General features: G+C 51.4%; 1 protein-coding gene across 1 annotated transcript; it reads right to left on the bottom strand.

Annotated features, from left to right (window-relative positions):
- Positions 1 to 35,428: 35,428 nt before the first annotated feature.
- On the bottom strand, positions 35,429 to 54,986 carry SH3TC2 (SH3 domain and tetratricopeptide repeats 2). Its single transcript, XM_009904720.2, is given in 22 exon segments — positions 35,429 to 35,602; positions 35,929 to 36,125; positions 36,993 to 37,143; positions 38,091 to 38,213; positions 38,648 to 38,798; positions 40,156 to 40,336; positions 40,451 to 42,154; positions 42,244 to 42,285; positions 43,218 to 43,354; positions 44,554 to 44,749; positions 45,552 to 45,625; positions 46,254 to 46,455; positions 46,582 to 46,725; positions 47,077 to 47,182; positions 48,072 to 48,199; positions 48,473 to 48,577; positions 49,672 to 49,791; positions 50,702 to 50,807; positions 50,809 to 50,883; positions 50,885 to 50,921; positions 54,670 to 54,787; positions 54,878 to 54,986. Coding segments are annotated over 22 exon segments (4,380 nt in total).
- Positions 54,987 to 60,527: the final 5,541 nt, after the last annotated feature.

The following is a 60,527-nucleotide window of genomic DNA, read 5'->3' as shown; positions in this document are numbered from 1 at the left end:
GGAGTGAAAAACTGGCAGAGGTGATATCCTCAGGGTAGCAAAGAGCATCAAAACATACAGCTTGGTTAAGCAGAGGTCAGCTACCATGAGGAAAGGATGACTGCCCTGTGCTAGGATAAACTGCCCCTCTATGTGGGCTATTTCTCTCCAAGATTACAGAAGCACTCTGGAGTAGCTCAGCTGGAAACATCTGCATTTGCTCAGACAAACCCTGGCCACTCACTCTGCTCTCTGCAGCCTTTTCAATGACCCTGCACTGGTACAGGAATGGGAGGCTGGCTCTATGGCAGGGCTGCATTTTGCCCCTAGTGCCAGCCTGCCAAGGGCAGGGAACACAGCAGTGCCTTGCTCAGGGGCACCATGCATTCCTGTTTGCACTCCTGCTTGTGCAAGCCCAGGGGGAGCATCAGCTGCTGCTTCTTGCAAGAAATGTGCAGAAAGAATGGAATGGAATGGAATGGAATGGAATGGAATGGAATGGAATGGAATGGAATGGAATAGAATAGAATAGAATAGAATAGAATAGAATAGAATAGAATAGAATAGAATAGAATAGAATAGAATAGAATAGAATAGAATTAACCAGGTTGGAAGAGACCTTTGAGACCACTGAGTCCAACCTATCATCCAACACTATTTAATCAACTAAACCATGGCACCAAGCACCCCATCCAGTCTCTAATGGAACCAGAAAGGGGCTGCACAATGAGCCCCAAGCTTGCAAGGGCAGATTTTGGGGAAGGTTCTGGTTTGGTTTGGTTTTAAAGGGCATATTTATCATCTTTGAAAAGTCATCTCAGATGTTTCTTTTCACAAAACAAGTAAGTCACATCTTCCTTGCCATGTTCTTCCCCTTGCCATCTCTAATGCCAGGTGGAGTGCACTGACCCATGGACTATTCTGCTCTTCCTTACACTCCTTCAGCTGGTGGAGTTTTGTGATTTTTATTTTTCTTCTTTTTAGCAACAAAGGAGGAGGGGAAGAGAAAAATGAGCACACCCTCAGCATCATCTAGACAAGAGCATTCAGGGACAAAGCAAATGAAGAGGAAATTAAACTGTGTGCAGTCTTCTTTTATCATCAAAACCAGGGCAGAATGAATGTGTCAATCCAAAATCAAGTTTGCCATCTTTGAGAGATCTCTTTATGAAAAGTGTAGTTAGAAAGCACTTTTTCTTTCTTTTTTCTTCCTTTCTTCTTTCTTCCTTTCTTATTTTCTTTTCTTTCTTTCTTTCTTTCTTTCTTTCTTTCTTTCTTTCTTTCTTTCTTTCTTTTTCTTTCTTTCTTTCTTTGTTTCTTTGTTTCTTTCTTTCTTTCTTTCTTTCTTTCTTTCTTTTTCTTTCTTTCTTTCTTTCTTTCTTTTTTCTTTCTTTCTTATTTTCTTTCTTTCTTTCTTTCTTCCTTCCTTCCTTTCTTTCTTTCTTATTCTCTTATTTTCTTTCTTTCTTTCTTTCTTTCTTTCTTTCTTTCTTTCTTTCTTTCTTTCTTTCTTTCTTTCTTTCTTTCTTTCTCTTTCTTTCTTCCTTCTTTTTTCTTTTTTTTTCTTTTTTTTGAGAGAGAAAGATGGCTTTCATGGGGTCTGACTCTTTGATCCCCAGATTGTGGCTAATGAGAGTTAAATGACACTTCCAGCTCTCCCTCCTTCAGTACTTAGAATCATAGTATCAGTCAGGGTTGGAAGGGACCACAAGGATCATCTAGTTCCAACCCCCCTGCCATGGGCAGGGACACCCCACACTGGATCAGGCTGGCCAGAGCCTCATCCAGCCTGGGCTTAAACACCTCCAGGGACAGCGCCCCAACCACCTCCCTGGACAACCCATTCCAGGGCTTCACCACTCTCATGGTGAAGAACTTCCTCCTCACGTCCAGCCTGAATCTCCCCACCTCCAGCTTCATTCCATTCCCCCTAGTCCTATCACTACCTGATATCCTAAGAAGTCCCTCCCCAGCATTCTTGTAGGCCCCCTTCAGATACTGGAAGGCTACAATAAGGTCTCCTCGGAGCCTTCTCTTCTCCAGACTGAACAGTCCCAACTCTTTCAGTCTGTGCTCACAGGAGAGGTGCTCCAGCCCTCTGATCATCCTCTGATCATACTTGATGATGGTCCATGTACAAACTCTGGATGGTTTTGGTAAGGAGCCTGAGAACAGCACCTGGCAATCAAACCCCAGGTGATGGACACCCTCGTGCTGCACAGCCCAGCTACAGCATGCTCAGCCTCCAGGACACAAACATCCCCAGGTTCTGCTCAGCACCTTGGATGTGACTTACAGGGTCAGGGACATTGATGTGCAGCAGCTACCTTGGCTTGCTTCACTTTCTCTTAATTGTCAGCCTTCTGTAGGCAAAAGTAGGTTGTGCTGTGCCTGATTTTCATTGCATGCCTCCTGCCATATTCATCCATTTGCTGCTTTTTTTCCCCTGAAGTGTCTCTGTGCCACCTACACAGCTGAATTCCCAGGGGATGGTCTGCAGCGTGGGCGCCCGCAGCCCACGGAAGCCAGGCAGTGTGGTTCCTGGCAGGAGAGGTGGAAAAGGGAGAGAACTCTTTTGCCCTCCCACGCTGCTGCCTGCAGCCCAGCTGCTGCTACATCCCAGGTGTGCCTGGCAGTGAGCCGTGGGATAACGGCAGGAGGAATTGTACCGTGTTTGCCAGCAGCTGGGGGGGTGGGGGGCTCCGAGCAGCCTGGCCGCCCGCAGTGGCTCCGGGGCAGCACCTGTTGCTCTTGAGCCTGACCTCGGCAGGGGCTTGCTGCTATTTTTGGAGTGTGCTTGAGGGCAGGAAGGATTAGCATTCCCCAAATGCAGAAGAGCCAGGCTTGTTATGAACAGAGAGTGCTCAGATTTGCTCAGCAGCAAGGTCTGCCCAGGCTAGGGGCAGAAAGAGCTAACCTGGATCTCCTCAGGCGCAGAGGGAGCAAATCCAGAAGCAAGGTGCTTAGAACTCACCCACAAATGGCAACAGGGACAACAATGGCAAGTTTGCAGCGATTCTGGGGTGGCTGAAAAGTGCTATCCAAGGGTCAAAAGCTTCTCTGCTCACACTGAACAGTGTCCTGCATCTATACTGGGCTGGCATACAAGAGAGACACAGTCCCTAGATGTAGGCTTGAAGGAGGGAAGCTTGAGGAAAAGATGCTTCTTCCAGGACTGAAAAAGGACAGTTGCTGCAGAGATCAGAAAAGCCCACAGAGGAACTTTGCAGGAGAGGATTTTCTTGTCCATAGGAGTTAGATCATGTGGTGACACCCATGGATGCCAGAGGAGCTCCAAAGCTGACACGCTTAATAAAGATACACTGCAGGGCAAGTCCCTGGAGAGCTTTCAAAAAGTGTTGTTTTCATCTTGCTCAGACAAAACATGCCACTTATTCTGGCACCTGGAGCTCTGACTCTGCCTGCAGCCTCCCCTCTCTTTTCAGGTCCTGCAGGGAGAGGGGACCCACAAGATGCTTGTGTCAAGTCCTAAAGCCTCACTTGTGCTCCTTTCCATGTGGATAGGGCAATTTCCACCACTCGCCCCCCACAAAGCTGGAAAATGCTGAGGCATGTGCCCAGAAAGGGAGGGACAAAACAAAGCACTATGAGATGAATCAAGGCAATGGGGTTGGGCAAAGGAGAAAAGGCAGGCACAGGGAGGCTGAAAGCAAAGCAGCCCTCCTGAGGCAAATGCCCTGAAACCTCAGGGGAAGCCCAGAGGTTCTGGTTTCACCCCATTTTCTTCCTCTTTGGAACAGACTCATCTCACTTGTGTGATGGAAGCACAGCAGTCAGAAATAGTGGCAAACACTCTTGCTGCTCCTGAGCCCTGTAGCTCTGAAGCAAGGCAGTGCTGGTGGGATGATAAAACCAACCAGGTTTATCTGCAAGATGCCACTGCAGACGTGCCACGGGCAGGATGTCAGCAGCTGCAGTCACAACACCATGCTTCCACTTCAGCACTTGGAGAAATCCGGGGTAATTCTGAGGAAGAAGAGAACAAGCCTGTCCCCAGAATAGAAATGAACACCCATTTCATCAGCTAAGATTTTTCCCTGTGCCTGTTTCAGCATTGATTCCTGGGGCGGTGGGGTGCTGATTAGCAATTACAGAATGTACCACAGGGCAGCGTCTCCACCGCAGCTGGGGACTGTGTCAGCCTGCTGGCTGCTTCTCCAAGGGGCAGGAAACCACCTGCTGGATGACTCCGAAGGAACCAAACATTTCCCTTCCCTTCCCTTCCCTTCCCTTCCCTTCCCTTCCCTTCCCTTCCCTTCCCTTCCCTTCCCTTCCCTTCCCTTCCCTTCCCTTCCCTTCCCTTCCCTTCCCTTCCCTTCCCTTCCCTTCCCTTCCCTTCCCTTCCCTTCCCTTCCCTTCCCTTCCCTTCCCTTCCCTTCCCTTCTCTTCTCCTTTTCTCTTTTCTTTTTCTTTCCTTTCCTTCCTTTTCCTTTTCTTTCCATCTCCTTCCTTCTCTTTCCCTTCCTTTTCCTTCTTTTCTTTCCTTTTCCTCTCTCCTCTCCTCTCCTCTCCTCTCCTCTCCGAACCGAACCGAACCGAACTCTCCAAACCTCTCCTCTCTGAACCTCTCCTCTCCAAACCTCTCCTCTCCAAACCTCTCCTCTCTGAATCTCTCCTCTCTGAATCTCTCCTCTCCTCTCTGAACCTCTCCTCTCTGAATCTCTCCTCTTTCTCTCCCCTTGATCAGCAACATTCAGCTGCCTCATGCAACTGCCTGAGCAGTACCTCTCTTCCTAAGACTGTTTTCTCTTCTTGCTCTTCTCCTTCTAGTCAGGGATGTATTTCCTCCCAACCCACCTGAACCTCCATTTCTTTGCCACAGGCTGCAGTAAGAGCCTTCCAGCTCAGTGCTGGTCTGTACAAAGCTGGTGAGAAGAAGCAGTCTCCACCTGTCTGTGAGCACATCTTCCAGGACATTTCATGTCCCCTCCAACGACAGCTTAGGCACTGCTGGTCCCAAACTCCACACTTTGGTTCTAAGGAGGGATTCGTTGTCCTGTCCATTGGGAGGCTGAGCTTCCAGGTTGAGCCAGACGAGGATATCAGAGGGCAATGCCAAAGGGGCTTTCCTCCACCAGCACAGCCTGTCTCCAACCTTCCCACCTTCCCATGGCTGGGGCAGCAGCCTGCTGTCTGCAGCCTAATGGCTGCCGCAAATGACTTGGGGTGGGCTTCAAGTACAGCGTGGCTCTCCGGATTTGAATCTCACTCTATTATTAACCTGGCTGAGGAACAGGAAAACCTTGTGCATCTGGCCAGGGCTTGCCTGCTTTGTATATTCCCCTCTTCCTTTGGGATGTCAGGTGCCACTCTCAGGGACAGGATATTGGTCACACTGCAAAATCCCCCCTCTCCTACAAGCCATCCTTGTCCAGAGAAAAGCCTCCTGCAGTACCACAGCAGCAACAGAGTGGGCAGGGATTGGGCTGTAGGAGCCTATGTAGGCTGGATGTTAGGAAGAAGTTCTTCACAGAAAGAGTGATTTGCCATTGGAATGGGCTGCCCAGGGAGGTGGTGGAGTCACCATCACTGGAGGTGTTTAAGAGGAGACTGGATGAGGCACTTGGTGCCATGGTTTAGTTCATTAGATGGTGTTGGGTGATGGGGTGGACTTGATGATCTCAAAGGTCTTTTCCAGCCTGGCTAATTCTATTCTATTCTATATCCACTGATGCTTGGATGCTTAGGGGCTTCAGCAGCTCACTAAATACCCCTGGCTTACCTGTAACATTACTGGCTATACCAACACTGCAAGGAGAATGTTGGCAATTCCAGAAAGCCCAATAAAATAATGGCCTCATCACTATTGATTGCTTTGGAGCAGACACTTGTGCCCACAGGAATCCTAATGTGCTGGTAGGGTATCAGTGGGGGTGCCCTGGGTGTCCTGAGGAGCTGGCACTGATGCACAGTGTTAGCAGCCCATCTTCATTTGTTGCTGTTACATGTGGTGCATGCTGGTTCTAAGCAAGCTCTTCTTACAGGCTGTAATTTCTTTCTGCTGATGGCAGAGGCCAGCTGCAGTGGGGCAGAGCATTGTGGTCCCTTGGGGAGCATGGCAGGGAGGGGACTGTGGGTGTGCTGGCACTGCTCAGCATCCTGCAGGGAGAGGGGACCCACAAGATGCTTGTGTCAAGTCCTAAAGCCTCACCTGTGCATCTTCCCATGTGGATAGGGCAATTCCCACTTCTTGCCCCCCCCAAGCTGTGCTGGCAGCAGGTGCCTGATGCAGAGTCCTGAAGATGGGGTTTGTACAGCCCCCTGTACACACCCAACATTTCCCCATCTCTTCTGGCTTGCTCAGCTCTAACCTCCCTGCTTTGCTGCTACCACCCACCCAGGCAAGCAGGGCTCTGCAGCACTGTGTGAGGACAACAGCACAGAACCTCATCCCCAGGCAGAGGAAGGGAATTTATCTCCTGGTTGCTCAGCTCATGCCCTGTTTATGGTCTGAATCCCAGGGTCTGGTGCTCTATTACAGCCCAGCATGCTGAGCTTCCTCTTTCTGATCTGGGCTGCCAGCTGCAGTGTGGAAATGAGATAGGTTTAATTAACCAAGGGGAAAAAAGGCAAAAAAGAATCTGTGGAGAAGGCAAGAAAAGAAATAAAAATGAGAGCATTTACACTCTTAGTTACAGAACTGCTCCTACAGCTGGGACAGCAGGGAGATGGGGAAAAAGACCTGAGAAGAAAGACTTCCAAGGAGACCTGGTCCTGGAGATGAAACACTGAATAGGGTACATTTGATACGTAAAATGCCTGCTGCTGCAGGAACCCAGGCTGTTAATTGGATTGACAATCCCTTTGATCTCAGATATATGTCTGCTGGCTGATTCATGCTGAGACATCCTTCTGACCTTTTGAATACTCAGCTTTTTGAGGAGAAGCAAATGGGAAGCAGACTTCTTGCAGTAAAGTAGTCACTGTAGCAGTCGTCCTCCTTTTCTTCAGCTTGATGTGTCAATATCTGACTAATGGATGCAAATAGCTGAGTAACTTCACCTTACCACCAAAAGATGATCCCCCATGGACAACACTGCCAACCAGGCAAGAGAGCAGGACCAGGCCCGAGGAGAAAAGTGGCAGCTGTTGTTCCAAATCTTTGTCAAAGGCAACTCCATAGAGTGGGTGTTGAGATTAGCTCAACTCAAAGCTGGGGACTGTCCATAGCAGCAAGCTGAATAAAGAGGTGAGGAGGAGGCAAACATGCCAGCACCAGCCCAGACTTGTGGTGCTCCCTGCTGGTGCAGAGCACAGATGGAGCCCCCTAGGAGCATGGCTGCCATCTCCAGCCCTCTTTCCCTGACTGGGAGGTGCATGGTAAGCTACAGCACCTATGTTCCTCAAGGGAGAAGTTCTCCTATACATCCCCTATGCAGACAGGTCTCTCAGTGGCTCTGCACATAGTCCCCTGGCATGGATGGCATTTGCAACACAAAGCACCCTCTCATGTCTCTAGGAGAGGACCAGGGAGCTGGCAGACTTGTCTCTCCTCTTAGCATGTTGCAAAAAGCTGTTTGTCATGAGAACTCCTAATGAGCTTCATTAATGTTCCCCTGGGAGATACTGAGACTAAAGCCTTCAGCAGATAAAGAGAGCTTCTGCCAGGCTGAAGGGATTTTTGTTTGCAGCAGCTTTGTCCTTCATGGCTTTCCCAACAGTTATAGCCTGGCTTCTCTTCTTCTGGAACAGAGAAAGCCTGGGGAGTTGTGCAGCAGCTCTGAGGGCTGGCAGCATGCCCCTTTCAGGGATGCTGTACCCATGTCCAGGTGCTCTTTACTGGGGTGGTGTTTCTTGACAAGCCACATCCACATTAGAGCTCACCTCATATACACAAGTGTAAATACAACATCACTCCACACAACCTCACATAGGCCAGTCCCAAGCTCCTGGAGACCCTTCTCAGAATGGTAGTAGAGGGGAGGAAAGGAGCCTGACTCACCAGGTGCTGTACCTGAATTTCTTCCTGACTCAATAGCATGGAATGTAGGTTTGTGTCAGGGCTGGTTTCCCACCCCTTTTTGGGGTTAGCCTCTCCAGGGCAGTGCCTGCTAGAGGAGGTTCCCTGACTCTGTCCTGATGCAGGCAGATCTCTGTCTGAAGTGCCCTTCATGCCTACCTGTAACCTTCATCTCCTGCAACCTGCAACCTAGTCCCTCCTGTGCCTGGGGCAGGTAGCAAGGGGTTACAGCCCAGAGAAGAGCAGCAGCAGCCCGGGCAGAGGTGTGCAGTCCTTCCCACCCACCCACAGCTCCTGTGGTGCACACAGAGGGTCAGGAATCCCAACAAAGAGCCCTGCTGCTTTCTACCAGAAACAGATGGGCAAAGCTCAAGCTTCACCCATACAGATCTCCCTGTTTTCTTCAGTCTCCTTCCAACTTCAAACGTTGCAAAGCAAAGCAAGGGGAAGAAACAGGAGTCCTTTCCATTCCTGGGTGCAGAGGGCTGAGATGTATCTGTATCCCCTGCTCAAGTACAGGGACAAACTTCAGTGAAAGATGATTTCTGTCTTGAGTGATTAGTGCAGCCTTCAACAACATAAAACGCTTCTGCTGATGCAACAGAATTTATAAGCCAAAGGATCATATACTACATAGGAACTGAACCACAGGTCTTCCAACCCTCCCCATAGCTAAATTAAAGCCCCTAAGGGCTCCTCCACAGCAGGTGGGATGGGGACAGACATCTCCAAGTAGAAATCCCAGGAGGACATCATTTCTGAAGCCACATCAACCACAAAGATACCCCAATGATTAGGTTGGCATGTGAACCCAGGAGAAGGGTCAGGGGAGAGCCAGCACCCCCCTGCCTGGCTGTGTAACTTGCAGAATGGAGCAAGCACCCTGACCACAGTGCTCAGCCTGACTCCTGCCTGCAGCCAAGCAGCTAGAGAGCATCTCTGCAAGAGCACAGGGTCACCAGCAGCACAGGAGGAACACATGGGTCATCACAAATGCCTAGCAGAGAGACAAAGAAGAGCTCAGACCAAATGATAGAGCAGAACAAACTTCCTCAGCTATAACCTTACAGCTCAGGTCAGCCAGGCTGCATTAGAAGCAAACCAAGACCTTACACTTGGGCAGCCAGTGCTGCCTCTCCTACATTCATGCAGCAGCCACTCATGCACAGATGAGTCTCTGAATTCTCCACAGCTGGCCTTGGTCTACAGCTCTAAGTGTTGTGGGCATGTTGTGGAAGAACTGCATCTGGGGCTCTGTTTTCTGAAGTGGCTCTGCAGGTGAATCAAAGAGCAGTGCTAAAAGGGGAGCTCTCAAATCTGACTCAGGAGCAGAGATTTGGATGAATGGAATGTTGTAGGTACAGGAAGAAGGAAGGCTTTGTCTTTGCTTCTTTTGTGTTTGGAGGAAGGGATGTTATGTGGGTGTACCTACCACTGGTGTTTTGTGGAGCTAGCTGTGATGATTGTTCTGGCATTCCTCAGTCCTTCAGAGGAGGTAAGCTTGGAGAAGGGAATGAAAGTAGGCTGGAAGGCTGTCCAAGCAGCTAACTCTTGTATTGGAACCAGTGAAGAAGAAGAAGAGATTTCATTTTCCCCCCACTGAGAATGTGATGATGAACAGTGTGTCAGAGGGCTGTAGCCTGGCAGTAAGGGGCCTCTTGTTAGGAACCAGAAGTGTTTTCTAGGTGTTTTCATTGCCTGTTCAACTACAGATGCCTTTAGTGAGCCAAAACCCAGGCTCAGCAACACCATGGTGGCTAGAGATGTGTCTGCTGCTAGGTGGAACTCTGTCGGAGCCGTCATCCATCAAGCTGTCTCTGGGAGCATCTTTGTTCTTGAGTCATCAATGCACAACTGGCTATGGTCTTGAGCTCCCTGTGCAAAACCACTTGTGGTTTTGAAAACCCCACCTCCTTGGCATACAAAGCTCCCTGGAGCATCTTGCCTGCATCTAGTCTGAGAGAAGAAGAGAAAGCTTCAATTTGCAATTCCAGTGCTGGAGGCTGAAAGCAAAGGGCAGATGATGTATCCAAACCCAGCTCGTGGCACAGCTGAGCTGGTGCTCTGAGCCAGTTAACTGAGCTGGACAGGCAGCTCCTAAATGAAGCACTAAGTCCTTTCTTTGACCATTTCTGACTTTCCCTCAGTTTCTTCTCTTCCCACCTTTGGGTTTTAAGGCTAATAGGGGAAAAGTATCCGGTGTCATGACGGCCAGGAGGAGCCCTTGCTTCTAAGACTTGTTGCTAGGGAAGCTGGCAGTGTGGTGGTGACTTCCCACTTGCTGAAAAGCAGGATTTTGAGTTTGAAGCCTTGGGGGAGGCAATGGGACAAGAACAAAAAGGAGGCTGTGGCATTAAATCATTAATTGCAACATAATCATGAATAGTGTGGTTTTGGCTGCCTGATCCACTCCTCTGATGAGGAACTGTAATCCTGCCTTCCCTCAAGAGTTTTTTCACACAGAGATCACAGCAGGATCTTTCTTCAGCTGGAAATATTCCTCCTGCTTTTTCACACAGAGCAGTGAACATGGTTGCCTTGTCTCTGTTTTAAAGCACACCCTGTTCCTCTCTTCCACGTTTCCACCCCTCTGTTATTCTGATCAGGCAAAACCGCATCTGCAGTGCGCCCAAGCACCACTGTCTCTGCATGGACAGGCTGTGCTGGACCCAAAGTCCAGCTGCCCATGTAGAGGTGCCTGTGGTCAGCTTAGCTGATGCCACTCAAAACAAGGAGAACTGTAAGCTATGGCAGTAATTAAGAAGACAAAAAGTGATGTAGTTCCAGGGAAGAGCAAAGGCAGTCATCGCTGCCTTTATCCTGGTGTGGGATGGGTCAGAGCTAGGCTAGACCCTCACAGGGAGTGAAGGCTTAGGGGTTTCAGCCTCTTGGCACATTTGACATCAAGACTCACACCTGAAATTCCAAGCATTGTGCTTTGGCAGGTCAGAACCCAGCTGCTTTGCCTGTTTGTGCGTGACCAACACAAAAGCTATTTTACTTCATGTGGGAAAGTCTCCACGTGTAGACACAACTCATTTCCTTTCTCACCCTGGCTGGTTCTCCCTGTGAACAGCTCAGCTTTGCAAGAAGACAGCTCTCCAGAAGCCCTAACCTGACCTCTGTCCCTGGGGATGGACACACCTCGAAGTGTGCAACTAGGTCCAAAGCCTGCAGGTGAAAGTTGCTCAGAGGATGCCAAAACTAAGCTCACAGTCCAGGCTGGAGCTGCATATGTCAAGAGGGCTCAGAAAGCCACTTTCTCATCCAGGCTTTCCACTAAACCCACAACTTCCCATGTACCCTGCTTCAGGAGACCTTGTTTGACATGCTATGAGCTCACAGCAGAGGGGAAGGGGGCACCAGGAAGGAAGACTCTGTCTCCTAAAATAGCCCTGACAGGTGCCCTTAATATCCTGGCATGAGTGTGACACTGCCAAGTGAGGGCCATTAGAGATCCCAAAATGGATTTCGCCTTGCCCAGTCTAACCCTGGACCTTTGGGTCACTTTTATTCGTTCACTTTCTACCAAGCACAGAGTCTGGAGAGCAGAAACATGCCCATGGCCACACATGCACAGCAGTCATCTCACTGCTAAGGCAGGTAGCTGTGGGGAGCTTGCTCTACATCCCCAGCACGCCGCCAGGCCCCCCTGCTCGGGCGGCGCCAGGACGCGCCGGTCCCTGTGAGGGACTGCTCTTGCTGAGTCACAATCTGTCTTCCATCTGCTGCTTCTCATGGGGCTTCTGTGCTTTGTCAGGTCAGGGATTTGCTTCCTGAATCTTTGGTTTCATATCTTCTTTTTAAACTGCCACTTACTAGCAGCAGCTCAGCAATCTCACCATTGTGTTCTCTCCTTGGTTTTCTCTCCTTTCTCACAAGCTGTAACTTGTGTGCTCCAGCCCTCGTGATGCCTCACTTAAGATGAGAAATTAATACAAGGAAAGCTCTTTGTACACCTATGGCCTAGCTGACCTCTAGGCATTGCCCCAGATGTGTGCAGCAATTGCATCCTGCTGGTCCTGTGTTGAGACGTGTCCCTCACATGATGGTTTGAAGCTGAGGGAGACCAGGGTTAGACTGGAGCTGGGGAAGAAGTTCTTCAGTACAAGGATGGTGAGACTCTGGAACAGGTTGCCCAGGGAGGCTGTGGATGCCTCCTGCCTGGAGGTGTTCAAGGCCAGTCTGGATGAGGCCTTGAGCAACCTGGGCTGGTGGGAGGTGTCCCTACCCATGGCAGAGGGTTGGAGTAGATGATCTTTGAGGTCCTTCCCATCCTGAGCCACTCTGTGTTTCCTCCTTCTAGATGCAGGCTTTTCTTTTGGGGGCTGGGACTCTGTGATGAATGGACAGCATGTGGATGGACAGAGTCCTGATGCACTACTGTAAGGCAAAACTGCACGGTGGATAGGGTTTTCCTCCTGGCACTGCCAGGAGGATGTTAGAAACATCAACTAAACCACCTTATTCTGCACTTCATCTTCTGACTTCCCCTCTAAACACACAAACTTCTCTCCAGGACAAGCAACAGGTTTTGTAACTGTTCTCCCTGGCTGGTGGAGCCTTAGGGATGTCATCCACAGGTAGGTACTTTGGAATCATCTCGCTTTACCGAGACCTGCTCTGTCCCCTCTCCTCCTGCCTGTGCCGGAGCTGCTCTGTTTGTGATAGCTGTCTGGGAGAGGGTCCTGGAGATGATGGTGGGGCATGCAGTAGATCAGCTTTCCAGTGAAGCAGGAGTATTTGAATCCTTCAGAGATAGAAGTTTTTATTAAAGGGCAAGAGGCTAATTCCTCCTTTGGCAGATGACACAATGTTCCACAAGGCAAAGAAAAGCATTTCGAGCATACCAGCAGCCTAACTGAAAACAACCCACCCAGCCTCAAAGCAGCAAATCCAATCAAGCATTCTTGTTAAGTGCAGGCTTTGAAGAACATTGTATTTAATCATGAAGGGTCCTGAATCGATAGGAATAATCTGAAGTGACTCTGAGCAGCAGGGGCAGTTTGTGTTTACAAAGAGATGAATGTTGATGAAGCCTTTGCAAGGGCGGCCCGAATCACGCTGCAAAGCCCGCTCCTGCCGTGGCCTGTGCATGGAGGTGGTGACAGATGTCCTAGGCCACAGGGCAAGGGTCCCCACAGCCTATGCAGGGAGAAAAAGTGCACTGAAAATACGTAGGAGGCTCTCCTCCTGCTGAATGTAGACCCAGCCTGTGCCGTTGTGCAGCAAAGGCTGACACACAAGCTGTTTCCTCTTCCCACTGCTGCTGTAGCTGGTACCAAACATCACATTCACACCACCATCCAAAGTCAAATAATGCTTTCCCTATCCTGCTGCAGGCTCAGCTCCTGAGATGAGGCAGTTGCCTCATCTGGACATGCTGCTCACCCCATGCTGGCGAGGAGATAACTCGAGGCAGGCTTGTCGCAGTGGAACTGTGTAATGAGCAAGCTAACAAGTTTCCCAGTGCAATTTAATTTGCATTTGTAGGTTTAGAGTATCCCAGCTGCCTCCAGCCTTAGCTTTTCACTGACAAAAGGAAAGTCCCAGGGCATTAGAGTGATGCTGCCTTGTATCATTTGGTGGGTGGAGGTTGGTGTGTGTGAATCACAGAACTCGTAATTGCAGCCCCCGCTGAGCAGGCAACTGCTGAAGTTTTTGTTCAGTTCTGGTTTTGCTGTCTTGTTTTCCCTTTTCACCTGCCCATTTGACAGTGCTCATTCATTACAGTGATGTTTATCTGGGCACTTTGAGAGGCCTGTTGCCTTTGGCTCTGGGATGCCAGTAATTGCTTAATGAATTCTCATTCATTTCCCCCAGGTGGAAATGAACAAAAGAGTCATGAGGAGAGAGTATGACTTCCAGATTCTGGGAAGGCTCCACAAGTAACTCAGATGATTTAAAAGGTTCTTTTAATAACAGGGTTTGTCAGGACTCAGGCAATTAATTTCTAAGGAAAAGGAGCCATTTAGTTAAAGTGGCCACTTCCTTCTCTGTTCAGCTTCTCTTTGGCATCACCATACCTTACAGTTTCTGCACTTGGAAGTGTTTAAGAGGAGACTGGATGAAGCACCCGGTGCCATGGTTTAGTTGATTAGATGGTGTTGGGTGATAGGTTGGACTTGATGATCTTGAAGGTCTTTTCCAACCTGGTCCATTCCATTCCATTCCATTCCATTCCATTCCATTCCATTCCATTCACTCCATTCCACCACCTAATTCAAAGGGCTAACACTCATGGGGTTAGTTGGGGGAGCAGAAGAGCTTTACAGGGCAACAGCTGTTGTTCCTGCCATGCCACAGCCTGCTGGCTCCTCCTTCCCATGAAGCAGCCTTTGTGAATGGTGTTTGGAAAGGCATGTGAGCAGGCAAAGAAATGCCTCAACAGAAGTCAGATGTGATGGGTGAGATCAAGAGCTCACCTTGGTGCTACTGGAATGAAAATGTGGCTTCAGTGCTCCCCAGTGGCAGCCACCACCTGAGCCATGACCCTGCTGGCACTCCACAAGTATCAGTACAATCATCACCTGGGCTGAAGATGTATTGCCCACCATCCAAAGGGAGGTGGTTGCACCTGCAAGATGTGAGGTATCAGCAGCATGGCTGCAGCAGGTAGTTTGTGCTGACACAAGCTGTCCAGAGCCACCAATGACTTCCAAGAGTTTACCACTACAGCTCCCACATCTCTTTCCTGCCTAGTACAGTGCACGGCTGTGGTGTTGACCTGCTGCCGGGAAGGGAAGGGAAGGGAAGGGAAGGGAAGGGAAGGGAAGGGAAGGGAAGGGAAGGGAAGGGAAGGGAAGGGAAGGGAAGGGAAGGGAAGGGAAGGGAAGGGAAGGGAAGGGAAGGGAAGGGAAGGGAAGGGAAGGGAAGGGAAGGGAAGGGAAGGGAAGGGAAGGGAAGGGAAGGGAAGGGAAGGGAAGGGAAGGGACCTTCGAGATCATTGCATCCAACCCATGATCCAACACCACCTAATCAACTAAACCATGGCACCAAGCACCCCATCAGGTCTCCTCCTAAACACCTCTAGTGATGGTGACTCCACCACCTCCCTGGGCAGCACATTCCAGTGGCCAATCACTCTCTCTGTGAAGAACTTCTTCCTAACATCCAGCCTAAACCTCCCCTGGTGCAGCTTGAGACTGTGTCCTCTTGTTCTGGTGCTGGTTGCCTGGGAGAAGAGACCAACCTCCCCTGGCTACAACCTCTCTTCAGGTAGTTGTAGAGAGCAATAAGGTCTCCCCTGAGCCTCCTCTTCTCCAGGCTAAGCAACCCCAGCTCCCTCAGCCTCTCCTCACAGGGCTGTGCTCCAGACCCCTTCCCAGCTTTGTTGTCCTTCTCTGGACACGCTCCAGCAAGTCAACCTCCTTCCTAAACTGAGGGGCCCAGAACTGGACACAGGACTCAAGGTGTGGCCTAACCAGTGCAGTGCACAGGGGCAGAATGACCTCCCTGCTCCTGCTGGCCACACTGGTCCTGATGCAGGCCAGGATGCCATTGGCCCTCTTGGCCGCCTGGGCACACTGCAGGCTCATGTTCAGCCTTTCTGTCCTGACTTCTGTGATTTCTTTGATTTCCTTTTCTCTGCACCGTTCCTTCCCCCCTGCTGGATTTCAGACATGGAGGGGGTGAGGGGTGGAAAACACAAACCCAAACCCATATTCCCTGATGAAAAGAGTAAAACAAATAAATAAACAACTCCTACTCCACGTCGTTAACTTGGCACAGCTTAGGCAATTTCATTCTCCCACACAGACATCTCCCAGCCAGCCTCTGTCACTGATGAGGCTGGAGATGGATTTGCCACAAGAAAAGAAGAAAAGGACCCAAACCAACATTCAGAAAACTTGTTGGTTTGTTTTTTTTTCTGAGGGCTGAAATGGGCTCACATTTTACACTGGGTTACAAATTCCTTATCCACACTTTTCCAAATGCTTTCTCAGGCTTAACAGGCTCTCCTAACTGTGAGAGGACAAGGAGCAATGGATGTAAGCTGCAGCACAGGAGGGTCCACCTCACAGAATCACAGAATCACCAAGGTTGGAAGAGACCTCAAAGATCACCAAGTCCAACCTGTCACCACAGACCTCATGACTAAACCATGGCACCAAGTGCCACGTCCAATCCCCTCTTGAACCCCTCCAGGGGTGGTGACTCCACCACCTCCCTGGGCAGCACATTCCAATGGCGAACGACTCTCTCAGTGAAGAACTTTCTCCTCACCTCAAGCCTAAACTTCCCCTGGCACAGCTTGAGACTGTGTCCTCTTGTTCTGGTGCTGGGTGCCTGGGAGAAGAGACCAACCCCCACCTGGCTACAACCTCCCTTCAGGTAGTTGTAGAGAGCAATAAGATCTCCCCTGAGCCTCCTCTTCTCCAGGCTAAACAATCCCAACTCCCTCAGCCTTCCCCCTTGCATTTCCCTCAACACAAGGGGGAAATTCTTTACTGTAAGGGTCACAGAGCACTGGAACAGGCTCCCCAGAGAGGTTGTGGACTCTCCTATGGAGTCTTTCCAGGCCCATTTGAATGCATTCCTCTGTGACCTGAGCTAGATTGTATAGTCCTGCTTTAGCAGGGGGGGTTGAACTCGATGATGTCTTTGGGTCCCTTCCAACCCCTGACATCCTGTGCTCCTCTGATCACTCATAATTAACCAACCAGGGGAGGTTTAGGCTGGATGGTAGGAAGAAGTTCTTCACAGAAAGAGTATTGGCCATTGGAATGGGCTGCCCAGGGAGGTGGTGGAGTCACCATCACTGGAGGTGTTTAGGAAGAGACTGGATGGGGTGCTTGGTGCCATGGTTTAGTTGATTAGATAGTGTTGGAGGATAGGTTGGACTCAGTTATCTCAGAGGTCTTTTCCAACCTGCTCTATTCTATTCTATTCTATTCTATTCCATCCTATCCTATCCTATCCTATCCTATCCTATCCTATCCTATCCTATCCTATCCTAACCTATCCTACTTATATTCTACCCTATCCTATCCTATCCTATCCTATCCTATCCTATCCTATCCTATCCTATCCTATCCTATCCTATCCCTATTCTATCCTATCCTATCCTATCCTATCCTATCCTATCCTATCCTATCCTATCCTATCCTATCCTAATTCTATCCTATCCTATCCTTATTCTATTCTATTCTATTCTATTCTATTCTATTCTATTCTATTCTATTCTATTCTATTCTGATACAAGAAGTCTACTTTGAATCCAGCACTTCCTGGTCTTCTGTTCCTGAGCAAAGGTGGCAGAAATTAGAGGGGGAAAAAAAGAAATAGCTTTTTAGACAAATCATTAACATAAAAGTGCTTGGTGACTTGGAGCTGGTGGTCTAATCATGTATCTCCTGTGAAAATAGAATATTTTGATGGCTTTTCTCCAATCTGAAATACTTTAAGAGCAGTATTGATCTGGGAAGGCAAAAGAAAACCCCAACAAAAGTCTAAATGACAATTGCCAGATATTTTCCAGCCTGGGAAGACAAAGAACTAACAAAAGTCTAAATGAGAGTTGGCAGCTATTCTCCAGCCCTCTTATCTCACAATCTGCAATCATACAAGTGAGCTTCATTAGCTGGGAGAAGAAAGAAATAAACCACACAGCTTCCAAGGGAAAGTTGATGGAGTAATCAAAGTGGGTGCCTCTGCACTGGTTTCTGGGTTTGTAAAATAAAGGAAATGGCAAAAGCAGAACATTGACCAAAGCTGCATTTTGCTGCTTTCCCAGAGAGGTGTTAAAGACTCATTTTACAGACACAAAAGGAGGTCTAGCTATTTAGCACTGTGGAAAGAAGCTTATGGAGGTGGTTTCCGTTGCCTGTACTTAGGTATTCTGCAACTTTCTTTTTCCTCTCCCTGCCTCACTGCGTGGACCCAGTGCAGTCCCACGTGCCAGGCCATTTCCCCACATCCCTTCTATCTTCACAGCTTTCAGCATGCTCTATCCTGGCTCTCAGTGCTCTGGCTGGGATGCTCTCCTGCTTTTCCTGCAGGCACTGCTCATTCAGGCTCTGCATAGCTTCCCAAATGCCAAAGTCATAGAATCATAGAATCAATAAGGTTGGAAAAGACTTCAAAGATCATCAAGTCCAACCTGTCACCCAACACCTCATGACTACTAGACCATGGCACCAAGCGCCACGTCCAGTCCCCTCTTGAACATCTCCAGGGATGGTGACTCCACCACCTCCCTGGGCAGCACATCCCAATGGTTAACAACTCTCTCAGTGAAGAACTTTCTCCTCCCCTCGAGCCTAAACTTCCCCTGGTGCAGCTTGAGACTGTGTCCTCTTGTTCTGGTGCTGGTTGCCTGGGAGAAGAGACCAACCCCTTCCTGGCTAGACCACCAATGCAGTCAGCACAACCTGATGCTCTCCTTGCAAGTTCCTGTGCATGGGCAGAGCAGAAGATAAATGTGTGTGAATGGCATTGTCAATGCTAAAAGCCTCTAATATCCTTGTCCACCTCCCAGTCTTTCCCAGGAAGATGATGATGTGTTGGCACCCCAGAGTGGGCTTCTCTTGCCTGTCCTCTCTGGCCATGCTGGCAGTGGCACCTGGAGTCTCAGTACACAGCCAGTGAGGCTGGCAAGAAATCAGGCACAAGAAAAGAATGGAGAGGATGAGCATGGAGGATAGGAACACAGTGAGGAGAAGCAGTAGGGAACCTGGGTGACATCCCAGAGGTAAGGAACCGAGCCCACTCCCAGTTTTGGCTTAGTTTCCCTTGGTTGCTGATCAACAGCCCACTCCTGCCCTCTCCAGCGTGTTGCACATCTAGAGAGGTGCCAGGGCTGGGAAACACCAGGGCATCATGGGCAATGCCTACCAAGGCAGCTGGAGGTGCCCCACGAGCAGGCAAGCAAGATACTGCATTCAGTAGGTCCTGCCTGAAGATAAACCTGCAGGTTAGTTTGCACTGCAATCTGCACCTTGCTTAGAGGCTGTCAGCAGAGTGCTGGTCTAACCACCTCCTTCCTGCTGCCCTCCCCTTGTTAGACTTGTCGGTTAAATAAATGTCTGGGTCTGTGCTCAGCTTCTGCTCGTTCACCATGTACTCAGAGGGAAATGAAGAGCTGTGTTTGTACCAAATGGGTTTATTGAAGTATCAGAAGGCACAAATCAATTTACAAATGAAATTATACGGTACCCCAGGAATCAAAACTGACAAACACAGAGATTTGCTGTTAAATTAACAGCAGGCCAAGATAAAAGGCAATGCAGGCCATAAAATTAGCCAGGTACAAGGTACTCTCTCAAATGTAGAGCTCCTGGGCATGCTGCTCGACTTCACAACTAAAGAACCAGCAGAGGGCTTTAAGAATCAATATTGCAGGCCACAGGGCAAAGCAGATTCCAGAAAGCACTGCATGCATTTTGCAGTGGAGGATTTATTCCTGCCTTTCCCTTGTCCCTCGTGAGCCTGGGACAACACCGATGTACACAGTGGCCGTGGGTTAGGGTAGGAGGAAGAGCACTGGTAGGACTGGGACAGCAAGTGCTTTTAATTCTGAAATTGGTTTGGGAAGTGGCAAGTTCAGAGGCTGAGGACCTGCTCACATCCTCCTCCGGCACCCAGTGACACCAAGAGTTGGTGCTTCCCTGTCTGGTTGTGGTACAGGGCTGAAAGTGTGCAGCGCTGCGGAGCTAGGGAATGGCATTGGATTGGTAAATGGATCGATAAATCAGGCTGGCAGAGAGGGCCCAGGGCAAAACAGGAGCAGAGCAGTCGTCACCCACTGCATGACTAACAGGCACCTTGGCTTCCCCAGGGCTGGGTACCCCAGCTCCAGCACTGTAAAGATGATGTAATGCTGGAATTGGAATGGGCTGCCCGGGGAGGCGGTGGAGTCACCATCACTGGAGGTGCTCAGGAGGAGACTTGATGGGGTGCTTGGTGCCATGGGTTAGTTGATTAGGTGGTGTTGGATTGGTTGATGGGGTGGATGCGATGATCTTGAAGGTCTCTTCCAACCTGGTCTGGTCTATTCTATTCCATTCCATTCCATTCCATTCTATTCCATTCCATTCCATTCCATTCTATTCTATTCTATTCTATTCTATTCTATTCTATTCTATTCTATTCTATTCTATTCTATTCTATTCTATTCCATTCCATTCCATTCCATTCCATTCCATTCCATTCCATTCCATTCTATATCACCCTTGAAGGCTGGACAACAGGCCTGGATAGCCAGGGCATCCCAGCACAGGACGCTCTCTGGAGATGCTCCCTTCACCCTGCTCTGCAGTGAAGTGGGTCTTTGCTGAAAGCTGAGGCCATGACACACTGCTGAGGGTCACTCTCAGGCAGGAGGTGCCCTTTGGGCACCATGCAGCAGCAAGGCACTGTGCTAAGTGTATTTTTCCACTACTAGAGCTGTCCCAGCATGGCACAAGCATCGTCCTGTGCTCCCTGCTCATCCTGAGCGACAGGAACAAGATGGCCCAAGCGTGGCTTTCACAAAGGGCAGCACCCTGGGCTTTGTTTTCTGAGCTCATTTGACATTTTCACACATGTTTTGTAGGGCTTCTCTGACTTCTGCCACTCGCTCTTCTGGCCTCTAATTAAATAACAAGCTAGATGATGAAGCTGTGACATGCACAAGAAATGACAGGGCCACCGAGTGCTACATTCCCCTTGGGCACACTGGAAAGCAGCAGGCATGGAGTGAGCTTTCCAAAATGATGTGCTAATATGCACTGAAATATGAGCACTTATTAAAGTGAGAATAATGCACACTTCAGAAGGGATTCAAGGCTCTTTTTTCCCCAGGCTGCTTTTGCCTCCCCAAGTGCCTGGCATGGCTCTGGTGGGAGGGCTGGGAAGAGACCACTGGCACCCCTGGGTGCCTCTCTCTATTCAAGGCATTGTAACACATACCTTTTTTTAAGCCATCACTTGTCTCTCAAGGATGTGGGCTAAAACTCTCCTGGAATGTTCCAGGCTTTGAGCTAATAAAGGTATTATCAGTAAATTAAGTTACAGGTACCTAAAGTTAATCTCCTTGGCTTTCATTGCCTTTTGTTTATGAAACTAAATACAGTGATGCATAATAATAATTAAAGATTGGCTGGTGAGCAGGAAATCAATCCATGTCCCCTGGGCAGTCCCTGAATGTCTGTTGGGTTTTTTATGAACATGTCATGTTGTCTTTCTAAAGCTGAATTCACAAACTCAGCTGATGTTTGCTGTGTGGAAAGCAGTCCTGGTGGGTGGTGGCAATTTCTACAGGCTCCAGCCTGGGCTGGAAGAGGTTCAGGGCACCCCATCACAGCCCTGCTTGAAGCAGACAGTGCTCCTTGCCATGGTAACCCTGCTCTGCCTGGCCACATGCAGCCTTTCCACTTACCAGCCCCAGCTCCTGTTTTTCCAGGCAGTCTCTGAATTGCAGGCACCACCTCTCACAAACCCACCCTCTGGGCCAACCCACTGGGTGCAGACCAAACTTCCCAGCTTGGGTTTTAAATCTATTTCACTATTTCTTTGGTGGGCTCAAACTGCTGAGAGCTGATGAATCTGCAGGGGTGGGAAGTACAGGCATGGCCAGGCTTGGTCACAGAGCAATGGTGATGAGTTTGGGGCCACTTTGGGGCACATCCTTGGGAACCATGACTGCAGCCCTACCAGCCTGGAGCAGCTGCTCTGTCACAGAACAAAAGCCAAGAAACTGGTGCATGGCCCCTCCTTCATCCTCCAGCCCCTTCCCCATGCACATCCTCAGCAGCAACTCAGTATCACAGTGTCACTAAGGTTGGAAGAGACCTCAAACATCATCGAGTCCAACCTGTCACCACAGACCTCATGACTAGACCATGGCACCAAGTGCCACGTCCAATCCCCTCTTGAACACCTCTCCATTCCTCCCCTGCTGCCATCCTTTGTACCCCTAGCTTGACACCCTCAGCCAGCTCTTCCCAGCACACTGAGCCACACTCCCATCCATAAAGAGCAGCTGAAGGAGATGTTGGCTTTCTGCCCTGAGAGAAACCCCAGCCTGGCTCCCCCCATGCTGGGACACACGCAGCCACACGCTCAGATTCAGCCACTGTGCCCAGACTTGTGTTGCTCCTTGGCTGAATGTGCCTGTGGCTGATGCTTCCCTCCTGTCAGTGCTTATTTCTGTTCTTCTAAAAATGTGAAGTGGCTTTAGGCATCCTTGTAAGCATGAAGCAGATATTTGTACCCAGGTGCTCCTCTTGTTGCTTCCCCTGGTGCTTTTCCATCTGTCCTTGTAAATGGCTTCCCCTGTTGTACCTTGTCTCAGTGAGATTGTAAAAGCTTCAGAACAAGGGCTGAATTTTGCAGTATAAACACATCACCTTGCCTAGATCAAGGCAGGCAGGCAAGGGTTGATACACAAGGGTGATGTGTACCAACCAGTGGAACTAAACCTTTCCTAATGCATGGGGGCAGCAGCAAAACTGGCGAGTGAAGTGCCAGCCTGAACTGCAAAATTCAGCTGGTTTTGGAGAGAAGTTCTGTCTCCTCTCCCTAAAAAGCTCCCTCAACACACATATAACACTGACATTTCTCACTGAGGTGCACTCTATGCATAAGAAAATGAAAAGGGTCTGGCAACCTAGACTTGTGGGAGCAGATTACAGAAACTCAATCTATTCTCTTTGAACAAGAGGAGGCAGATGGGTGAATTGATCACAGACTAGAAATGCCAGCTCAGAGAGAGCTTTGTGATGAGAAGGTCTTCAACTGAGTAGCAGAAGACACAGGCAGATCCAGAGCCTGAGAACTGAAAGCAGACAAATTTGGACTAGCAGAGCAGCCTGCACAGGGATGGAGTGATTCACTAGCACTGGCAGGCTTTGGAAAGCACAACTGGCTGTCTTTCTAAAAGGCTGAACTAGGAGTGGATCTCAGGAAGAAGTTCTTCAGTACGAGCATGGTGAGACTCTGGAATGGTTTGCCTGGGAGCATTGTGGATGCCTCCTCCCTGGGGGTGTTCAGGGCCAGGTTGGATGAGGCCCTGAGCAGCTGAGTCTAGTTGAGAGGTGTCCCTGCCCATGGTGGGGAGGTTGGAGTAGATGAACTCTAAGATCACTTCCAACCTAAGCCATTCTGTGATCCCAGGGCCAATAGGGGAACATGAGCTAGTGTCCTGGGGAGCTCAGAATGATGACTTTCAGAACATCATGTTGATTGCAATCTTGAATAACAACAAAAGATCTGGGATTGCCACTGGTAGGCTAGGGGAAATATCTGAGGCTGTAATCCAGAGGGGGCTGGAGCACTGGTAGGCTAGGGGAAATAGCTGAGGCTGTAATCCAGAGGGGGTTGGAGCACTGGTAGGCTAGGGGAAATAGCTGAGGCTGTAATCCAGAGGGGGCTGGAGCACTGGTAGGCTAGGGGAAATAGCTGAGGCTGTAATCCAGAGGGGGCTGGAGCACTGGTAGGCTAGGGGAAATAGCTGAGGCTGTAATCCAGAGGGGGTTGGAGCACTGGTAGGCTAGGGGAAATAGCTGAGGCTGTAATCCAGAGGGGGCTGGAGCACTGGTAGGCTAGGGGAAATAGCTGAGGCTGTAATCCAGAGGGGGTTGGAGCACTGGTAGGCTAGGGGAAATAGCTGAGGCTGTAATCCAGAGGGGGCTGGAGCACTGGTAGGCTAGGGGAAATAGCTGAGGCTGTAATCCAGAGGGGGCTGGAGCACTGGTAGGCTAGGGGAAATAGCTGAGGCTGTAATCCAGAGGGGGCTGGAGCACTGGTAGGCTAGGGGAAATAGCTGAGGCTGTAATCCAGTGGTGGCTGGATCATTGCCTACTTTGAAAACCCCACCCTGCAGCAAGGAAACAGCATGGATCAGCCACAGTGTGATGGACAGTCTCCATGTGCCAAGTTCACAGCAGACTGGAGCTTGCCAGCCTGAAGGACATCTCCTGAAGCACTGTATGTTGTTTCTCTGTCACTGCCATTTCCAAGTCCATAACAGAGCTCACCTCTATCAATATTAGCACAGGAATGTGTATAGATTACAATGTGCATCCCAGGGCACATTGCAGGCCATTGAGGCTGGCCCTTGCTCACAGGGTGAAGCTATGAGCTGCTGAAGGTGCACCCACTGGGAGACTGGGCACAGAGTCCCTCCAACCAGCCCCCTGCTATCAGTCACTGCCAGCTGCTCTCCAGAGAAAGGCTGTGAATTTCTGGACTCAGAGGGAGCAGAGGAGCTCCCCAGAGCTCCTTGGATGAGCCTTTTGAGGTCCAGAAGGGTAATTTAAGAGTTTACACAACCTCAGTGTCAGAACTTGATAATGATTATCATTTAGTGCATTGCAATTGTACAAGAAGCAACCCATCAACAGTTAGCCCAGACATGTCTTGACTTGAGGTGTCCCTTAGCTGAGTAAATCCAGCTTAATTAATGCTTCTTAGAAGAGAATAGGACAGGGCTGGCTGTGTGCCACGTTCCCAAGAGACCCGAGGGTTAGCTCATCTCCACATCTACAGACGGCTGAGGACTGAGATCAGCTAACTTATCTCACTACAAGAAGCCCAGGGTGATGAGGTAGACACCTACAGCTCTGTGTCCTGTCCTTCACCATGTCTGCCTCTCCTAGACACCCAGACACCGGGTGGCAGAGAGGGCAGCTACCTACAGCTTTCTGGAAGCGACTTGTGCTTCGTCTTTTCTTTGCCAAGGCACCGCTGGAGAGCTGACCAAGGGTTCCTCCATCCTAAAGGAGAGCTGCAAAACATCTCCCCACCAAGGATGTTCTATCCTGCTTGCACTTGTTTTCAGGGCAGCAACTCTTCTAATGCACCATCCCCTTTGCCTCTTCTACTGCTTGTGAGCAAGGTGGGACAGAGCAGGAACGTTATCTGCTCCAAATAGGCTCCCAGTAAGCTGCTCAGCTCAGTGGACACTTCCAGGGCAGCTCCCCAACAATGACAGGTACAGATGGGCTTGGAAAAGGGATGGCCAGGAAGGGCTGTGATGGCAGGTGGGTGGACACCAGAGCAGTACTTCAAAATCCCACAGCTCCCAGGAGTGAAGACTGGCGCCAGGTCCCTCTCTCTGCTGCTTTCATCCTCTTCCTCTCACACAGATACTGGACAGCACTACTCTGCATCAGCCCAGCTGTGAGCTTTTGGGAATGTGACACACAAAACAGGGCAGGGAAGCCAGATGTGGGAAGAGCTGGGCTGCCAGGGCATGGAGGGGACCTCCAGGACAGGCTGGTGTCAGGGGAGGGAAGGAAAGGCAGCGTTTACAATAGCAGCTGCCCCGGCACCTCACCTTTGTCCTCATCGTGGTTCATGTTTATTTTTGCAACAGCCAAGGCCTCTCTCACTTGTTTGAAGGGAAAGGAAAGGAAAGGGCTTGTTTCCCTCAATCACAGAGGAATGGCAGCTGTGGTTTGGCCAGGGGCTGGTTCAGGATGCCTGTGAGAGCGGAGCTGTGACTGTGAGGCTGCTGGAGGTAATGGCCTTTAGCCTGGGGAGCAGGAAATATTAACGAGCTGGTAATTAATCCTGGGTTTCTCTCTCACATACATCCCTGCACATACCCACAGACACAGGTCTGTGCAAGAGGGTGGTGGCAACATCTCAGATGCCCAGAAAGGTGCAATTCTTTCTGCTATTTTCTCTCTTCCCTGTGGTCCAAAACTCCCAGACCCACCTCCCATTGTGTGCCACATATTCAGCTGCCATATGAGCATCACCTTGTCCTTTTCAGAGCAGCTATGAATACTTCCCCTTCCATGTAGTCCAGGTGGTGCAAACCCCTTGGAGAAACACCATGTCCAAGGAATAGGTATTTACACAGTGTCCTTTGTTGTGGACACTTGTTCCAGAATGCCAGGAGGCTGGTGAGGGATCAGAGCAGTGCTGCCCAAGCCAGGCAGTACTTCACCCTGCTCTCAGCTGCTGGTATCCAGCCCTGCAAACACTGAGCCTCCTGTAGCCCTGTGAAAAGCCAAATACTGGCCTTTTCAGATTGCCAAATTAAGCAACCCCAGGCCCCTGTGGTAACACATGCAGCAGAGAAGTGACTAGGGAATAGCACCTGCAGCTTCCTCAGTGACCAAGCACCAAAGCTGACCAAAAGTGTGCTGACAGCTACCCCATGGCTCATTAAAATGCACAGGCAATAAAAGCACCACCTTGGACTATAGAGACTGGCAGGGATGATACCTCCAGGTGGTGTTGGAGGACCTGGAGTAGGAGGCAAGGAGGGAAACATGGGTTTGTGCCATGTGCTGGGCCAGGACAAGCTTTCTGTGGCAAGTACCAGACACAGGCAGAGACTGTCTCAGCCCAGCACCCACAGCCAAACAAGTAGCTCCTGTCTCTCAGCAGGGCTTAGCAAGTGGGTCCAGAGCCACATGCATGTAGTCATGCCATCCTGAGAGCAGAGCTAGCTAAAAGCACGGAATGCCCACATCCATTGCATGCCACTTCTGTGCTTCTTAGGCTGAAACACCAACAGGATTCAGAGACGAGCTGGATCCCACAGGCATGGGCAGTCAGAGCCAAGAAATCCAGCAAGGCAAACAGAAAACAAACCAGTGGCACCCAGAAAACAATGTGCACATCAGCTTCCAGGCCCCAAGGCTTTTGACACAAGAAGGGAAATGTTTATCAACTAGGCATTCTCCAGAGCACAATGAGGAGGCAGCCGAGCTGCAGCAGGGCTGCCTGAGGGGGCAGGTGGGGAAGCCAGAGCAGCAGTGTCTCCTACAAAGCAGAAGCAGGCAAAGCTGCATGTGCATGTACTGCCAGTGGCTCTGGGAGATCCCTCGACATCCCACCTGCAGAAGAAACAGGTAGGCATGGGCATGGCTTTGTGCCTGCTAGAAATCAGCATCTGTGAGTAGCATCTTATCAACTGTTGTGATCTGGGAAAGCAACACCCGGCTGTGAGCCTGGAAACGAACAGATTTGTTTATGGCTGAAGCTCACAAAGCATCTGACCCGTGAGATAATTGAACTATGGTTTTCCCACTACAGAATGGAAAGAGGGAGCTTGTCTGAGAAAGGGCACCCAGGGCCAGCCTTGCTGAGCAGCTGAAACAGGCTCAGCAATACTCCACAGCCCAGCAAAGGAAATGAGAGGGGAAAAAAGTAAAATAGATTCAAGAGAATACACAGAGATAAAAAGCAGGAGGGAAAGATAACTGCAAAGAAAGAAAGGTCTGGGGAGGGGTGCTCAGAAACACATGGCAATGGAAAATGATGTGCATAGGGTTTCTGTACAACATGGCAAGAAAAATTGTTACCCTAAAGCTTCCAGAGCAGAAAAGCAAGGGAAAGAGCCACACTGTCAAAGACAGGACTTGAAGTTCCTGTTATGCTCATGGGTGGCACAGCAGGCACCGCAAATTTGAGGAGAAATGAATGCCCAGACAAGCTCAGCCAAAGCAAGGCAGCTGTGTGCAGGTCTAAGTCAAACATAGTGTCAAAATGGCCCAGGATATCAGGGGATTTGGGAGTGGACAGAAACCTCTTCAGCACTCTGGAAGTGAAGATGGCACAGCCCAAAGAGGCAAAGCCATACTGACTTGGGTTAGAGCACTCCATACCAGCAGCTCACAGACCCAGTGCCACCAAACCTCAGAGGAAGTCATAGTGCAGAAGAGAAACATGAGCAAGTCCCAAGTGCAAGTGCCATGCCATGACTTGCCTCCACTACCACAGAGTGAAGTACCCAGGATGGATTTCTAGCAGGAGGAGCCTGACAGACATGGTACCAACAAAAAGAAAGGAAGGATTCATGCAATACAGGATCTGCCCAGGGAAGATGTACTGCACTGGAAGTAAAAATAACAGAGGGAACGAAGTCAATTGGAAGAGAAGCTCCTGCACCAACAAGGCAGAGCCCATCACCCATTCTCAGTCTCTCATGTGACATTTTCCTTCTCCATCAGCCAGATGTAGACAGACACAGACCTGAGTTAAAATTCAAATGGAAGAACAAGACTGCCAGGAGCATGCCAGGCTGGCAGGACAATTCCACAGCAGATGAGATTCTGGGGTAAGGCACTGAAACCCTGCACATCACAATCCTGGCTTAGGTCTTCAAGGAGAGGCAGGAGGCCGTTCCAGCTTGGACAAAAGCAAGATGAAATTTCCAACAACTGTGGCACCATAGAAGGGACACCTGCTGACTTCCCAAGGCAACAGCCTTCCTGCCAAAAAGCAAATGCAAATCACCAGATGTCCTTTCAGAGACTATCAGGATGTGGAAAGCCTCTAGCAGACAATCTTGCCTGAGTGTCTCTCTATCCACTGTATCCTTCCCATGAAAATACAGCAGGTATGGAAGATCAGGAGATTGCCACCCAGAGATGAATACTGAGAGCAGAGAGGGACATGGCATCAAAAAGCAGCTGTGTGCTAGTTTTCAAGGCAAGTTTGGAAAGGCCTTACTGCTAGTGTCCATGTCCACTGGTTTATCAAGACAGCATCAAGGAGATTTCAGAAGAAAAAACATGTCAGTCCAGGTTAAGTTGTTCAGCAGGACAGAGAAGAAAAGGACTGGCAGAAGCCAGAACAGATTCACAAATCCTTCTCCACAGAAGCAGCCAGGTACAAAGCAAGCCCTCTCATCCCCAAAGACTGGAGTTGCTGGAGTAGCAGATAGCTTCTGACATAGACACAATATGATGTAGGCACAGAGGACAGAAAAATGGCTCAGAAGGCAATGAGGCTTCTGCTGAGTCTGGCTGCCTGGGGATACACAGCATCCCTGCAGGTGCTCCAGCGTGGCCTGCCCCCAGTGTAGCCACTTCACCACACCATAGTGTTTATTATTCTGTCAGATCATAATCCAGTTCTGGGCCCCTCAGTTTAGGAAAGATGTTGACTTGCTGGAGCGTGTCCAGAGAAGGGCAACAAAGCTGGGGAGCACAAGCCCTACAAGGAGAGGCTGAGGGAGCTGGGGTTGCTTAGCCTGGAGAACAGGAGGCTCAGGGGAGACCTTATTGCTCTCTACAACTACCTGAAAGGAGGTTGTAGCCAGGTAGGAGTTGGTCTCTTCTCCCAGGCAACCAGCACCAGAACAAGAGGACACAGTCTCAAGCTGCACCAGGGGAGGTTTAGGCTGGATGTTAGGAACAAATTTTTCATAGAGAGAGTGATTGGCCACTGGAATGGGCTGCCCAGGGAGGTGGTGGAGTCACCATCACTAGAGGTGTTTAGGAAGAGACTGATGGGGTGCTTGGTGCCATGGTTTAGTTGATTAGATGGTGTTGGATGATGGGTTGGACTCGATGATCTTGAAGGTCTCTTCCAACCTGGTCTGGTCTATTCTATTCTATTCTATTCTATTCTATTCTATTCTATTCTATTCTATTCTATTCTATTCTATTCTATTCCATAAGATGAACAAGATAGGAAAGCCCAGCCAGTGGGTTAGGTAAGTCTGGGACAGACTTCAGAGGAACAAAAGCCTCATACATTAGAGTCATATAGGAACCTCTGCAAATCCTTCCCAAAGCACTGGAGCAAGATGGTTTTTAAACCAATTAGTATTGTACTAATGCTTTGGGATCAAGCTTGGCTTAAACCATGGACAGCAGTAAGAAACAGTCATGCTGCAGTTTTAAGAGCCAGCTGCAAGGAACTGAAGGCATCCCAGGCAGAACTGAACCCTAGAGTCAGGATAAAGGCTGCAGCTCCCTACACAGCCATGGCCACTCATGCATTCTTGTGTGGCCCCAGCACCACTGTCACAGCAGGTGCAAAAGAAAGGGAAACCAACCAAATCAAAACAGAAAAAGCAAAGCAAAGCATCCCCCCAGAAGCAGTGCACCAAGGGGATTGGGTTATGTAAGAACTCATTCTTCCTTTCTCAGAAGCCGTCTGCTGCTCAGAGGCTCCTCTCTTTGTATTCATCCAGATTCCTGGACTGCATCCCAGCAGCCTTCCTGGTAGCCAAATGCAGAGCCTTTTCTAATTTTTCCCCTCTCCTGTAGTGTGACAGGATCTGTTGGCTCTTGTGCTGTTTCCTACACTTGTCTCCAGTGCTGTGGGAGCCTCTTGCTGCCAGGTTTCCTGCCTGTGTTTCCAGCTCAGAAGATCTGTAGCTGTCGGGACAGCACACAGGAGCTCAAGAACTATAAGCAGCTTAACTGGGACCCTTAGTGCACCCTGGCACCATTGTATTTGCCTTCAGAGCTGGGACAAGACAGGAACATGGAACTCATTGCCCATCAGCTGGTACCCAGGAAAGTCAGTTGCCCTTCCATATGTTCCTGCTCCTAGCCCACATGGTTTCTACCAGCTGTATGCTTGGAAGGGATAATAGGTTTTGTACCATGTTTAGCAGCTCACTCTCTGCCCTCTCCAGTACCAGAGAGATGGGTTTTTTTTCCTGGCAAAACCCGGCACAGAATCCAGCACTGGTCTCCTCAGTCCTGCAAAGTGCCCACAAGAGCATGAAGTCACTCTGGAGAGCAGTGCTGCAAGTCCTTGGGTGGCTGACCCCTGCCTGTTGCCATCTCAGCACAGAACAAAAACATTTAATCTCAGCTGGGACTTCTGGTTTGCATCAGGCTCACTATTCCCTGCCCCCAGTCATGGGCCACTTCCCATCTGCCCTGTTCTTCCTCTCCTGGTTTTGCTTCTCCTCCCCCCGAGGAACACAGCAAGCTCTTGGGGCACGGACGGCAGCGTTGCAGACATGAGCCCCAGCCCAGCACAGGGGCAGGCTGCACTGCACTGCACAGCACAGGGAAGGTTCATTTCAGCACATGCAGTTGCACATGCAACTTGGCTGGTTGCTCAGCCTTCCAGCACCACCCTCCAACAGGCCTTTTGGCATACATATTTATGCTCCCAATTATCACTGGAGGAAACCCCAGGGTGCTGTGGCAATAAATGATTTTTAATCTAAATTGCCCAGTTTGCATACTTCACCCACCTCTGCTTAGCAGAACAGCTGGTGTTTACCAACTCCTCATTACTGTTCCAAGCAACAGAAGATGCTGGCTGGAGAGGACCAGCCACCTCTGAGATAAGATGAGCTCAAGTTTCTCTCTGCCTGAGGCTCTCTGCTCTTCCACATCACTGATGAGCCTCCAACAGAGGCAGGCAGGAGGCCAACCTCTGCCAAAGTCCAAGGCTGGTAGAGATGGATCACTGATGTCACACCCACAGACTCCAGCTACAAAACCTGGGCACTCAAATGTCAGAACAGCTCTGTGCAGCCATGGTGTTCGTTTAGCAGGGGGATGAAAGCACCTGTGGTTGATCCCTGTGGCAAAGGCTCCCACCCACACCCTGGGTCTGTGCAGCACACCACTAAAATTCAGGCTCCCCTTCCAAGCAGCATGCACTTTCCTTGTCCAACTGCCAGGCTTTGACTCTACATGAGGGGTTTCTCTCCCTCATGTAACTCACAGGATCTGAGGTGTGCAGCAGAAGGCAGCTGGGCTGGAGCTGGATGATACATGTGGGAATAGAAAGGTTTCCCCCTAGCTTCCATCCAGCCCAGACAGAGTGAAAATGTGCAGTTTTGTACAGTGGAGAAATGATGAAAGATGTCTGCTGATAATAGTTATTCTGGTTGAGTGCAGTACTTCTGCAGGAAAGAGCAGTTTCCATGTAAGCTCAAAGAAATCTGGCTACCTCTACACTTCTGTCCCTATCTGCTGCTGCAGTTATCAGCACTTCCCTTTTGCTTATGCCTCTGGAGGTTCACACCAGAGCTAAGATGACCCAACAATTATTCTTGTCATGGCATTTCCACTGTCCAAGGATGAGCATGTGTTAAAGAAATCCTGTGCCTCTTTGTTCCAGACCTTTAGTGCCCCCACTGAGGCATCAAGCAGAAATGGAGTCAGTGTGCCAGGGCTGGCCCTTAGGTAGGCTTACGCCAGGACTGGCAGTGCTGGTGCCTGGAGGGTTGCACTGGCGAACGGTGGGGGTGAGCCAGGCCGGCACCAGGTCCAGAAGCCATCATGCAAAAGCACTGAAGCCAATGCAGGGAGGTTTCTACAGCACCCTTCACCCTTTGGAAGCACTGGAGATGAAGGTGCTGCTTTTAGCAGCCGTGTGAAGGCATAAGCTGCTGCACGTGGGCCCCACCGGTCCTATTTCCAGCTTGGCTGACTGAGGACCGAAGGGAGGAAAACTCCCGAGACTGGGCATGGAGCAGGCAGTCACATGCAGCTCAGAAATAAGTCACAAGCCACAGCAAGATAACACCAGGTGTAAGAGACTTGATCCATCCTTTCCCTTTCCCCTATTTCTTCCTCCATCTGCTTGGGCTGGCATTAGTTCTGGTAAAGGAGGGCTGGGCACCGGTGGCCAGTGCCTACCACAGGACAAACAGCCTTGGTGTTTCTACAGTCCTGCTCTTCCAACCTTCTCTTGGAGCACCATCAGAGCTCTGGCCATGCTCTCCACCCTGCAGCACCTTGGGTGTGTACCCCTTACATGGTCCCTGTGCTCCCTCTCTGTATACAGACACAGACCTCAAGGATCTCAAAGTTCTTTTCCAACCTGGTTAATTCTATTCTATTCTATTCTATTCTATTCTATTCTATTCTATTCTATTCTATTCTATTCTATTCTATTCTATTCTATTCTATTCATTTTCAAGGTGCTCCCTGATAGGTCTGAAAGACAGACAGCTCCCAGACACCATGCCCTGGGAATGATGGGCAATGTCACCCCCACCAAGGAAGGACAATAACCCCCAGCCTGGCTACCCCAGGACCTGAGTCATCACCTGGTGGCATCCTCTGGCACAAAGCCCCCAGACCATCTGTTTCTCTGCACATTAGACTGTGCTGGTGGCCAGAGGGACCCAATATCCTCAGTCTCCCTTGGGCACAGGCCCACCAGGAACTGGTACACAGGACTGACCACTTTAAGTCTCACTTTATTTCCAGCCCACATCACCAGAGATCTCTTCCAACCCCTATCATTCAGTGGTTCCATATTATTAAGGAGCTCAATTAGCCCTAGCCACCCTGGCCTCTTGTGCTACTAGGGCAACAGCCCAGCTTTGTCACAGACTATAGGAGCAGGCTGGGGGACAAGAAGAGGGGAAAAGAGGCTTTATGGAACACTCACAAGGAGAAAATCTTCCCCCCACCCCCCTGCCACCCCAGGCACCACAAATTTCTTTGCTGTGATTTAAAGAGGACACATTTGCCTAAAACCAGTGGGCCAGACCCACAGTCCCTGCAAATCAGGACATCACTCTCTGACTTCACAGAGCTTAGCTGATTTAGACCAGCTGAGACAGTGCCCCTCTGTGTTTAAACAAAGCCCATTTTTTCCTCACTGGTGCTAGGCAGAAGGGCTCCAGGTTTGGCTCTGGGATAGGTATTTCAGTGAGAATGCTCTCTGCATGATTCATCCTCCACTGAGCTTAGCTTTGACAAGAGCCACAACAGTCACAGGCCACTGGTCCCCAAGTGCAGATCCTGGCCAGCAGTGCAGCACCAGCCACTGTAACAAGAGTCCTGCTGGGATGCCTGGGCAGCAGCCTCAGGGTGGTCTTGGACCTCATCTCACGGACCCAAAAGAGGGTCCTCTGCTGAGGACCAGACAGTCTGGGTGCAGCAGCTGCAGCAGCTGGGCTGGGCAACATCCCTGAGCAAGCTGCAGAGGATGGAAGGGGAGACAACAGGGCAGGGCATTTCTGCACTATGCAGAGCTTTAAGTCTTCCAGAGCCATCAAAGCTTCCCTCTATCTCCTCCCTTGACAGCCTGATGGCCAGTTGTCAACCTGCCTTCTGGTGTGAAGATGTGGGACTCTGCTTTTCCCTGTGTGTGAAAAGAACAAGAGGAACTGACCTGGAAAACTGCTGTAAAGATCCTGCACTAGCACAGCGAACACCAGACACCCAGTCTGAGGACAGGCAGCCCCATGGAGTGAGGCAGGAAGGTTTTGGGGACCAGGTCTCCCTGAGCTTGCTGTATTGCAAATTGGGCAAAGTTCTGCCTCCTCTGAGCTCAGGGCTGAGGCTCCCCACATGGCATTGCAGGAACACTTGGTAAACAAGCAGTAAATTGCTCACTGCCCCCATGATGGAGACTACAGGGGATTACACAGGGAAAATGAACTCAGTGTCTGCAAGGAGCAGCAAGGACAGAAATGTTCCACATTTAGCATTACCAAGCAGAGAAGTGCATCAAGGAGGTGGAAGAACTTGAAACAGGGTCTCCCTGTGATACCCCAGCTGGGTCTCTGGCCACTGACTGCCAGAGAAGAGATGAGCTGCAAACCCTTCTTATTCTTCACTCAGTCCAGACTGAGAATCAGGTCTGTGCTAGCTGGGAAGCAGCAGTCTCCTGCTTGAGGCTGCAAATGTGGGCATTTATTGCTCTCTGGTGGTGAGACAGGCTGTGGAGGAGAGCTGTGTCCTGCTCCCCATGCTGGGCAGCAGCTCTCTGGAGAAACCTCCTTGGTGCCTCCTGCTCCCCATGCTCAGGAGTTTTTGCTTCTCCTCCAGCCTGTAGCTCAGGGCACTAGAAGCTTGCTGCTTCCACAGTGGTCAGCTCCTCCTTGGGCTGCCGACGGCCCAGCAAAGGCTGTGCAGCTCCATGTCCCTGCCAACAGGCCCCCTGTGCCCTGCCAGCACCTCTGCCCAGGGCTCTGCCTATCTGCTGCAGAGCAGGCCCATGCTCCCAGCCTCACTGGCCATTCCCCAGTGCTCCTGCATCCCGTGGGGCTCTGCAGCCTGCAGAAGAGAGGCTGGGCAGGGCTGCAAAGCCTGGGCCAGGTGAGGACTGTGCTCTTTTCCTGTGCAGGACCCACAGCACACCCACACATGGGCTGTGGGGCAGGAGAGGCCACCCTGGCTGATCCAGTGCCAGAACGAAGGCAAGGCTGGGGGTCCCATGTGCCCCAAGCAGCTGCCTACCTGCACAGGAGCTCATCCCCAGGAGAGGCTTGACCAGCCCCTTTCATTTCTCCTTTCCCCAACTCTGCCTCTCAACCATCAAAAGCTTTGGTGGTGCTTTGTACCAAAGAGGTCCGAGGCTCACTGGCCAGGAAGTATGAGTCACAGACCTCTACAGAGCAGACAGGACAGAAACCAGATAGGAATAAATAAAGGAGTTGCTATTCAAACTGAAACACGTTTGGGTGGGGCTGAGCTGCCCAACGGGACCTGAGGTGTGTGTGGCAGCTGGGGGAGGACGGGCACTGCAGCACTTTCCTGTCCCCATCCCAGGCAGGGTGGTCACACTCCTGAAATGCCATCTGTCTCTCAGCCTCACTGCTCCACACACTCCAGCACCACTGCCAGGGTCTCATCCTGCCCCGATGCCCAGCCTGGATGTGCCTGCTCCCAAAAAATGAGGGTGGGGTCCCAGGTGCTTGGTCCCTCATCTGTCCAGGACAAGAAGACCAAATGCTGCCAGTTCCTCAGGACACAGTGCAGGACCTCCCGGGCCAGTTCTTCTGGAGAGCACATGGACCCACGGCAGCAGCACAGCAGGTTGCTTGGGGATTGGGGTGGAGTGCCCGGGGCGGCAGGGCAGTCAGACGACGTGGCCACCTTCGCTCAGCCACCGGGGCCGGTACGTGGCACAGCCTGGCGGGGCACTGGGGATGGCACCCAGCTTGGCACGAATGAGTCCTTGCAGCTCCTGGTCTCCCAGCTCAGTTGCTGCGGCAAGGGCCAGGAGGAAGTAGGCTGCTGCGTCCTGTTCATCCTAACAGCAAAGAACAGGGCAGGCATTAGGAAGTGGTTTAGTTGGAGGTCACAGGGCATAAAGAGAGCTGGAAGAGAGCCTGGTGGTTCCAGGCAGAACCCAGTGACACCTGACTTCATTGAAATGAAGTGACAGCTAAATGCCAGCACTCCTTTCCAAATGCCAGCGTTGTGTGCCTTCGTCTGCTGAAGCTGCAGATAGGATGGAGAGTCACAAGGTGCAGACATCCACACATGGGCCTGCTCTGCCAGCAGATGTGCTGCTCCACCTCCAGCTCTCCATCGAGGCCAGAGTGCCCAACACAGCCTCATGGAGAGGCTTCCTACCTTCAGTTTGTGCAGGGTCATGTTGCCAAGGTGGCAGTACACCTTGCAGTAGTACAAGGCCTCTCCAGAGCACTGCAGCAGGGGAGGACGCAAGGCAAGTGTCTTCAGGTAGCAATCTTCTGCCATCTCATACATATGCAGGAAATAGTAGACCGTAGCCAGGCGGTGGAATGCAACCAGCTCTTGCAGCTGATCTCCTGGAAAAGAGTGGCTGATGCAGCCAGCTTGCAGCGTGCTCACAACACATCCCCAGCCTGGCAGGCTGAGCTGCTTGGGATGCGTTTGTTCAACAGCCTGAGGTATCTTCAGAAAGGGGCACTGGGTTTGAAGATGGTTCAGACAAAACAGCCATGGGCAGGGGTGCTAATACCAAGGCTGGGCAGATTGCCCAAGGAGTGTGTCATGCAACCAGAAGAGAAGGATAGGATAGGATAGGATAGGATAGGATAGGATAGGATAGGATAGGATAGGATAGGATAGGATAGATTGCCCAAGGAGTGTATCATGCAACCAGAAGGATAGGATAGGATAGGATAGGATAGGATAGGATAGGATAGGATAGGATAGGATAGGATAGGATAGATTGCCCAAGGAGTGTATTATGCAACCAGAAGAATAGAGTAGAATAGAATAGAATAGAACAGAACAGAATAGGATAAACCAGGTTGGAAGAGACCTTTGAGATCATCACATCCAACCTATCACCCAACACCATCTGATTCCTCGGTTGCTGGAAAGGGCTGTTACAAGACAGGCCTGCATTTTGCCCATGCAACCTGTTTGTGTCATGGGAAGGGATGAGTTTATCAGAAGAGCCAAGGGCAGAGAGGAACTGTTGAGTCCTGTGCCCTCATCAGACTTCCTGTGCTCTGCTGGGTAGCAACAGAGCGTTCCTCTGTGGCCGTCATGCAGTTTAAAAAGGGAAGTGGCCTTAAAAAGATGTTACCACTTAGGACAAAAATAGGTCCAGCAGTCTTATGAAAGCAAGAGATTCCCCCTGCATGTGCACATTCTTCTCATCCAGAAAGGCAACTGCCCATACCCTCCAGGCATGCACCACTCACCAACCCTGATGCTCAGCCTGGCAGCCAGCGTGGCAAACTCCAGCGCCTTCTCGTAGCCCTGCAGGCCAATCTGCAGCTCTGCCAGCTTACTGAACAGCCGCAGCTCCGTCCTTGTGGCCTTTAGCTTCCTGGCCAAGGGCACAGCACCTCCCTGAGGAGAGAGAGCAGAGCACCCAGGCTGTTCCTGCAGGTACTGATACAGCACCGCCCACGGAGAGGTGATGAAGCAGCAGGTGATGGCCCTAGCACTGGCGTGGCAGGCAGATGATGGGGTGGCTGAGTGGTGCAGATTCAGCTTCTAGCCCCTCCTTTCTCTTGAAAATCAGTATCATACCCCAGAGCATGCTTCTCAAAACTTGGGCCTCATCCCTCTGCCTTTCTTTGGTGCCTGAAATTCTGTGAGTGTGTCTTCCAGAGCGGCCAGCTCACACCCGACACTGCCAGGATCAGTAATGTAAGGACCCTGTTCCCCCCTCCCAGATGACCTCCGGGGTGAGCTGCAGCCACTGCAAAACATGCCTGTGCCCCAGGCTTGCCCCCTGCAGCCATGTTTGCATTCTGGCACACTCATAACCACCCCATCCCTCTCCATCCTCCATCCCTCTAGCCTGGCCACGCAGTGCTGCAGCCAGCCCTGAGGCAAAGCCCCCCATGGCTGTCAGCTTGCAGGGACACAAGGACAGAAACGCTCAGAGGGGTCAGTACCCTGTAAAACTCCACTGCTCTCCATCCCTCTAGCCTGGCCACGCAGTGCTGCAGCCAGCCCTGAGGCAAAGCCCCCCATGGCTGTCACCATGCAGGGACACAAGGACAGAAACGCTCGGAGGGGTCAGTACCCTGTAAAACTCCACTGCTCTCCATCCCTCTAGCCTGGCCACGCAGTGCTGCAGCCAGCCCTGAGGCAAAGCCCCCCATGGCTGTCAGCTTGCAGGGACACAAGGACAGAAACGTTCGGAGGGGTCAGTACCCTGTAAAACTCCACTGCTCTCCATCCCTCTAGCCTGGCCACGCAGTGCTGCAGCCAGCCCTGAGGCAAAGCCCCCCATGGCTGTCACCATGCAGGGACACAAGGACAGAAACGCTCGGAGGGGTCAGTACCCTGTAAAACTCCACCGCTCGATCTCTGTTCCGACTGCCATTAAAAAAGGTATCACCTGCTTTTTCATAGAGATCCATGGCCAAGGAGAAGTTCTCCCATTTCAGAGCAGTCTGAATGGCTGCCTAGAAGGGAAAGGAACTAGAGTGAGATTGGAAAGAGCCGTTTGTACATAGATATTGATGTGACTATGTAAACCCAGCCTTCTTCCCTGCTTACTCTGGGCACATGAAAGGATTTCCTAACTATCAGTAGAAACTGTTCCCTGAATGATGGAGCCCTAAGATTTATATAAGCTGCTCTTCCACTTTGTGGCTCAGCTGATAAAATACTGCTAGAGGTGGGAAGAAGCCAGAAGTCTTCTGCTCCAAGAAGGGGTAAGGTCACAGGGAAGTGCTGGAAGACAGTACAGCTCCTCCTTCCACCAGCAGGTTTACACTGGTCATAAGAACTTTTCCTTCTAGGTTTTCCAGCCCCAAAAGACTCCTGCTGAGGAGCTGTGATGGGAATGCAGCTAGCCAGCGTAAGAATGGGACAGTGTCAGCCACCTCCTCCATACCTGAAAGTACATTTCCACCAACTCATCTTCCTGCATTAGATAGTAGAGCTTTCCTGCCTGCAGCCAGGCCTCTGCTGCTTTCACAGTCTCCTCAAAGTCAATGAAGATCCTTAGACTCTGTTTGGTGCAGTCCAGGGACTGTCTCAAAGCCCTGTGATGGTAACAGGTAAAAAGCCACTACAGAGAAATCACAGGACACCCCCAGCAATCATCTGCAAAGCCACCACACCACCTCCCCATTGGCATTCCTGCCTTTCCCTCCTACAGTTGCCAGAAGTTAGAGACAAATGGACAGCCACAAATCTGAGCAACGTGTCCTGGTAAACCTGTGGAAGTCTCCATGCTTTAGTGCATGCATGTGGATCATGTGGCAGCCTTGGACCAGCCTGGAACCCCAATGCTCAGCACAGCCCCAAGGTAACCTGTTCTCAAAGGAGCTGTTCCCTATCCCTGCTTATTTCAGCTGATAAAGAGGGGTTTCTCTAGGTCCTCTGCAAGCCCTATTTGTCCCCCCTACACTAAGCCCCAAAGTCACCCCCAACTACACATGGGAGCTAGGCAGGGAGTGCTTGCACCTTCAGATTCCAGACAGCATCTAGCACCCAAAACCACATCTCTCCCCATTCTTGGTCCCTTAGTGTGGTCAAAGAGGGTTATGTGTGAAAGACCTTACAACCCCCTTGTCAAGACCCTGGTCACTGGAGCCCAAAGGGACAGGCAGCAGGATGAGCCAGCAGGCTGGACATACTGCCTGCAGAAGGCATCTGTGGCAAAAGGAGCAGTGGGCAGTGCCCAGGGCATGTTTGTTTGCTTGGTGTCTCTCCTGCTGGCAACTGGGCTCCAGCTGTCCTTCGGGAATGGGGTGCTTTGTGATCTTAAATAGCACCATTCACATGACAGGCATCTGCTTCCTAAATACCTTCCCTCTGAACTCACTGTGACCTAGCATGGGAAGGTTAACATCCAAGTTACTAACAGCCTCTGCCCATTTGTCCTTCTGGGCCATGGGATATGGCTCTCCACTGTTTGACACACTTGCCTGCAAAGACTGAAGAAAGTCTGTGGTCTGTCCAAGTCTCTCTCCCTTCATGCCTGATTAATCAGTCACCTGCATGTGTCAAGTAGGAGATGGGAAGCTGAGCTGATACAGGGTCTTAAGTACCTCCCTGGGGAAAATATTCCAGCAGAGATAGGAAGGGCAGACTCAGGAGCTGGAGGCTGAAGCCAGACTTATTCAAGCAACAGATAAGGAACCTATTTTTACTGGTGAATGGTGATTAATCACTGGAACAAGCCTCTAAAGGAAGTGATGAATTCCCTGCCGCTAGGTCCCCTCTGGTCAAGGCTGGATGTCTCTCTGGAAAACTGTGTTTGGCCAGATCCCAGTTCTGTCCCAGCTAACAGGCCCCTACCCCTGCCCAGGGACATGCCAAGAAAGCCACTGCTCTTGCTTTGGATAAACAGGGAGCCCACTCTAACAGCATCTGACAGCCACAGACAGGACTTACTCAGATGTGCCCAGAGCCTGGTAGAGCTGGCTGAGGGTCTGTTGGACATTGCCTTCCATCTCTCTGTCATGCAGCTGCTGTGCCAGAGATACCCAGTGCTCATGATAGGTGATGCAGGCCTGCAGATTGGGGGACACTTTGCTGTAGAAATGGCAGAGAGACTCAGTGATGTGAAGCTGACCTGCATGGTACAGGGAAGGGAAAAGGACAGGTCAGGGAACTGCATTAGGGACCTGACAGGGTGCTGCATGGAGGTGAATGCTGCCTTGGCTCCCACCAGTAAAGCTGTACTCACTCCTCACGTTATGCCACTTCAGGGCAAAACCCAATGCCAGTTCATAACAGAGTTTGCCATCTTCAATCCTCTGCCTGTTGACCATGGCCTGCGCCAGCCACAGCAGCACCCACACCAGCTCCATCTCCAGGTCTTCAGTGCCCTGGAGTTCTGCATAGAGTTGAGTTGACTGGAGCAGGTAGAGCTCAGACAGCTGGCTCGCCCCCCGTGAGAGGCTCAGCTGCCCCAGGTTGGCCAGGGAGATAGCCTGGTTCCTCTTGTTCCCAGTCTCCTTGGCTTTGTGCAGAGCCCGCAGGTAGTTCTCTGCAGCCTTTTGCACCTGCCCTTCTCCTTTGAGGGCAATGGCCAGCAGGTTGTGCACAGCTCCCCCCTGAGTCACGCTGTCTGTCCTGTGCAGAGAGTGCAGGAGCTGCCACAGGATGTCTGCAGCCGGGCTGGGCTGGCTGTGCAGGAGATACATCCACCCCAAAGAGAGGGAAGACTCAAAAGCCTCCTCCTCACCCATCAGTCTGCCCAGGGTTAGGGCTGTGGCTGCATAGCCAACCGCCCCATCCAAGACACCGTGCTGGAGGTACAGCTTAGACAAGATGGCACACAGTGTCCTCTGGATGGGCACAGCTCTGCTCCTGCAGGAGAAATGCAGTGCTTGCTTGAGATAGAAACAAGCCAGTGGTGGGATGCTGCTCCTGTCCAGCTGGCCTCCCAGGAGTTTGGAAGAACTTTGGAGGATGAAGCCGGCTCTCCAAATGGGTGTCGGCACCCCCTTGACACCGCTGGGCACAAACAGCCTGGCGGAGGCCAGCGCGATATTTGGCAAGTACTTCTTGTCATACAGGTAGCTCAAGATGGGGGTGGCATCCAGAGAGGCAGAACTGGTGTCTGGGCTTACTGCAGCGGTGGTGAGACATTGAAGATGCTCAGCAAAGGGCAGCACTTCATCGGTTTTGCCCAGCTGTAGGAAGAGCTTGACAACAAGGAAGCAGACCCGTGCCTCCAAGGGAGCATTGCCCACAGCAATGGCTTCCCTCAGGATGTACATCATGACTTCCAGCTCATTCTCAGAGCTGAAAGAGTGGCCAGGCAAGCAGACAAGCAAGGCCACCATTTTCCCCAGCAGGGAGGAGAACTTGTGCTTCATGTTCTGTTTCAAGTAGATGGAGGCAAGGTTCACGTGCAGTGCAGCCAACAGAGGCAGGTCCCCAAACCCCCGATGCAGATGGCTCAGGGCTTCCTCAAAGTAGACTCGAGCCTGGGAGAACTTGACCTTTTTGATGCAGAGCTTACCCAGGAGGAAACAGAGCCTGACATGGGCCCAAACTGAATGAGTCCTCTTGGCCCAGTTTCTGGACGTCTCAAGGTACAAGACCAGTTCATCCTCATCAGAGAAACCATAGAAAGTGGAGTTGAGAAAGGAAAAACTGAGATCGTAGAGGCTTTGATAACTGGGCACATAACTGTCTTGGTTAAGGAAGGTCAATATGGGGTCAAAGACATCAGCATCTTCCATATGTCCAGCATTCAAGTCAATAAAGAACTTGGGATCATCAAAGTCATCCAGCTTCTCCAGGAGAACATCTTCCAGCGTAGCAGGAGCTGACTCACTCCCTGGGCTAGACAGCTCAGAGGTGCTCGTTGTAGCCAAGTCATTTATTTCCTCCCAGGACTGGAGCAGCTGAATGTCCTTACAGCCACGGAGAACAGCCTCTGGAAGCAACAGGAAAACCATAGTGGGGTGTTTCCCCATGTGAAAACTCACCCTCAGAAGTCATCTTCTGTCCCCTCCAGATACTCACCTGATGGCACTTTTGGGAGCCTGGCTGTAGGTTCAAAACCATCTGCACAAAGAGGCAAAGACAAAACAAAAAGGTCAGTGTCACCGTGCAGCCCACGGTGCTCAAACCTCACAGAGCTCTCCTGCTGCTCTGCAAAACCCCAGAGCCGTACGTGGGAGGGCAAGCTCAGTCCTGGCTGCAGACACTACGTGGAGCTACAGTTTCAACCCCCTTGTCTGCTGGGGCTTGGCTCTGGGTAAGACCATGGACAGCAGCTTTTAGCTCGTGGTGAGGTGAGCATCACTAACATTGCAGTCACCGGGGAACAAGCAGCTCTTATCTTCCACAGGGAGGGCTTTATCAGCTCTACCTCTCGTAAGAGCCTTGTTGTGTCTATTGAGAGGTTTCAGATATGTGTGTATCTCTGACAGGTTCTAAGCCCTGGCCCACTGCACATGAGCTGGGCGGTCTGGGAGGTCCCATAAATCCCAGGAGATCCCAAGCTCAGTCCTGCATGGATATATTTTGCTTACAGGTAGTGAGAAGAAAGGGATAAAAAGAGACACAGAAATTAGCTGTGGTCCAAAACGAACACCCAAGAACCCCAACCTCCTGCCTCCTGCAATGTGCATAGAGATTGTATCACTTGTCACTTTAGCTGTGCATTCCCCTCAATATACACCAGCAGGGGACCTGCTGGAGGCAGTAACCTACAGCCACAATCAGATAAGAGCAGTATCTGCCAGGGTGAGCCACAGCTGACAAACTGCCCTGGAAGCAGAGAAGACACCTTCAAACAGTTGGGTGGCAGGTCCCAACTCTTGAAGGTATCTACAGCCTCCACAACCAGGCTAAGCAGAGGGCTTGGAGGCCGTCTCAACAACAGTAGTTGTCTCCCCTGTGAAGTCCTGAGCGGGGAGCTCTCTAGACACTGCCCAGCGTTGCTCTCCATGGGGCCCCAGGTGGCTGGGCACGTCAGGAGAGGAGGCACTCACCCAGGCGGTACACAGAGGTGATGTCAGTGCGAGCCAGCTCTCCCAGGAGGGAGGTGAAGTGCTGCTCACCACCACCGCAGGGGATGCGCAGCAGGGGGCATTTTTCCTCCTCACTCAGAAACGCCAAGCCCTTTCCCCTGAATTGAGGCAGACATGAAGGGCAAACAGTCAGTGCTCCTTAGCATTACAGCTGTCCTGTGGGGTGGGATGGGGTGGGATGGGATGGGATGGGATGGGATGGGATGGGATGGGATGGGATGGGATGGGATGGGATGGGATGGGATGGGATGGGAAGGGATGGGGTGGGATGGGGTGGGATGGGATGGGATGGGATGGGATGGGATGGGATGGGATGGGATGGGATGGGATGGGATGGGATGGGCTTTCCCTTCCCTTCTCTTCCTCCCACCAGGAAAATTCTGCTGCAGGTGAATACAGGAGTCTGGACAGCTTCCCTGTCAGGGCTCTCAGATCCAGGTTCTCCACAGGGGAACCAGTGGTACCAGAGGGAGGAGCCTACTCATCTTTTTTGTCTTCAGAAGCCCTTTCTGAGTCCAGGGCATTGTCTGATCTCCTCTCTGTTCTCTGCAGTGTAAGAGCAAAGTGCCTAGGGCTTATGTTGAATGAGCCTGATCCAGGAAAGCCCAAGAGGCCTAGCAACAGGTGAAGACCTTGTCCTCCTGCATACAATGCTGGAGGAGAAGACTGTTTGTATGGGTATTAAACCAGAGCTATGTCTTTAAAGCAGCAGCAAAGACAATTGCCTGGGTCATTAGACTGGGGTTCTGCCACCCTCCCTCCACAGTCAACTCTTGTCTCTGTCCTCAGGAGGGTGTCTAATTCTGTTCAGCATGGAACTATGCCAGTGGATTGTTCTGCCTTTATATCCCATGGAAAGCAAAGGAGCAGAAGGAAGCAGAGCAGGATTTGGTTGCCTTGGAAGCAGTTTCTCTCCTCATCCTCACAGCCCCTCAGAACAAGCTACAAAGTCAAGAACATTTCTAGGTGGAACTGTTACACCAGCTTGTCTGGTGCACAGATGTCCTGGGCTGCCTTAGCATAATGATAGGTTTAGCCTGGGGCCAGATCTGTTCCTCTCCAAGAATCACCTGAGGCAAGAGAAATATGATGGCTTTATCTGGGCAGAGACTCCTGCAGCCTGTTGGCAGCAAAGTCTGGCCAAAGCTCCTGGACAGACCTCAAATGGATTCTCTCTTAGGGCCTTGCAAAGAAATTACGTGCCCTGGGCTCTCTCATAGCCCTGAGTTAGGATTTGCAGTCTTCCTTTCATCTTCTCCTGAGTTTAATTTGATCTAGACAGTAGCAGTAAACTTACAGAGGTTCACAAGCCTCGGGACTCATGTGTTGGGTCGGGACAAAGCCGATGTTCCCACTGCTGAGGGATTTGCCCACAAACCACGGGAGTCCTGGGACGAAGAAACCAATGACTTCTATGCTGTCTCCTTTGGAGAAACTCAGTTCATCCCATGCTGCTGCCCTGTGGTCCTCTGTGGCTCTGCACCTGCCTTTGACTGGGAAACCAAGGCAAAGAAGGGCATTTCAGTGTGAGGTCACTCTGTCCCCTAAGATTTACTGTGCTCTTGGGCTCAGATCTCTGCAGTCTCTTCTTGAGCAGAGGATTACATTAACGCGTACAGGAGGCATGGATGAGCACCACACAGTCAAAGACTGAAACCTCTGACAGCTGCAGTGTGGAAGGTGGCTGGAAACGTGGAGCTTCACAGAAACTGCACTGTCTTCATTTTGTACCACGAGTGAAACCTTTAACAGTGCTACTGCCCATCACATTACACACCAGATTTACAACTGCAGAGACCTCCCATGTCCAGCGTGCTCTGGAGAGTGCCCATGACCAAGCAGGAATGGCCCTGGGCTAATGGGTGAATGGTGGGCACAGGTTTCATATGCAGCTGATGGAAGCCTAACTGCTTAGAACTTCAGCCCTTAAGAAATGAGGTCTTGGGTGACAGGTTGGACTTGATGATCTTTGAGGTCTTTTCCAACCTTATTGATCCTATGATTCTATGAAACTAAAGGAAAGGTCAAACTGCAGCAGAAGATAAATATCCAGGGGCAGAAGGATGCCACCAGCAGCCCACTGTACTCTGTGTCCCTCAGGTCCTACTTTGTAGTGCATGCAACGTGCAGGCTCTGTTCTCCACTCAAGAGAGTCCAAAGATGCAATGGTATTTCCTTGGAGCACCTTGCAATGGAGTGTCATTGGCAGAACAAGAGGTGGGCCCTTTGTACTTTTGGCCAAACTCAAACAGCAGCCATGTCCTGCCCTAGGAAGTGCAGCCGTGCTCCACTCACCAATTGGCTGGGATGTCATCCCACTGATCTCATGAGAGATGCCAAAATTCACAGCATAGGTCTTCAGGAACCACCTGCAAGACAAAGGTGAACCACACTGGTCCTCTCAGAGCAGTCCTGTGCTCAGGCCAGCGCCAGGGATGGTCCCACAAACGGGGCAGATGTTCTGTCCTCTGGGAGTGGCAGGGCTGCCATGGAGCCAGTGTAGGAATTCCTTGGCATGCTGTTGCTGGGCATGGAGGGCAGTTTGCACCTCACAACTGCAGCCTCAGAACAAATGGCAATAGCAAGTTAAATCTGCCAGGCTGTAAGGAGGATGTCAGCCTGTGAGAACAAGAGGAGCTGTGGGTGTCTTAGAGGCTCAGCCAGGTGCCCAGCATGAGGCTCCACTTTGGCATTACCTAAGGCTTAGGCTATGCTTTTTCTTCTGGTTTTTCACCTTTAGATAACAAATAATCTCATGTATGACCTAAATCAATATCATACAAGAATGACAGCTGAAGTATGCCCTTGCTCTGTTCCATTTACAGGACCTGAACTGGTTTCAATGGTTATGCATAATGTATATCCTCACAAAACTGCATATCACTTGCCCACTGCCAGAGGGAAAAACAGCTTCTCTCCCAGGCTTGGTGCCAGCTCATGCATCAGGACTAGGAATGAATCTTGGCTTGAGTCCTATTAATTGGCCAACTTGCTTACTGGTAAAATGGGTGAGGTAGTGGCTCTAGAGCTGCCACAGGCACCAGGCCTCGTTGACCTGTCAGTAAGGACATCCCTTCCCACTTGGACTCCTCTCCAGCTTTCTTCACATGGATCAGCTCATTCCTGCAGAGCTGCAGGCCTTCCTTTCCCTCCTGCTCCAGCTGCCAGACACCAGGCACTGCTCTGGAAAAAAAGTTCCCTGCAGGTAGAAAGAGTCACACTCAGGTCAATGGCATCAGTGCAAGGCATAGCCCAACACAAGGCTACCACAGAGCCCTGCTGAGGTGCTTTTGAGGAAGTCCCTACACATGCAGTCCTTTCCCACCTTCTTGGAGCAGCAGACCCATATATATGGTGGCCAAGTGATCTTCATCCACAGTAACTCTGATCTCTGTGTCCTCCATCAGAGCACAGTTTAGCCAATACTCTTGGTCAAAGAGAAGCTGCTCCAGGCAGCTGCCCACATACCCTGAGAAACCAAGAGGGAAAGCCATGTTAGCACCCTCTTTCACTGGGCAGGATGAAGTGCTCTTTGGATGTCTCCCAGTCTTCCATCTGCAATGACACAGGCAGCAGCTTCTAATTCTGTCTCCATCCCCAAAACACAAGAGAGGGACTACCCAAAAGGCATTCCCCTGCATCTCTTTCACTGCCCCAGACAGTGGCTTCATAAATCTGTAGATGGGCACACAGGTTTTCTAATTCATATTCTTCATCTACCCTGCCTTTTATGTTACTGGTTTATGCTGTTGAAGAGTACCTCCTCTGAAAATGCTTTTCACACTCTGTGTTTAGGTCTCCCACACCTTGCAAACATTACCTAAAGTCAGGTATGTGGAAAACTTCCAGACTTCTTCTAGGGTTTTGAAGGTGAGGAGGAATCGATCCTCCTGTGCTTGCATACAGACCAGCCTGGCTGACAGCTCCTACACGTGGAAGACAAAGCAAGATAAAAGCACAATCCTGGGACTCTGACTCCTGTGTCAGGGTGGGAATAATATTAGCCTGTGGAATGAAGCTAGGCACTCATTTATTAGCACAGTTGAGACAGAAGCTGTGTGCGCTGAGTCCTTCACCCAGGAGGCACGGAGCACCCACAGCAACAGCTCCAATGGTGCAGCACTGGGAAGGCAAAGCTTCATCTCATTCTCCAAATCTTTGCCCCTGTGGTGCACACCAGAGCCACTGTGTTTTTGAAACCCAGACATTCCAAACTTGAATTAATGGTCAGTCAGGACAGGCACAGCTTCCAAACTGCAGCTTGGAGGCTGAAAGCCCTAACTGTGCTTTGAGGGAAAAGCTCTCCTTTGACTATTGCTGGCACTAACATATCTACACTGTTCCAGGTCTCCTGGGAAGCAAGAGGGGCCAAGGCCTTAAAAACTGGCAGGGAAGGAAAGTCCAGTCCAGGAAGCATATCTATACCTGTAATGATTTTTCTCTATGAATCCCAATACTCTGAGAACCTCTGTGCACGTCCCGAGATGCCACCTGCACAAGGGACCTGAGTCTGGCAGACAGGTGATGCCAGCCCTGTGAAATGTTGGCTATTTAAACTCACCCAGGGCTAACAGCATGATCCCTCAGGCAGCTCAGAGCCTCCAACATGAAGCTCCTGCCTTTGTCTCTCACTTGTTGCCCGTTCGTTTCCGACACCGTTCCAGTCTCCTGTGGAGTCCCCCTGTGCAGGAACACATCCTGCAGCAGCCTTGGAGGAATTGCTCTTTCCCAGCTGGGTTTTGTACCCCATCACATACTCCATCACACCAAGAGCCTACCATTACAGGCTCTGCCCTGCCAGGCTGGGGCTCCTACCTTGAACAGAGCACAGACATCTCTGTCATCACTCTCCAGAGCCCACATCTTCTTCCTGGCTGCTTCCTGGAGATGGGAATTGAGGCAGTGGGAGGAACGGCTCTCAACGGAGAAGAACAGTGAAATCTCTTGAAAGGGAAACGTGCAGGGTTAAGGGGAAGAACGTACTCCAAGCCCCCAGAGGTGCCTTTGCCACACTGCTTCTCTGAAGCCTGCTACAGCAGTACCTCCAGCCCTCGCCCGGCTGTGATGCTCAAACCCCACAAACCCAGCCCATCACCCCCACCTCAGCCACAAAGATGAGAAACTCAAAGGATGACAGGGGGTTGGTTAGCTGTGGTGCCAGGGCTTGCTACATTCAGTCATTGGAAATGCAGCTGATGACAGAAGCAGAGTCTTACCTGCTGGAAATCCCTCCCCAACAGCCAGCAGCACCGAGGAGCTGTCTGGTGAGCCTTCTGCTGCCTCAGCAGTGGGGCTGCTTGGCGCTGATGCCCCAGCCTTACCTGACAAAGAGGTGGGACACACAAGAACTGCTGTGAGATTTTGTGTCAGAGGTCTAGGATATTCTGCCTAGCCACAGCCTGAAAGCAAAGCCTATAGCTTGCATTGCAGATCTGGCTGGAGACTGTGTGAATCTGGTATCACCCTAAAATCAGGCTCTAGGCTGGAGGCAAGATCTTAGGATAGACTTCTTTCTGGTGGCTTTGAAGCAAGGGGACTTTGCTCGTGGGACAGACCCTCACTGAGCAGATCTGGTAGAAGGATGACCCCATGACACCAGGATTTTTGGGAGCAATACCTCAGAGCAAGAGCACTTCCCCAGTGCAGGAGAGCCAAGGGCTTGCAAAACTCTTTCCTTATCAAATTGACAGCCAAAATGATACTTCCTCCCCTGCCTGCTCTGCTCAGTACCCGAAATCCAAGTTGCATTCTCTCTGCTTCACACATCGTCAGCTATTGCTGTAAAAGATTTGGGAACTGAAACTTTAGCTGGTAATTATGTTAATGAAGACTGAGGCACTTCAGAATCCAGCTTGCTCTCCCACAGCTGTATTGGCTGTGGAGGGATAACGAGACTAAAAACCAATTTCTGCCAGTAATCAGATTGGACTTGTAAAACAAACACACACCCAGAGATCTGAAGCTGGAGCGTGCAGCAGCTTTTGTAAGTCACTTCTGTGACCATAACTGTACTCCACAGCTCTTCTTGTTAAGCCAGCTTTGCTAATCAGTCAAATAAAACTGTTATTTGCATGCAGAATTATAATCCTTATTTAGAGTTGGCAGTAGGAAAGAATGGCCCAAGGCTGGACATGTAATGAATGAGCTTTTCTTTGACAGAAAAGGCTCTGCATTTCTCAACAGCTGATTTGAGCACACTTCACAAAAGACTTCATGCAGCAACTCTGTCCCCTTTTCACACATGGGGGAAATGGAGATGGGGAAGCAAACTGAGCCAGAGGTAAATCCAAGCTGGCTCTTGCCTGGGCTGGGCTTGCTGCTGGTGGCTTCACTGCTCCCTCCCTTCCTCTCCTCCCTGCACCCCAGCAGACCCCAGTGGGCTCCGCTGGGTTTGGCAGGGCTCACAAACAGGTACCTGATGCCATGGTCTTCTCCTGCCACCATTTTCCCTGGTGCTTTGCTGTGGGTTGCTGAAGGTAGTCCCAGCGGGGTAGGAGCACAAATGAGCGGCGGCAGCAGGAGTCACACTCTTCACCTGCGGAAGATTGGTGGAGAGGAAAGGTGTTTGGACCCCCGGCAGGATGCTTCCCACGCAAGAGGTCTCCATATGATGTACCAAAGGAGGTGGCAGGTTGGACCCACCCTCTGCTGGTGGGTCTCCACAGAGCCAGGCAGGGAGAGAGGAGGAATGGGCTTGCTCTCCACAGCCTTTGCACATTCAGTGTTTATTTTAGTTTGGGCCAGGTTCAGAAAGGGAACTGGGAGCTTTTTCAAGAGACCAATTGAAACTGCTGCTGCAGAGTCGTTCCCAGTTATGCCAGTGACTCATTTACCTCCCTGGTGCTGAAGTATATTGTAAGAGCCCCAGCCTAGAGCCAAGAACAGGGGTTGCACCCCTGGCAGCCAGCGCTGAGGCACTTGTGGCACCCGCTGGCACCAGCTCTCCCGGGGGGCACGTGGCCACAGCTGCTGGCCCTGAGCCACCTCCCTCCTCCATCCTGTTAGCACAGCCTGTTAGATGTGAGCCTCTTCGCTCAGTTGGGAACGTCAGCATGGGAATCACACCTCTAATGCTGGCAGCACCCCCTGGGCTCCACAAGCTTTGCAGCTTGGGGTGCTCCTGGGCAGCAGTGACAGCAGGGCAGGGGTGGCAAGGAGGCTCCTGAAAATCCAACATCAGGGGAGTAAACCAACCCCCCTCTCCCATCTCTGTCCAAAATGCCTTGTCTGCTGCCCATGCACCCAAGTCCAGTGACACAGCAAGCGCCCAGCAAGAGCAGGGGACAGCAGTGGCCATCTCGGCAAAGGCAGGCAAGCAGCCCGAGGGAGGCAGTGCTCAGTGCAGTTTCCCCAGCAGCCTTGTCAGCAGGGTGAGCTCTGCGGCCACAGGTCTCGCAGCCCATCTCAGACAGAGCAGGCCCACGGCATCCCCATGGGCAGCTTACCTGTACAGCCCAGGGACAGGTCCTGGTGCCAGGGGGTCCCCAAGCAGCAGCCCATGTGTCCAGCAGCACCGCCGCCCCGAGCCGTGGGGCTGCTGCTGCACTGGCAGGGGGGAGCACACTGCCTGCTGCCCGGCAGCGCCGCGGCTCAGCCCAGGCCACAATGCACAAAGAGCCTTTTGACCGGGCACCCTCTGCCAGCCAGGCGGGGGCGATGGGCACGCTCACAGGATGGTTTGGGTCAGAATCATAGAATCAGGGCAGCATTTAGGTTAGCAAAGGCCTTCAAAGTCATCAGGTCCAACTGTAAACCTAACGCTGGCAAGTCCACCACTTAAACCATGTCCCTCGGCACCACATCTGCACATCTTTTAAACACTTCCAGGGACAGTAACTCCATCTCTTCCCTGGCAGTCTTTTCCAATGCTTGACAACCATTTTGGTGAAGAAATATTTCCCAATGTCCAACCTAAGCCTCCTCTGGCACAATTTGAGTCTATTTCCTCTCATCATTTTGCTTGTTACTTGGGAGAAGAGACTGACCCCCACCTCACTTCAACCTCCTTTCAAGTAGTTGTAGTGAGAGAGGAAGGCCCCCTCCACCATCCTGCCTCCTAGACTGTTTCCTTTCTGCTGTGTTGCATTTTCAGCAGGCATTTGGTAAACTGAAGTCTCCCAAGGAACCTTCAAAGACTTTGTTCCAAACTCTCATGCTGCAGGTAGGAACACCTTCCACTAGACCAGGCTACTCGATGCACTGTCCAACCTGACCTTGAACACTTCTAGGGATGGGATATCCACTTCCCTGGGCAATCTGCTCCAGGTTCTCACCACTCTCATAGTAAAAAATGTCTTCCTTATATCTTATCTAAATCGACTCTCTTTCAGTTTAAAACCATTGCCCTTTGTCCTGTCACTACAAGTCCTAGAGAAAAAAACTCTCCTCATCTTTCTAAACCTCCTTCAGGGTTGGTGTTGCAATAAGGTCTTCCCAGAGATTTTTCCTCTCAGCTTTTCTTCCCAGGAGAGGGGTCCCAGCCCTCCAATCATTTTCATGGCCCTCCTCTGGATCCCCTCATGCAGGTCTGTGCCTTTCTCTGCAGAGCCAGATGCAGCACTTGGGGAGCTCTCACCCAGGCAAGGCAATGCTGCCTTGTGCTGGCCCTGTTGTTGCCCTGGGCACCCCTCTCGCCTTTGTCTTTGGAAGCATGTTGCTCAGCCCACATGGCACATTCCTCTCATTCCTCCCTCCAGCCACAGTACAGCATGCCCCACGGTCTGCAGAACCCTTCTGAGCTTCTAGCTGGCCCATTCAGAGAGCTTCAACACTGATCTCCTCACACCTCCAAGACAACCCTGCTCCTGACATTGCTGCAAGCAGTGACTCACCTCACCTGTGGAGATGCCCCTCTGGGGCTTGTCCAGCATCCTCCATCCAGGACTGGCTGTGCCACTGTTCCTTCCGGGAGCACCTTCCAGCCCGGCCAAAGTGGTGCTCTCCCTGTTTCACTGTGAGGGCAGCCGGCAGCACCACTTGCACCACACCAAACTCAGTGGAGCAGGGCTAGGTCCAAGCAAGCCATAGATGAGTTTCCTGCTCACACACACTGTGGACTCCTGTGGGGAGATCAGAACTATCTGGACTCCAGATGCAAACACCAGGAGGGACCGATTTGGCTGCTGTGTGAGATGTCTTGGGCTGCCCAGGACGGAGGCTCATCCCCTCTGTGCTCACATGTTCTGACCTTCCCCAGGCTCCAGGAACGGCTGCGTGGCCTCACTGCACTTTGGATGGCAGATATCTGCAGAGTATCTCTGGGTAAGAGCAACACAGCCCTTGCAAGATAAAAAACCAAAAGCTTTAGGGAGAGAAGTCACAGATAAGGAGGTCTTTTAGGAATAGAGCTTTACTGCAGCAACCAGCCAATACCAGTGCCACCACGGCATGCTCCAGGAGCACTGCTGGCTCTCCCAGACAGCCAAGCTGCATCTCAATGCATGGCAAGGCCTTGAGCTTCTCCTGAGTAGTAATTGCTCCAGTGAGTAATTTTTCACCAAAGAGATCCCCATGCCATGACAGGAGGCTGCCTGGCACCATTGCAATACCCTTAAAGCAGAGCATGAGGAGTAGCTAGCTGTGGGACAGGCTGTGGCAGGATTGAGTCCCTGGTCATGGAGCTGTCTGGGAAACTCCTAATAAAAGTGAAGTCAAATCAAAAGGCTTTGAAGAGAGGGTTGCACCAAGTGATACTCCTGTGCAGTCCTGGCTGGGAACCATCCTGCAGGCCCAGGACAAGGCTGAAAGAGTGGCAATTTATAGTCTTCATCAGGAGAAACCAGATGCCAAAATGCTGGGGTTGCCTGGAGAAGGGACCATCCTCCTCATCCTCTTTACTGCAGCACAACACCCTCCTGAGCCCCAGACACTGGGGTGCAAAGCACTGCAGCTCCCTCCTGGTGTGCTCAAGTCAAGCAGATGCTTCTCATGCAAAGCTGTGCAGCGGTGGGGACCTGCACGAAGGTGAGCTGCTGGGACAGGCTGGTGCTGCTCTCCCTGCAGCAAGGACACTGTTCCTGTTGCACACTGGCCCTGGAAAGCTCCTTGTTTAGAAAACTCCTCAAGCTGACCTAGGAACTCTCTGAATGTTCAGGAACCAGAGGATGAATCCCAGTCCAGGCATGGGTTTGGACCTGCCTGTTCTCAGAGCATGCTACCCAAGTTTCTGTTATGGAGTGGCATGAAAGATGTTTATGTTTAGGGCCCATGCTGTCAAAGTGGTCAGTGCTCAAGTAGGGCAGGTGTCTTCAGACAAAGCTTTTTGCTTCACTCAAAATGCTCTTGATTTTAGCAATACCTGCTCACCAATTAGTGTAAAATTCTTCTACCCAGGACAAAATAATATTTCTTTTTTAATCATCACAATGTTCTGTTTCATTTTCTACATAAAAATGTCTTCCTTGGTTTGAAATTTCCTTTTAAGTTCACCTACACAACTTCATGACCAAACCCACCTCTCTACAGCAAAGGTATCAGCCTCCTGTTTGACTTGAAATGGAATTTTCCTTTTGGCCAATGACCCAAAAAACACCTGGTCCACTCCCTGCCCCGGTGCTTACCACCCCTGGATCAGCCCTGATGGCTGCTGCTGAAGCTCTCAGCCTGGCCTTCCTGATAAAGCCCACTCCTAATAAGTAGAGGAGCAATTTGTCAGGAGCCTCAGCCCATGCTGGCTGGGTTCCCTGCCTGTGCCAGCTGTCCAGGGTCTCTGTTGCCTTTGTGAAGCTGGTGTAGTCATGCCAGCTGGGCAGCCTCTACAGAGTGCCAGAGTGCCAGCCAGCCAGGCTTCCCTCCCCAGGGCACAAAACGGGAGGCAGGGTGAGTGTCCAGGCACCCTTTGTCTGCGGGATATAGCTGCTGCAGGCACTGCCACTCTCCAGTGCTGTCACACAACAGCACCCTTCCCTGCGACCCAATCCACTTTCCTCAATCCAGCGTGTCTTCTCTCCTGTCCTTCTCCTATCAGTTGCTGGGTACAAAGGACCCAAAACAAACCTGTCCTTCCCTGGCGTCCTCATCACCACCATATCTGAACCTCAGATTTAGCCAGGACCAAAACCGCAAATTCATTGCCCCGACCTGGCTTCAGGCAGCCGTGTCCCTGCCCTGGACTGCTCCAGCCACCTGCAGCCGCCACGTCCCAGCCGTGTTTGCTCAGCTGGGGACGAAGGGCACCGGCATGTGACTGGCCCCCAGCGGGAGCCCCGGCACGGCAAGGGCAGAGCGGTGCGAGCGGCTGTACTGACCTGCTCCACCGCAAGCACCTGCACAGGGCCGCTTGCTCTGCTCTCCAGCACCGCTTCCCTCCGGAGGAACTCTTGGCCGTGAAGCTCCGACCTCTCCAAGCCAGGTCCCCCAAGGGAAGGCTGCCGGCACACGGTGCGCGGCCGTGTGTGCGCGGAGGGCTGCGTACGTGTTCGCAGGGCGGGCGAGCGTGCCCGGCACCGCCACTCCCTCGCACGGGGAAAGGAATTTCTTCCGAGAGTGGCTTATCATCTTGGGAACCTCCGCTTCCCAGCAGAGCCGCCGGCCTGGAGGTCAATGAGTTCCCCAGAGTTTTGCTATAAACAGCCCAGCGGGCCGCTGGCTCCCGAGGGGAAGTGTGGGCTGCCAGGCGCTACCTTCGCCCCGGCTCTGCAGGAAACAAGGACCGGCCAGACTGCCGGCCAGGCTGCCCGCGGGCACGCCGCGCTGCGGGCTCTGCTCAGCCCCAGCCTGGCCGCGCTGCATGTGGCTCCCTCCCGTTGCGAGCGGCTGCTCTGTATAAGCAGCCTCTCCCGGACTCACCTGTCCCCTGCTCCTGCCCCCAGTGCTGTGTCCTTGAGGTTCAGGACCTTCTGTCCTCGCTGTGCACCGATTGCCTCTTGCGACAGTGAAGCCCCGGGGAGAGGCTCTACCTGTGCCCAGGGAGGCGGCAGAGGCACTCAGCTCCGAACCCCTTTCTTCTCTGGCAAAACGCAAATACAGACACACAGAACAAGAGATCTGTGGACCCAGCAGTATTTGTGCACCCCGGCTAAACTCCACAAACACAGCTAGCAGAGAAAATCACAGAGAGACTTTTTTTTCCCTCTTTTGCAAACAATGCACGAGTTAGTAGCAAGCTTTTCTAATATCCCTGTTTCCTTCTCTCAGAAGCTGACCATTCCTTGGCAGGTTCAAAACCAAGCCTCCTTATTTTTTCACTTTGTTGCTTAAAAAATGAACCTGAAAGAAAAAGGAAGTCAGCCTAAACCTGACTTCAGTTGTGGGGGGAAAGCAAACAAACAAGATGAAACATTTTGTTTCAGGTCAAACAAGCTCCCGTTTCATGGGCTTGATCGTTTGATATGGATGGGAGACTTGTTTTGGCATTAGGTGGGGCACTGCTTTCCTTCCCTCTTCCCCTGAAAGCCCACTCAGTCCAAGCACTAGCTGCAGCTGCAGGAGTCATGGGACACGGGCAGGAGCAAGCAGGGTTAGTGGGGCCATTTCCTCATTCTTGCACATTCTGCTTTTGCTTTCACCCTCCTGCAAATGGGCACAGAGTGCTGATAAGCACCTGCCTGTGCTATGCTGCCCTTGCAATGCTGGGCCCTTCGGGCTGCACACCAGTGCCTGCCTGCTGGAGTGGGGAACAGGAGCACGAGGGAGAGAAGCCTGCGCCCCATGTACTTCCACTCCTACCTTTGCATGCCCAAGATTGAGTGGCACTGGGACAGCATCTTTCCTGGTGTGCAGGCAGCTGTGGGCAGATGGGGAAGGGAAAGGTTCCTGCACAGCTGCAGGACACAGGGGAAGTGAAATGGTTTTGCAATAAAACAAGCACGGCAGGTCACTGAAATGCAGCCAGACAGGCCTGGCTTTAAGATACTTCTTTCCACTGATGACCTTCACACAAGACTTTGCTTGCACCTCCAAGACCCATCTTACTTCTCCCTGTCCTGTGCAAGCACACAGCGATCCAAAGCTGCTGCCTGCACCAGGAAATTTGTTCCACCCGGCAGCTAAAGGGTTAAGCAGGCTCCGCGGCTGAACTAAGCTGAACTCGGCGCTTCGTTTTCAGAAATGCTGAGGCCTGCTCCTCTCGCATTGTTTTCAGACAGGGCTGGAGGAAGTCAGCGCTCTTGGAAAACAGAGCGTGTGTGTCGGCCATGCCTGGGTGGGTCGGGAGGCTGGGACCACCCTTTGGCACATACCACAGCTGCCGCTGCGCAGGGAGCAGCACAGGCTGCTGCTTTGAGGTCTCCCCCATGGCACTGGGGTGTGAACCCTGAGCACCCTCCCTGCTCCTGCCTGCAGCTCTCCGAACATGACCACTGAACATGACCAGTGCTTCAAAGGTGTCACTACCCATGGGAGCCTCCAGACTGTGTGGAGACAGAGCCAGGGAAGTGGAGGCCACAGATAAGGCGTGGGAAGGAAGAAGGAAGGACCAGAGCCAGCCAGCTGAGCTTCAGAGTCTGAAGATTGCTGTAGCCCTTGCCTAACATTGTGTTGCTGAAAGGAACCTTCTACTTTAGCCCTGTGTAAACATCTTGGGTTTTTTCCAGTTCAGCTTGGAGGAAGGTTTGGAGGTGTCAGGGAAAGCCCCACTGTAACACTCTACCTGCAGGTGTCTCAGAGGCAGGGGCTTCATTATGGAGAGCTTAATGGTAAGCCGTAGGAGAGCAGCAAGCAGTAGCAGTTGCAAGTGTACAGCCCCACGATGATGCCTCTCAAAGCCTTTTTGAGCTCTTTCGCTCATTGCACCCCTTCCTTGGCCAGCCTGCCTGCAGTGGTCCTTGCTCCAGCGCACTGACTTGCTCAGGCGCAAGCAGAGAGCTACAGCACCTTCCAGCACCACCACTGCTTTGGCAACAGTTGCGGGGGGGGCAGACACAGCGTCACACATCACAGCAGTTTTTAGGCACAGGGACTGCCAGGGAAAGCCCCTTTCAGCCTCTAGAGCAGCTTCTTCCAAGGTTGCAGAGGGAGCCCAGACATTGTGTCCTCTGCGAGATATGAAGTAACAGTCATGAAACTGCTGCACACCCTCAGGATACTCCTCCCAGATCCTTCTGACTCCTGTCAGGTCTCTCCTGCCTGCACTAGGACAAGGTTTCAGGGATAAGGGGTGGAGTGCCAGGCTGTCTGCCCCACAGCAACTTCATCCTGCACAAGGACACCTGCACCCCGGCAGTGCACAAGGGCACACAAGGAGATGTGTCACGAGCTTCTGATGCTCCCACCTTGTCCCATGTCCCCTGGCAGCCCAGCTGCAGATCTCTGACTCTCCTGGGATGGAACAGGGGCTGCTCCCCACATCACATACACAAGTGACCTTCTCACCACCCTTTTAACCATTGCCCTCCCTAGAGCTTTTGTGCCCCCTCTCTTCATCTCTCCCACTGCCATGCAGCCTAGCCCCACATTGTATCCAGCCAAGATGGCCACCCACCCCAACAATCAGCCCCACAAGGATGGACTCACAGCTGGCAGTCAGATCCACCCAGTCTTCACAGCAGAAGAGGCTCCTCAGGTGATGGAAATGACTCTTGGCCACTTGATGTCTCTTGGTCAGTGGAAGAACTGCTGCAAAGAGGTCCTCCAGCTCCACCCTTCCTGCTACCCCTTCCAGTCACTGCTTCTCTCCTCAGCCTCTCATCCCTGCTCTTTTCCCAATCTGGAAGTATATCTGTCCAGCACTGGCTAGAACATTAAATGGCCTTAACCCTATCAATAATGCAGGAGGATTGATGGCAGGTAGCTTGTAGATAGCTGCCAGCCTCTGAGGGGCACTGAGACCTCCCTGAGTATGGCCATGCAGACATGGGGTATGGATAAACACTTGCAGCCCATGTTGGAGTAGTGAGCTTGGGCAGGATCTGACTGCTAGCCCTCCTGCCTTGCTCATCTCTCTAGACCTGGAGCAATTTGAAGGAGATCCTCTCTGCTGGCCTTCAGGAGGTGGCTCCTCACCAGCCAGAGGCACACAGGGAGAGCAGTGGCTGGACAAGGTGCACAGGTACATGTGTGTATCTCAGCCTGAACCCTGTGGCCTTGTATGTGCTGGGCAGGTTTTCCTGTGACCCCAGGCAGCCCACAGCTATCAGGCTGTGCCGGAGACAGCAGAGGAAGGTCTCTCTGATGCGCCTCCTATGTTTTGGGGAGCTGTTGCTAAGCCCAGAGACTGTGTTCTTCCTGTCCAATAAAGAGAAAAGGTGGCTCTGTGCCTTTCTTTACAAAGGTGCTCAGAGAGCCATTGCACCAGAGCTGCATGCCCAAGAGAAGTGAATGTGTCCTGGTTCCCTGCAAGCTGCAGATCGGTCTGGGAGCCACTGCCTGTCCACCCAAGGGTGTGCAGGGCCCATATCAGGGCACCACAGTTGGCACTGGGCCACCCATGTGGGTGGAGTGTAGATGTATGATTCATGAAGGTTCTTCCATCTGGGAACTGGGGATTCTCACTTGGGGGGCTGAGGTCTGCCACCCAGCCAGTGTTGGAAGCCACAGCTCTGCTTTGGACTTGCTGCATTGACCAGCTCCCTACTGCAAAAGGGGCAATCTGCTGAGGGGTGGTCTTGGCTGCTGAGAAACTCCCCTCACATCTCCCAAGCTGTGTGTGAGATGCAGACCTTCAGCATGGAAATCCTGCTACTTCTACGAGTTTGCAGGCAGCAGGAAGTGATGGTGCATTCAACCTCCCCCAGGAAGGGCAGAGCTGCTGGGACCAGCAAGCATCACTTCTAATGCTCTTGTCCTTAAAACAGGAATGCTTGACTCCGATTCCTACTCTGTGACCAGTGTCACCTTGAAGGACGTTGTGCTGCTTTTCAGGCTGAGTATGCCCAGCAGCCCTACAGCCTCACGGGAGAGCTCAGCTGAGAGCTCCCAAGCCATCGGTGTGCCGAGCAGCCAGACTCTCTCCTCCTGCATATTAATTGCCAGAGCCATTAGATGGCAGCAACCACCACGCCACCAGCGTCCTGCTGCCCAGGCAATCCAGCATGGTGATGGGGACAACCAGACAACCTTTTTAGCAGGGTCTGTTGTGACAGGACAAGGAGTAATGGAATTAAACTGAAAAAGGAGAGATTTAGAGTATATATAAGGACAAAATCTTTTACACTGAGGGTGGTGAAACACTGGCTCAGGATGCCCAGAGAAGTGATAGATGTCCCATCCTTGGAAACATTCAAGGTCAGGCTGGACAGGGCTCTGAGCAACTTGCTATAGTTAAAGATGCCCCTGGTCACTGAAGAGATGGTCTTTGAAGATCCCTTTCCAATCCAAAACATTCTGTGATTCTATAAACATTGCAAAAACAGTCTTGAAGCCAAGCCCCAGCCCTGCTGCCTGCAGCACCCAGGCACCAGCAGCCTACACCTTGTCCCCAGGGTAGATCCTGAGATGGGGAAATAAACCTGCATGAAGTAAGTATTGTGAGACTGCAAAGAAAAATGAGAGAAGGCTCCAAAATAGGGGACTGGCTCCCCAAGCATCAATGACAGGCTCTGAGGGGACACGAGTGGGCATTTTTCAGGGAAGATGACTCATTCAAATCCATCTTCAAAGGACTGCTGTGAGCACACAGCTGGGAACTACTCACTGGTTGCTGCTGACTTGCAAAAGCCAGCTTCTGTGCACTGTGCTAACGAGCAGTCAGTGAAGCCACACTCATTTCCTGTGGTGTTTTGATTGTCTCTGCATTAAAGATACCATGGGTCAGGTAGCATGCGGGAAACCCTGCCTGGGATGTGCAGCCAAGGTTCAGTCAGGTGCTGCATTGGGTAGAGCTGGCTGAAAACCAGAAGGAAAAGCTGCTCCAAATGTCAAAGTCTCTCTCCTTGGAGAGGTTTCCAAAGGAGATGTGTTAATAAAAGAATAGAATAGAATTAACCAGGTTAATTCAATTAACCAGGAAAAGACCTTTCAGATCATCGAGTCCAAGCTACCATCCAACACCACCTAATCAACTAACCCATGGCACCGAGCCCCCCATCCAGTCTCTTCCTAAACACCTCCAGTGATGGTGACTCCACCACCTCCCTGGGCAGCACATTCCAATGGCCAATCACTCTCTCTATGAAGAACTTCTTTCTAACATCCAGCCTAAACCTCCCCTGGTGCAGCTTGAGACTGTGTCCTCTTGTTCTGGTGCTGGTTGCCTGGGAGAAGAGACCAACCCCCACCTGGCTACAATCTCTCTTCAGGTACTTGTGGAGAGCAACAAGGTCTCCCCTGAGCCTCCTCTTCTCCAGGCTAAGCAACCCCAGCTCCCTCAGCCTCTCCTCACAGGGCTTGTGCTCC

Source organism: Dryobates pubescens, chromosome 16 (genome assembly GCF_014839835.1).
Source record: "Dryobates pubescens isolate bDryPub1 chromosome 16, bDryPub1.pri, whole genome shotgun sequence".
In the NCBI taxonomy this organism is placed as follows: domain Eukaryota; kingdom Metazoa; phylum Chordata; class Aves; order Piciformes; family Picidae; genus Dryobates; species Dryobates pubescens.
The sequence above is the reverse complement of the archived record's forward strand: the minus strand, read 5'-3'. Positions and strand labels throughout refer to the sequence as shown.